This window comes from Eschrichtius robustus, chromosome 7 (assembly GCF_028021215.1).
Source record: "Eschrichtius robustus isolate mEscRob2 chromosome 7, mEscRob2.pri, whole genome shotgun sequence".
Classification (NCBI taxonomy): Eukaryota; Metazoa; Chordata; class Mammalia; order Artiodactyla; family Eschrichtiidae; genus Eschrichtius; species Eschrichtius robustus.
The window spans coordinates 87070207-87139619 of NC_090830.1; the positions used below are offsets into that span (position 1 = coordinate 87070207).

At 51.2% G+C, this 69413-nt stretch overlaps 4 protein-coding genes across 4 annotated transcripts; 2 read left to right on the forward strand and 2 right to left on the reverse strand.

Moving 5' to 3' along the window:
- The first annotated feature begins 9307 nt into the window (after positions 1–9307).
- CDHR1 (cadherin related family member 1) lies at positions 9308–29090 on the forward strand. Its single transcript, XM_068548904.1, has 17 exons — positions 9308–9387; positions 9913–10008; positions 10761–10906; positions 11731–11781; positions 12958–13047; positions 14314–14400; positions 15946–16062; positions 16984–17127; positions 18935–19013; positions 20301–20401; positions 22983–23186; positions 23695–23847; positions 25458–25622; positions 26035–26102; positions 26649–26877; positions 27531–27788; positions 28533–29090. The coding sequence occupies exons 1-17, from the start codon at positions 9333–9335 to the stop codon at positions 29088–29090; spliced, it is 2601 nt and encodes an 866-aa protein (XP_068405005.1). The 5' UTR covers positions 9308–9332.
- A 7346-nt stretch (positions 29091–36436) lies between these two features.
- On the reverse strand, positions 36437–40470 carry LRIT2 (leucine rich repeat, Ig-like and transmembrane domains 2). The gene is made up of 3 exons (XM_068547884.1): positions 40361–40470; positions 39282–40063; positions 36437–37230 (listed from the first exon to the last, which is right to left on the reverse strand). Exons 1-3 carry the CDS (start codon positions 40468–40470, stop codon positions 36437–36439), a joined length of 1686 nt encoding a protein of 561 aa, XP_068403985.1.
- A 6399-nt stretch (positions 40471–46869) lies between these two features.
- Positions 46870–56181, reverse strand: LRIT1 (leucine rich repeat, Ig-like and transmembrane domains 1). The gene is made up of 4 exons (XM_068548905.1): positions 55938–56181; positions 51951–52417; positions 49074–49379; positions 46870–47843 (listed from the first exon to the last, which is right to left on the reverse strand). The coding sequence occupies exons 1-4, from the start codon at positions 56150–56152 to the stop codon at positions 46870–46872; spliced, it is 1962 nt and encodes a 653-aa protein (XP_068405006.1). The 5' UTR covers positions 56153–56181.
- A 3917-nt stretch (positions 56182–60098) lies between these two features.
- RGR (retinal G protein coupled receptor) lies at positions 60099–69140 on the forward strand. Its single transcript, XM_068547885.1, has 7 exons — positions 60099–60177; positions 61895–62051; positions 63154–63275; positions 64920–65073; positions 66490–66607; positions 68431–68544; positions 69009–69140. The coding sequence occupies exons 1-7, from the start codon at positions 60099–60101 to the stop codon at positions 69138–69140; spliced, it is 876 nt and encodes a 291-aa protein (XP_068403986.1).
- The last annotated feature ends 273 nt before the right edge of the window (positions 69141–69413 follow it).

Consider the following 69413-nt stretch of genomic DNA (forward strand, 5'->3'; position numbering starts at 1 on the left):
GCCTCTGCCCATGAACCTGAGCCTTCTCTCTTAAAGACACAACATTTCTTGCCTGCCATGTTGCACTGTGCTCATGCTGCCTTTTAGAAAAGCCAGAACCAGAATCTTCTGAAAACCACAACATGGATTCAAAGGTCAAAGTTCTGGAATGCCTGTCTTGTTGTGTGGCCCTGGACAAGTAACTTAAACCCTCTGGGCTCATGCTGGCTTCAGAGATATAAAATCCAGCGAGACAAAACATACAAGGAAGGCATCAACGGGCTTCACTAACCCCTTTCAACCTTCATGGCAGCGAGCTGGGACGTTGGAGGGCTTCATGTCGGGCAGCAAAGGCCCTGGGAAAGTTTCAGAACTCCAGATCCTGGTCTCAATCATGCCACCAACCTTCAGAGTTATGGTGTTCCAGGTTCAGCCCACCTGGCCTCAGTCTTCACCCGGCCCCTTGAACGCTGATAGTCAAGACTCCACCGTGACCTGTGGCAGCTACAAATCTGGAGACTTCCCAGCCTGCCAGGGTGCAGGGTAACAGGAGCCCAAGAGCAGCCAACCAGTCACGCAGAGGTTCATCTGTCCTGAGATACACCTAAGCCCCACGTCCCATGGCTCCTGAAGGAACCCCTTCCTGACTTCCCGATGTGAATCCGCTGGAAAGAACGTTCAAAGAAACAAATTGTAAATAAATAAACAAAATGCATGGCACAGGGTTGCTTGAGAAAATTGGTGGTAGGGCCTGAGCCACAGCTTTCTACTAGAGGAAGCCCACACCCTGAGGTCTCTCCTGCAGGCCACACCTTCCTCACAGCACGCCCTAACCAGGAAAAGGGGGGAGTGAGGAATAGTGACAAGAGCAAGGGTCTTGGTGCAACACACCAGGACTCAAATCCCGGTCCTCCCCAGGATTTTCGTGTGACCTGGGCAAGTCAGTTCCCTTGTCTGTAAGATGGAGAGTCCAGGACCTATTCAGAGGGCTAACGTGAGGCTCCGGCAAGTAGACGGCTGTAAAATGCCCACAAGGGGCCTGGCACACAGAGGAGCTTGGTCCCGGGAAGCCCCTGCCTTCCCTGCCCCCGACCCTAGGGGAGTGTTTATGCCCAAGTGAACACAGAACTGCGGAGAGGAGGCTCAGGGGGAACAGATGGCCCAGGTCTAAGAGGCTTATCCCTCAGTAAATTCCTTCTAATCTGATTCTCCCGGCAAGGTGAGAAGGCCCTCCCCACGTCATCCCACAGGCACGTCTGAGAAGTCCAGGCCCACCAGGTGCGAGGCTGATAGGCAGAGCTTCCCTGGCCCTGGGCAATGGGGACAACGGTCCTAGGGCAAGCTCAAAGTCCCTACCTTGTTCTAGGACAGACCTTTGCCTTCCTTCCAGAAACTTCATTTGCGAGCTCATTCACTCACTCAGTCACCCATTCCTGGGGTAGGTAATGGTCAGACTGTGCTAGTTCTGAGGCTCAGAGGTGAGCAAATACGGTCCTTGAGGGCTGAGAAATCATCACTTCTCCACACACTTGTGAGGCAAGAACAGAGGACCAGGCATAGGAGTGGATGTGAAAAGAGGAGAGCTGACGCTTGCACTGAGTTATGGGAGAGTTCCAGCGGGAGAATGGGGGTGTGCGTGTGTGTTAGGGGGAAGCAGGGGTGAAGACTTGAGCGTTTGAGAAGAATCTAGCAACTGGACAGCAAAATCGCGGGACAAAAGGGAAGTGGAGTTTTCAGTCTGGGGCCATGAGAGCGCCCAAACGTTCTCAGATTTTAGAGCTTATCCTGAGGACAATGGATAGCCAGAGCTGTGTGTGAGCAGGAGAGAATGCAGGTAGGAAGGACCATCAGGAGGAGATGGAAGGAGCTGGAACAAAGGCAGAACAGCAGGGAAGGGACAGAGGGGAGGGATTCCAGGGGCTTCTGAACAGCAGGGGAGCAGCCTTGAGGCTCGGTAACTGTATGCACTGGGGGCCAAGTCCACGGTGAACATTCCTGCGCTGTGTGGGACTCTCAGCAGGAACTCTCTTGCAAGGTGAACCCCTCGCCGCCCAGCAGTGGGGGAGCTGGCCATTCCAGATCCTCATCCCTCACCCATCTCCTCTCCGCTCCACCCCCCCACCCCACCCTACCCAAGAGAAGGTAAAGAAAACGCTCACACGAAACGAAACACGTGCGCTCAAGAGTCAACAGGAGGAGCAATTCGAAGGCCATGTGTCCGGCCACCGAACCCTCCTTGTCCTCAGGAAAGCACAACCGCAGAAGCCTCGGCATCTTTGAGGGCGCACTAGGGTAGTCATTAAAGGTACACAAATAAAAGGAAGACACAACCTGGCCCTTGGGAGGACGCTGTCTCTGAGGGGCCGGAATGCAGTCCCCGCAGCTCTGAGCCACTGGCCTGGGGGGAGGTGAGGGCCAGAGAGAGACCAGCCTTGGGCCAGAGGGACAGTGACCCAAAGGGGCTTCCAGGGACACCAGCCCTCAGAGCAGCCCAGGCCAAAGGTGGGAGGCACAGAAAGGAGCTGAGGACCCTGCACCTGCCCGCCCACCCTGCCCCATCTGTCCTTCCTCTGAGGAGCGAGGGAAAGACTGAGACCAATTCCCAAGCAAACAGAGGTGCTCATGCAGAGCCGGACGCTGTCCAAATGCCAAACACTCTCCTTCCCACGCTCACCTGTGGGATGCCCTCTCCAGAACTTGTGACACGGGCTTTTAAACTTGATGGAAGAACTTAACCCTCAAAGGGTATTGTGTTGACAGGGAAAGTCTTACGAATAAGGCTATTCAAGGCTCACAGGGACCCTAAGAGTATACAAAGAAAACCCAGACATCTGGAAGTGACTTTATGTTATAAAACTGGAATTCTTCTGTTGCCTTAATTGACTCCTTGAAGAATCTAAACACACTGGCAGGTTACAGTAGTATCACTAGAGAAAGTGTGCAGTCTCCATGGTAACTGAAGGGGCCCACACTCCCTGACTTGGTGGGACCCCTAGTGCAGTTGACAGAGCACAGGCTTCCCAGACAGACTTGGGTTCAGGTGATGGCTGACTGTATGACATCAGGGAGGTCAGACGACCTCTCAGAGTCTCAGGTTCCCCATCTGGAAAATGAGGCCAAGACTGCCTGTCACAGAGGGCTGTTAGGGAGAGGAAATGAGAAATGTCTGGCTCTGAAATAGAAGCCGAACTGTCATCCCAGATCTGTTTCCACCAAACTAAACGGATCCAGAACTCTCCCCCTCTCCACCCCCGTTCAAGACTAGGTCCTCAGGTACAGAGTGAAGTAAGTCAGAAAGAGAAAAACAAATATCGTATATTAATGCATATATGTGGAACCTAGAAAAATGGTACAGATGAACCGGTTTGCATGGCAGAAATAGAGACACAGATGTAGAGAACAAACGTACGGACACCAAGGGGGTAAAGTGGCAGGTGGGGATGGTGGTGGTGTGATGAATTGGGAGATTGGGATTGACATATATACACTAATATGTATAAAATAGATAACTAATAAGAACCTGCTGTATAAAAAATAAATAAAATAAAATTCAAAAATTCAAAAAAAAATTACATGAATGAGCTCTTTAACATTCGGTAATTCTACACTGTTCTTTTATAACTTATATTTATGTTCCACTTCCCCATAAAATGTTATCCAAATGTAATACTTTTTGTGTTTGAAAAACATTTTATTGATCACATCTTTGCAATAAAATTATGTATGTATTAAAGTAAAATTAAAAAAAAAAAAAAAAGACTAGGTCCTCCGGGACCAGTTCCATCCCCAGCTATCACAGAACCTCCTGTTAGAAACCACATGCATTTTACAGCCCTGTGTGCCCACCCACCCTGCTGACTCATCACTGAGCTTATCTCTGGGCCAACTGTCCAGGGTAAACCACTGTCTAGAGTCCCAGCTGGTTAATGTTCACGCAGGACCCCACGTGTGACTCCCTCCAACTGACTCCACAGCCACTTGCCCTGCAGTGGAAGCATCATAAAACTTCTAGGATATGGGTGTGTCTAGGCATCTAGTCTGGTTTCCCAAGTGGTGGTTGGACCTTGCCTGTTCATAAGCAGTCTGGTAACATGTGGCCAGGTCCAGAGGCAGGTGGCAGGCTTGTTATCAACAGCTCCATCACTGGAAGAGGTCTTTGGTTCATCTGCTGTTTAATCTGTCAAACTGCCCTGCCCCTCAGAATTTGCAAAGTATGAACCAGAGGGTGGAATTTATCAAATTACAAGATGTCAGACCTGAAAACGTCCTTTTCCACATGAAAATGCCACCATTTCGCTTGTTCAACTCAATGTTTAAATATGCTATAGATATGGACGCTTATACGTGTGCAGTAGTTCCCACCACTCCCTATTGCCTTTCCCTCAGCCATTTCACACTTTTCCACATCCTGCCTGGCTCAGCAGGCATTTCAGTGTATACCCTTTGGCTACTTCAGCCTATCCATTTATGGATGCATGGAGGGGGAGGGAGCATGTCAAAGGCCTGAAGAGGGTCAGTTGTTGACTAGGACCAGGAACCAAGACTTATGACACTGTCAGGTATCTCTTCATTCATTCATTTATTCAGTCATCATTCAGCCAGTCAACGGCTGCTCATCAAGGATCTATTGTGGGACAGGACCTATGTGGATACTGAAGCAACCTATGCATGAAATATGGTCTCTCCCCTAAATGATTCAAAGCACTCTGGGGGAGACACCAAAGCAGACAGATTACAGCACTAAATTCTTTTAAGGGCCCTGTCAAGGTCCCAAGTAAGGACCAGTTCTGTCTGGGGACAGAAGCATACTAGTTTCTGGAGGAGAAGACATTCTTGGGAATGTCCCCTACCCAGGCTCAGCCATCTGGCAGGCTGAGATAGCAAAGGAGACTGCTATAGGGTGAAAATAGGCAACGCCAGGTCTGGAGCTTCTCTCCACCTGTGTGAATGCCACAGTGACCAAGAGCCAGCATTAAGACACAGGAATCCCAGGAAGTGGGTACTAGTTCCAGCTAGATGGAGACTGGGGGAATAGGTGGCAGCCCCAGATTCCTGCAGAGTCTCTCAGTTAGGGGAACAAGTCAGGCCTTAGACAGATAAGAGGAGGAATGCCATCCCCATGTCAAAGGACACTGAGGCAGCCACCTTGAACCTGGCCTGGACACAGCAAGGGGACAGAGGGTGGCCACATTTCAGAGTAGATAATGTCCAGGACTCCTCAGCCCCGCAGAGCCCACTGCTGTAGGGAGGGACTCCCAAATTCCAGCCAGGTGGGTATACCTGACCCAGACCTGTAGAGGACAGTCCTCAGGACCTCACCTGGGCTGGGATAGGTGGGACCTCGCAGTCGTGTCCAGAGAAGGTACATCCCCTGACCCTATGCCTTCATGCTCCGTACCAAATCCCATCCTGGACCACGGCTTCCCTGTCATGAGCAGTCATTTTGTTGGAACTTGGCAACTGAACAGAACAGTTCAGGATGCCAAGTTCCAGGGCAGACATTCGTCTGCCAGACGGTCTCATCCCAGACAGCTGGGGCAGTAGCAGGGTGCTGGAGACCAACCCTTTCCCCCTCCTAGATCAAGGTCATTAGGAACATGAGCCCGAAAGCAGGCATCGGCTGCTCAGCAACAGAAGGAGCTGAGAGAGCGCCTTGCCCAACCTCTCCTAGTGCAGGTGCACACACGTGACCTGGGCATGCGTGTTTAAATGAGGAGATGTGAGCGATCCGCTGGGTGTGCACAAATGGGTCTGCAAATGGGACTAGAACTCGTGTGTTTTCGGGCAGCTGTGTGAATGTGCATGCATGTATGTGGGCAAGGCACTGCGGGTTAGCACACTCAAATCAGATATGATCAAAGAGGCCACAAGAGCCTGGGGTGACATGCTGGCAGATGGGGCTAGAACACACATGCATGTCCAGTCTGGCAGCTGGCCCTTGAATTCCCACTTACTAACAGCAGGACCAGCTGTTTTACATCGACCTGAGGAAGAGCTGTCGGAACCTGACCTAGAGATGACCTGATTTGGTATTTCACAGCAGGTGCCATGGTGAGGAGGCCCAGGGGAGAGGCAGCTTGTCACCATGCAGGGATGATGGGCATGTGGAGGATAAGGTGACAGGTGTGCCCGAGACTGCCCAGGGTCTTTGAATGAGGGCCAAGCCCCATGTCTCATGGCAAGTGGGACTTTCCTTCCCAGCTATGAGAAACTGAGCCCTCCAGGCAGTTTCCAGACCCTCAGCACCACAAGGTCAAGATCAGGGTCCATGGTGAGAACCTCCATAAAGAGCTGCTGTTTTCCTAGGTTCTCAGGTGCTTTGTTTGAGGACAGGGGCCGGTCTAGAGTGACTAGCTCATTCCCGTTTAAGTCAAACTTTAACGGTTTTAGCATTGAAAGTCCTGTATCCCTGGAAGTCCCCTCAGTCCCAGGCAAACAAGGCCGCTAGTCACTATAGCAGATCTGAACCTGTACAATTGAAGGGGGACAGAAGAATATAAACTACAAATACAAAATTAGGGCTCTGGAAGGACGTGTGAGCAAGGGGCTCAGCAGCTGAAGCTTCAGGAGCTTCACGGTCATCTTCCTCTGCCATGGAAAGAGTTTTAACTATTTTTACAGCCAGGCCAAACTGGGTGTGAATCCAGACTCTTTCCCTCACTGGCTGTGTGAGCCTGGGCAAGTGACTTACCCTTTCTGTGCTTTAACTTCTTCCTTTCGAAAGCAGGGACAATCACACCGCGCACACACACACACACACACACACACACACGGCATGTGGGGTACTCCTTCTCTATCCCTCTCCAGTACAAGTCTGTTGACTGAGTGAACTGAGGAGAAAGAAGTCAAAAGCACCACAACCACTGGTGAGGAGATGGGCAGATGGGACACAGGGAGAGCTGGCTTTTCTCAGCACATTGACACTTGCCCCAGGAAACCCTGTCTGTGCCTCCAGCTCACTGGGTGATCTACAGAGAGCTGCAGTCTCCTCATCTCTGTGTAGAACATAGGGAATGCTTGCCTTAGCTTTGTCCCAGCATTTTGTAACACGAAAGATGCAGGAATGTCTGTGCAAGTTAAAGTGCATCTTTCCAGCAGACTCACAGATACGGAGAAAAAACTGGTGGTTACCGGTGGGGAGAGGGGAGGGGAGAGGGGCAATGTAGGAGTAGGGAATTAAGAGGTACAAACTGGGGGCTTCCCTGGTGGCGCAGTGGTTGAGAATCTGCCTGCTAATGCAGGGGACATGGGTTCGAGCCCTGGTCTGGGAAGATCCCGCATGCTGCGGAGCAACTAGGCCTGTGAGCCACAACTACTGAGCCTGCGCGTCTGGAGCCTGTGCTCCGCAACAAGAGAGGCTGCGATAGTGAGAGGCCCGCGCACTGCGATGAAGAGTGGCCCCCACTTGCCACAACTGGAGAAAGCCCTCACACAGAAATGAAGACCCAACACAGCCAAAAATAAATTAATTAATTAATTAATTTTTTAAGAAAAACAGTAAAAAAAAAATAAAGGGCTAACTGGCAAAAAATTAAAAAAAAATTTTTTTTAAAAAGGTACGAACTATTAGGTATGTAATAAGCTACAAGGATATATTATACAAGACAGGGAAAGTAGCTAATATTTTATAATAACTATAAATGGAGTATAACCTCTAAACATTTTGAATCACTGTATTGTACACCTGTAACTTATGTAATATTGTACATCAACTATACTTCAATAAATAAAATAAAATAAAAATAACTGTTATACCTTTTCAAAAACTAAATAAAGTGCACCTTTTCAGTGAAAGGGCCAAGCCCAAGGGGATTCAACATGAAGGGTTTTGGTTAATTGGGCCTGAAAATAACACTCTGGGACTGCTCATTCATCTTCTCCTTGGCCTGAATCCCTAACTCTTGCTAACAGTAGATGGAGGGGGACTGGCCCAGGGGATTGGGGATGCTCTACTCCTGTGAACGCCATTGGGGAGGAAATGTTGGGACCCCAGCCTCTCTGGGGAGCACACAAAGGGGTCTTCTCTGTCTGTGGCCACACCCTCCCAAGGGTATCCTTGACAGTGACCAAGCTCGGGCCTGAAGTGTCCGCCCTGTACACCCTGTGAATATAAGGAGAACAGGCTGCTTCTTCAACCAGATGCTGGTGTCTGAGCAAGAAAGTGAAGGTCCAGCCCAGGGAAACTTATCAGCAACCAGGAAGGCTCCTGAGCTTAAGTGTTTCTCCCAGCTGTCAGCACCCAGGGCCCCCATAGCAGCGCCTTGCTTGCCTAAACGTCTTCCAGGGATGGGAAGCTCACCCCTCCTGGGACAGTCCATACCTGTGTTGGCCAGCTCTGTTAGCAAGTCTGTCCCATGATGGGGCTTGAATCTGCTTTCAAACAGTTCGCCCTTCCTTGCAAGGCTTGCGTGGGTCTGCTGCTTCTCCATGGTCACAACTGGGCACTGCAGATGGGGAGGGAGACTAGCCTGCTGCCTGGCAATCTCTGCCTTCCACCTTACTAGAGACTTGAAGGCCATCTCTGCTGCCCAGCACACACGTGGACCCCCACTAGTGACCAGACTAGTAATCGGACCCTCTGGGAAAGCTAGCCTGGCCTGGGGGGCAGGACAGGAATGGGTTGAGATCTCAGAGAGGTGGTCCTGATAATCCCTCACCATCTGCCCCTTTCCCAACCGCAAATCTCACCCCCAAAGCCTTCAGGGACACATCCCTGGAATCTATTTGGATTTTTAAGGCCATGCCCTTCCCAAAGCCCACCCACCCCCTTTCTGCCCCGCCCTCATTTCTCCTAGAGACTAGTGGGAGGAATCCTTCTGCGCTGAGGTTGGGCCCTTTCCCTGCCGCTGTTTTACAGTCAGGCTCAAAGAGAGTGGCAAACTCCCTGACAGTCACAGAGGAAGTTCATAAGAAGGGAAAACTCCAGTGGAGCCCAGCCCTACCAGGATTTGCAGACCTGGAAAAAGTCCCAGTTTTCCAGTGCCCTGCGGCCCTGGGGTCCCCTTGGCTCCTGCGCTCCTGACCTGGGGGCAGAGGTCGCGGTAGCACAGAGGAATGCCCTCCCGCCCCCCACCCCCGCCCGCTGCTGGGAGCGGGTCCCCTCAGCTCTGCACCCACTAATTGGTCTCGTTGCGCTGCGGGCGGGAGCGCTCCAGCGGCGCCGATCCGAGCCGTGTCATCCGCTTAGCGCCCTGCGCACCATTCAGCGCTCCCGCCCCACGCCCGCCTCCCGCCGCCGCCCCCCACCGCCCCCGCCCCCGCCCGGCTCTGCACTTGTCGCGGGCCCAGGGCATGCTCCGTGCTCCGGCGCACGGCCTCGGCTGCGGGGAGCAACAAGACCCGCCCGCGGAGACATGGGGCGCGGCCTGCGGGCCGTCCTGGCCCTGGGGCTGCTGCTCCTCCGCCTGGGTGAGTGGCCGCAGGCCCCGCGGGCCCCGGTAGGGACGAGGGATGGGTGCCGGCGCCCCCGGGGCGGACCCAGGGACAGTTCTGGACCGTTCACTTCCAGAGTGGGGCTCGGGATGGGGGACGGGGACAGGGACTGGGGAGGGGGGGTTCTCGCTGCTCTGCGCTTCTTCAGAAGCACGGTCGGAGGTTTGGCAGCTGCCCCGAGGGCTGTGGGAGGGTGTTGCCCCTCCCCGTGTGACCTTGGCCAGGGCACTGCCCCTCTCTGGGCGAGGTTTCCTAGTCTGCCCATTGATGGGGCTGAGACTGGCCGCTGCCTGAGTTCCAAACGGCCAGATGGTGCGTGTCCCTGACAACCCGAGCCCAGCCGGAGCCCACGGGAGGTGGTGACCGAGGGCCCCGGTGGGCGCGCTGGGCTCCGGGAGGGGAGCACCCGCCTGCCCGCGGGTGGGCCAGACGCGCGACCACCCGGTGCGGAGCAGTCCCTGCGCGTGTCCGGGTGTCCTCTGTTCCGTGTTCTCTTCCTAGCCCAGGCCAACTTCGCCCCCTACTTTTTCGACAACGGGGTGGGCAGCACCAACGGAAACATGGCCCTCTTCAGCCTCCCGGAGGACACTCCTGTGGGTGAGTACCCCTTGGCATCTGCCCCGCATAGGTCTCCCGGAGGGGCGGCCCACGTTCCCCTGGACATAGAGACCGAACCCGTGACTCCCGGGACACCCTGTTTGCGCTCTGAATTCCCCGGGGCAGTTGCAGGAAAGGAGGGCACGGCGGCCGTGGAGACCTAAGCTGGGCCAGTCCTGGAGACCCAGCCGCTGAGCCCAGAGACAGGGCCGGCCCCAGGGGCAGGCGGCAGTCCTCAGCACTGGGGCCTTTACCCACTGCTTGACCTTGAGCAAAGTACTAACGTCCCAGAGCTCCAGGGCTCTAGGCTTTAAAATGGCCCTAGAACAATGAACTCAGTGGGATCTGCAGGGAGAGGAGGAGAAGGAGGGAGATTCACACTTCCTCTCCATCACCTGGTCTGGGAACCCTGAGCAAAAGCACCACTGCAGTGTAAAAGAAGCACCTGCTCAGAATTCTCTGAATAATCCAAGCATGAGGTGCTGCACGTGGGTCACCCCTCCACCTTAAGGCTCCTCCCTTTTCCCTCATCCCCCATCCCCAGTCTTGGTTCCTGGGACAGGAGTCATTTCCAGGCAGAGACCCTAGAGTTAGACCCAGCAGCCCTGAAGCCCTCTGTAACCTGTATTCTAGATTACAATCTGTAAAGTGGCAGATACTAACAGCTGATAGTCGTGAAGAATAAAGAAAAAGAGTAGGAAGCAGCCAGCTGGGACGGGGCCAGCTGTGAGTGCTCAACTGTCTCTTTCCAGGCTCTCATGTGTACACCCTGAATGGAACAGACCCTGAGGGAGACCCCATCTCCTACCACATCAGCTTTGACCCCAGCACTAGAAGCGTCTTTTCGGTTGACCCCAATTTTGGAAACATAACCCTGATTGAAGAGCTGGACAGAGAGGTATGGGGACCTGCGAGGAACATTGCCTGCCAGGCATGAAGACAGACCTCTGTGGGTGGGAAGGTGCCCTAGAGAGCATCCTTGGAGAGGTCCCATAAATCACAGAAAACTCAGCCAGCAGATCAGGGCTGGAAAGACTGCTTTAGAAAGCGGGTCTGAGTTTGGTAAATCTCCTCCCCTCTGTGCCCTCTGAACCTGCGGGTGACAGGGCATGGGCTATGTTTCCCTTGTGAGATCCCACACCAGGCTGGTGGACCAGGTACCTGGACCTCAGCCGTGGGGTGCTGCCAGCTCTGATCCAATGGCAGACTCCACCAGTGCAGAGAAAGGAAAGGGTGGGTCCCAGAAACAGCTGTGGGGACACAGCAGAGGAGGTGCAACTGTTCTCCCCTCCCTGTCACCCTATGGGACCTGGGGAACCTCGACACCCACCATGTCAAGGGGAGGGCTTGAGACACCACAGACCTGGACCTCTGAGGAACTGTAGAGTATGGAGAGTCGAGGGAGAGAGAAGGGGCAAAAAGAGGAAAATTTTTAAATGGATTAAAAACCTCTTCCTGGGTCCTCCAGCACACTCGTTAGCATCTCTCCTCATTCTAACAGGGGTGCATTTTCGGTTGGCACCTCAACCCTCTGGGTTTATGAGAACCTCTGATGGGCCAAGCCCCAAAATAAGGTCTCAAGCATGGCCAGAGGCAGCTTTCAGCCACTCCGCCCTGCTCCAGGGCTCCCTTGAAATGCCCAGGCCTCCTCTGATGCACCCAGCCTCCAGGGGTTCCTATGGTGCCTCAAACTCCTGGACACTTTGTCCTTGTGCTTCACAGAGGGAGGATGAGATTGAAGCCATTATCAGCATTTCTGACAGCCTGAATCTGGTGAGTACACCCTCTAGCCAGCCCCTGGCAGCACGCAGGGCAGGGCTCCCAGCAAACCCAAGCTGAGGTCCAGCAAGATCTGCCCCAACATGCTCATAGGAGAGAGGGGAAGGAAGGGAGAGAGAGGGAAGAAAGCAAGACCTGTCAGCTGCACTTCTGACGGAGCACACCCACATTCCTCAAGCAGTATCTCCTCAAACCTGCTTGCCCATCCATCTCCTCCCACCTGGCTCTTGGCTCTGCCCCATCACCCAAGCTGAACACCTGGGCACCCGACCCCTCCTCCCTCCCCTCCTTCCCCACAGCTGCCACTTTCGCCCAGCCCTCCTCACTGCTTCCCGGATAATCCTGGGGGCTCCCCTCCCTCCAAGGCTCCCCGACCTCAGTCCACGTCTGGAGCCATCGCTGTGCAGCACAGACCTGGCCACAGATCCCAGCTCAGAAAGCACTAGCGGCTGGCCCCCACTACCCTCAGGGTGGAATCCAAGCTTCAGACTGCCATTCAGAGCACCATCAGCCTCACCCGCCTTCTCTCCCACATTCACCCTACCAGCCGTGTAGCCCTAAATCTGCTTATGCGCTCTGAACCCACGTATGTGCTTCACTCTGCCTTTGCCCGTGTTGCTGCTTCTTCCTGACACACCTTCCTCCTCTTTTCCTCTCACCTGACAAAGAGCTGCAGACCTTACTTCTCACACCTCTGTGAGGCCTCCCTGCTCTCATCCACCGCAGGCTGGGTCAGATGCCTCTTCTCTGGGCCTCTGGATGTAGCCACCTAAACTGGTGCCTTTGCCTAGGCTGGGGCGCACCGTGCCCCCAGAGTCATGTGGTGCAGGCCCCAGCCCTCAGCGCCCAGCCTGCTGTGGTTGTCGCCCTGAATGACATCATGACTGTTCTTTTATATGTTGCTCTTTGCCCACCACTCCACCCTGCAAAATTCACACCATCAGACTGTGTCTTCTGTCTCCAGCATGGAACACAGGTGCTTGGCACCAAGTAGTTCCTTAACAGTATGTGCTGCATGAATGAATAAAAGAGGGAAGGAAGGAGGGAGGGAGGGGAAGGGAGGGGGAAGGAGGGGGCAGAGACATACACCTAGGGTGTTAGAGGCCATTGTCCCTTTATCACCCAGAAGGTCTCAATGCTCCAACACCTGTCCCCTTTGCCCCGTCTCAGGTGGCGGAAAAAGTCACTATCCTGGTGACTGATTCCAATGACGAGGCACCCAGGTTCATCCAGGAGCCCTACGTTGTCCAGGTTCCCGAGGTGAGCAAGGGGCCACCAGGCAGGGTCGATGCACTCCTGCCCCAGGCCTCTGGGCGGCCCTGTGACCTGGCCAAGGGGACCAGACATTGGAGTGAAGAGCCCTCTCCGTCACTCACTACCCTCTGGAGACCCCTCCCCTCTGTGTCCTCCCGCCACCTCTGTTGCCACCCCCTCACATTTTTATTCCAAAGGAATGTTCATTGACCATTTCCCATTAGAATTATAATGCACTTTTTTTTTTTTTGCACCCTTGCCCCCTGCAGTGAAAATGCGGAGTCCTAACCACTGGACCATCAGGGAATTCCCTATAATGTACTCTTATTGTGAAAATGTGAATTATACAGAAAAGTAGGGAAAAAAAGAGTTTCAGAAACCACCCTTAATCCCTCCAGCTTGAGAGAACGATGTTAAATTTGGGGGTATTTCCTCCTCATCATTTTCATGATCATAGGTTCTTGCTTTCTCTTTGTTTTACATAGTTGTGACTATACTAAACATATGTTTTCTGTATTCTATTTTTCACTGAATTTATAACATAAGAATTTTCCTCAGTAATTGTAAAGTTGCGGTAACTAAGATTTTAATAGCTTTCCTTGAGTGCATATTCCAGCATTTACTGAACTGTTCCTTTATGTTTGGATATTAAAGATACTTTAAATTTTTGCCGTCATAAGAAACACCAAACAACAAGCTCTGAGCATAAGAGTTCCTTTCTTTAATTGGAATGATTTGAAATTGCTGGGTCAAAGCATGGATGCCTGTGAGGTGTTGCCGAATTGATTTTCCAGAATGGCACCCGTTTGCCTTTCCCCTAGGATGTGAGAAAGGGTTTGTCTCCTGGTTCCTGGCCGACACTGGCGATTTCTGGGAGTTTTAAATGTCTGCTAATTCAGTAGGAGAAAGATATTTGCGCTGGCTCTAAACTGCACGTGTGTGATCCCTGGTGATACTGAATATGTCTGTGTTTGTTAAATGTTTACAGTCATTTCGTATTTAAAGCCTTTGTGTATTTGGAGCTGTTCTCAGGGGGAGGATATCTGTTTGTTCCTCCTTTCCTCCGCCCTTTCCTGACCCTGCTCTGACTCCAGTTTGTCTCCTCCACCAAGGCCCCTCCTCCTATTGGATGCTCCCTGGGTCAGTCACCACCTTTCACCTCTTTTTCACCCCTCACTCCCCTGACTCCACCTTTCCGTGCCCCCAGACCCCAGTTCCCTGAGCATCTGTCACTGCCCCTGGGACTGACCTTCTGTGGCTGTGACCCCTCAGGACACACCTGCTGGGAGCAGTATTGCCAAGGTCCATGCAGTGGACAGGGACACAGGTTCTGGAGGGAGTGTCACCTACTTCCTGAAGGTAAGGTGGGGCACACAGGAAGTAACCAGAGGCCTGGGCTAGCAGGGACACCTGGACAGCCCCCATCTCCATCACTAAAGCCCTTAGGTCAGTGCCTCAGCTATTCCCAAAGATTGTCGCAGGTGGTGCATCCCACCCAAAGAGGTCTCAGTAAATGCAGGCGTGGGATGAATAGGTGGGGACCTAAGACTGGCCTGAGAGGAAGCCATCTTCCCCTGACTGGCCCATCCTGGCTCCCTCTGAGTTGACCTGCCTCCCTCTCCCCAGATCTCAGGACCCTCAGCTCTCCCCCCACCAACCCCTCCCCCAGAAGATGGCCTGGGCACTTTGCACCCACACAAAGTAGAAGAAACCTGTCTGGGCCTAGAATTGTCAATAAGAACAAAGGCAGAAGGGGCAACTCTCAGAATGAGCAGAGCTGTGACACCTCCACCCGACCCTTGTCCATCCACCCTACCCTTGTCCATCCACCCTACCCTTGTCCATCCACCCTACCCTTGTCCATCCACCCGACCCTTGTCCATCCACCCTACCCTTGTCCATCCACCCGACCCTTGTCCATCCTCCCTACCCTTGTCCATCCACCCTACCCTTTTCCATCCACCCTACCCTTGTCCATCCATCCTACCCTTGTCCATCCATCCCACCCTTGTCCATCCACCCGACCCTTGTCCATCCATCCCACCCTGTCGAAGGCGGAGACCCCTCCCCGCACCTCCTGCCTCGCCCTGGGCTCCTCCGGAACCCACTGCCCTCCTTCCCACGGCTGCTGTTTCTGCAGCATCTTCTCCGCTCTCCACGGTTAATCACTTGCTCTCACCATTTTCAAGGCATTATAGATCAGTGGCTAGAGACACAGGTTCTGGAGAAAACCCCTGGGCTCCACGGGTTCTGGAAAGATTCCACCACTTCCCACGCATGGGGCTTCAATCATTGTATGACTTTCCCAGCTCAGTTTCCTCATGCGTAAAATGGGCAAGTTGAAAACGCATCCTCATGGGATAGTTGTGAGGATTAAATACGTGTCAAGCTCCAACAACAGCTGCTGACACACAGTGACCCCTCTTCAGATTGAGGACTGTCTCCTGTCCCCACCTGACCTCCCCAACCCCCTACCCAGATGCTGCTGACTGACCCACAGTCACTTAATGGAGGGGTTGGAAGATCCTGAAGGTTCTCTCTGTCACTGTGGCTTTCAGCCCTCACCTCCTCTAGGTTAGAGCACTCTGCTGACATTTCTGCCTGCTGGAAACTCCAGGCCAGAGCTTAGCCCTGAGCTGGGCCCCGTTGTTTTCTAGCTGAGCCGAGAAAAGAGCTGAGGCCCTGCTGGAAGGGAACGTCTTTGTTGGACTGAGGGAGAGGGAGGGAGAGGGAGGGGGAGCCCAGAGCCCTAGGAAGCGGGGGCCCCTTTGCACCTCAGCCCTGAGACCAGAGTTCGTGTGATGAAGGAAGGACGGTGAAGACCCCCATTCAAGAAGCAGAGCAGGCGATCCTGGGGCCACCCGGGTCCCTCCCCAAGGCCCAGCCTGCCCCTCGCTCTTACAGACTCCACACTCCACCAAGTTTTCTGTGGACCGCCACAGTGGTGTCCTGCGACTCCAGGCTGGGGCCACCCTGGACTACGAGAAGGCCCGGGCCCACTTCATTGCTGTGGTTGCCAAGGTAACAGAGAGGGAGGAGTGCAGCATCTGGGCTCTCCTCAGCCTCCGTCAGGGGAAGCGGCCCTTGGATTGGAGCAGCTAGGTTCTACAGTTGGGGGGCAGCTCGGGGCAGAAGGTACGATGGGGGAGGGGATGGGGGGGTGCAGCTGCTCAGAATCTCTATTGAGTGGAGCCTGCCCAGACATGGACATATTCTCCAGGGAGGCTGGTATTTGTGAGCCGGAGAGGGCATATTCCCTCCTGGGAGAGGGCATATGCCCCCTCAGGACTGACAGGCCTGGCTCTCTGTAGGCCCAGGTGGCCGTGCCTGGAGACTCATGGCCCTCACATCCGCACAGCCTGGCCTCTGGGCACCTCTGTTTCTCTGCCCAGGCTTGCTCATCCTCCTCTTCCTCTCCGTGTGACCAGTTACCCTCTCTGAGCCTCAGTTTTCCCATCTGCCCACCCCCCCGAGACTTAACTAAATTCCTCATACTTCTAAAGTGTGTGACATGGGATCTGCAACTCAGCAGGTGCTCAGCCAAAGCGGCTGCTCTTTCCGCTCAGGTGCGGGTCCACATCATGCTCTTAGCAGGTCCTCAGGAGTGTTTGAGGCTTGGCTCCTGGCTGGGAGAGGGGATTTGGCTCTGACCCCCTCCTCCTCTGCTACTGATCAGACATGATTTCCCTGGAGAGAAACCTAACCCTCTTTCCAAAGGAATGCTTATGAGCGCCTACTGCATACCAGGCACTGATTGAAGACCTTCATGCATCATCTCATTTAATTTTCCTAACACCCGTATTGAGGGCAAAATTATCTCCAGGTGACACAGAAGCAAACAGAAATCAGGGAGGGTAGCCAGTAAGTGACAGGAGCCAGATTCCATGGGAGTCTGCTCAACTCCAGAGCCCAACCTCTCTTCCCTCTCCGACCCTTCCCCAGGATGGCGGAGGGAGGCTGCGAGGGGCCAATGTGGCGCTCTCGGCCACCACCACGGTCACAGTCAATGTGGAGGACATGCAGGACATGGCCCCTGTCTTCGTGGGCACGCCCTACTATGGCTATGTGTACGAGGACACCCTTCCGGTGGGTGGCTGCGCCCCTCAGCCCAGTGTCACCTCCGGACACCTCCTGCCCTGTCCTTTGCCCTGCCCGAGGATCCCCCTGCTGGATGGCTGGGCTCGACCCGGGGTCGCACTCCTCGGCTCACGTGGAGGCCAGCTCTGGACTCCTCAGACTCAGGCCACAAACAGGTCGTTTTGCATGGGGAAGTAGGCCCGGGAAGAAGCAGCTGCTCGTGTGTGGAGCACCTACCGGGTGCCCAGGCTCTTCCAGGCGTTTCTTCACACACTCAAGCTTACGCCAGCCCGGCTGCACATGTCAGCCCTTCAAAAGGGCTGAGAAGAGAGGCTGGGAAGAGAGCTGATGATTTGGTTTAGGTGGCCCTTTCCTCCACCTCGTACAGGAGGTGAGGTGCCTTTCGCTTCCCTCCCTCCAAGCCTGTAGCCTGGGGCCCCTCAAACCGGTAGTTCTCCCACAGTCTGCTGCTGAATCACCACAACCGTTGTCGGACATCACACGCGGGCCAGCTGGAAGGCTGGCCTCAGCTTCCTCCCCCTTCAGTGCCGTCTCTGTCCCTCCTCCCCGCCCCCCCGCCACCCCCCCACCCCCGGTGTTTTGTGTTTTGGCCTCTCAGGTTCCAGTCCTGGGCCTGGCATCCAGGGGCTGGCCTCCCCTCCACCCAGGAGCCCACACCATCCTCTACTCAGCCCAGCCCTCTCGCCACTGCACCCTTTTCCTTCTGCCGGACACGCGCCCATGGGCCTAATGCCTCCTGCCCTTCTCAGCTCAGCCCAGGCACTGCTTTCGCCGACATCTTTGGTTGATGTCTGCTCCTATGCCAGGCACGCCCCTCCACGAGCACGCCCCTCCTTGGGGTGAACCCATGTGTTTATATGCCCCCCAGCCAGACCTCCCGTGGCCACGGCTCAAGAACTCTCCGTGGAATGGAATTGCATTCTCGATTTTCACTTCCCCGGATTCTGATTATTCCCAACTTCAAAAAACAGTGAAAACACTTACTGAGCACCACTGATGTGCTGGGCCCAAGCTAAGACGTCACCTTTTCAGATGCTGGCAGCCGAGTGGTGCAGAAGGGCACAGAGTGAGGGAGAGGGAAAGGCCGGGCTGCTCCCATGGGGGCCGCAGGTCAGAGCAGGGCGAGGCCCAGACGGTCCTGCTGAGGAGCTAAGGGGGAAGGAGGTGCCGGGGCGGGGGGAAAGGACAGTCAGGAAGCTGCCATGAGGATGGATAGGCCTCCAGGGAGACGGGCCTGAGTAGGGAGACCGGGAGGGGGTGGCAGGCCAGGATCGAGCAGCGCTTGTCAGGTTGGGCAACTTCCCAAAGCCTTCGAACGGCCCCCCAGTGCCACAGGATAAAATCCTAGTTCCTGGACTTTGCATTGGACCCCCTCTGCCTGGGCCCTCTCCCACCTCTCCTTTCAGGCACCTCTGAAGGCTGAAGATGGATGAGGCAACAGGGGTGAGGCTGGAGGGTGGGCAGTAGAGGCAAGGCCTGAGAGTGGTGTATGGGGAAAGAGGCAGTGTAAGAGGTGTGAAGACGAGGCCCATGCAGGAGGCCTGTGTGCCCAGGGGGGCAGCCCACGTGCCAAGCCAGGTGGGGGGCAAGCAGCGGGGCTCAGGCGCTCCCTCCAGCCCTGGAAGGCCAGGGGGCCACGAGCTCCCGGTAGAGCGAGGATAGGGTCACGCAGAGACCTGGCTCTTGAGTGTGGGCGGCACCTCCCCTCACCTCCCTGCTGTGGGGCAGCGTCTGGGGAAGGAAGAGCCCCAGCATCCCCCATCGGCCTCAGGCAGCTGCTCCTGTTCCCCCCAAGGGCTCGGAGGTCCTGACGGTCGTCGCCATGGATGGAGACCGCGGCAAACCCAACCATGTTCTCTACAGCCTCGTGAACGGTGAGTCTGGGGCTCACTGCTGGGCTGCAGCTACAACTCGCTGGGTAACCAGAGTGAGATCCCCAACCTCTCTGGGTCCCAGTTTCCTCATCTATAGGCCAGAAGCACAAGATGCATGGAGAAGAGTGGCTGGGTCCCTGCAGGAGGCGGCACGTCTCCTTGGGCATCTGCTCTGGTCCCTGCTTCTCATTATGTCCAGCAACAGGGAGAGACACATTGGGCAGGGAGGGGCTGGGGCGGGGGAGGGTGGATACTGAGAGCAGCACAGGTGGTGCCAATTCATGTTCCCACACGCTCCTGGGCATACCTCGTTAATGGGAAGGGGTGGCAAGATTTCTTATACTCTTTAAATTGCCATGTGTTTTTCTCATTCTTTTAAATGTTTTGGCCTAGAGCATACAGTTGAATTCAGTGAATTAAATGCAGTGATGATTTTGCGTGTCCCTAGTACTAGCCCTGTACATGGGTGAGAAAACTGAGGCTCAGAGAAACTAAATTATCCCAAGTTCCCGTTGGGTTTGAACCTAAGTCTGCTGGATCTTTCCACAACTGGGCAGAAACTGGGCAGGAGGAGCCAGCCCTGGGGAGGGCTCTTCAGCCCTCAGTAGCTGGTCCCCTCCAGGGGACCACCACACCTCGTACCTGGTCCCAGACATGCACACATCTCTATGCTCTCACTCAGACACCATCACCTCCTCTGACCCTGTCCCTGGGACATGCCTGGTACACACTCCCCTTCCAGCAGCTCACACACGTGCAAATGTGCCCACTGTCACACACAGGCGTCTCTCCCCAGGCATGCAGACCTCTGGCTGCCTTCCCTCCCCTCCACCGCTGCAATCCTTCAAACACCTACCAAGGACCCACACCACACCATCTCCTCTCCTGTCTTCTTGCATCTCCCTCTACTCCTCCTCCTCCAGTCTTTTTCTTTCTTCCCTCCATTATTTTCTCTCCTTCTCTCCACTGCCCATCTCCCTCCCTCTATACCTCTTTATTTCTCCTTTCTCTTTCCATCACACACACACAAAAACACACACACACTCAAGAAGCAAAATACTAGAGCACCTGGGAGCCAGAAAGTAGTGAGTTTGAGTCCCAGTTCTGTACTCACTCTGTAACCTTAGATAAGTTACTTAGCCCCTCTGAGACTCGGTTTCCTCATTGGCAAGACACAGATGATAATAGGGGAGACTTGAATGAGATAACGTGTGAGGAACGTACGGCACCCTGCGCCACCGTGTGGCCTTGTTCAGAACTGCAGGGCACATCTCTCCTCTGTGACAGGCACTGATGGAGCCTTTGAAATTAATGAGACGTCTGGAGCTATCTCCATCACCCAGAGCCCTGCCCAGCTCCGGAGAGAGGTGTATGAGCTGCATGTACAGGTACCCTCCCACGAGCTTGGCCTTCCCCACCCTTCAGCCCTGGAAGGTTCCAAAGGTGATGAGACCTGGGCTGCCCCCTTACCCCCCAGGGCTCGCAGGATCTAGGGAGGAAGGATCTAGATGTTGCTTCAAGGAGCACCTAGAAGAGGTAGTACGCGGCGAGGGGAGCTGCGATGAGGCAGGAGAAGGAAGGATGGAAGCAGCAATGCCATGAACATGGGTAGGACCCAGCAAGTGGAGACTGGTGTTGGGGAGCACTGGTTAGGGTGGGGCAGGCGGAGGCGTTGCAAAGCCAGGAAAGCCCAATAAGCCGAGGCTGGAGGTGAGAGCACATGATGCAGCAGGGGAACAATGAGGAGTCAAGTGGGACTGGAGCCAAGAGTCCACAGGCAGCACGTAAAAGAGAAACAGTTGGACCCCAAGTGGTGCCGGAGGAGCAAAGGCCTTGAATACGAGGCATGGGTTTTCCCTGCAACAGGGCCAGCTTTGCGGCCATGCAACCTGTGAGATTACACAGGAACCACAGTTAGAAGGGTCCCATGCTGGGCTTAATGCTCTGCTCTTGCTGTCTTGAAATTCTTAACAATTTTTTAACAAAGGGCCCCCTATTTTCATTTTTCACTGGGCCTGCAAACTACGTAGCTCGTCCTGCCTAAGAGCAGGGAAGAGCCATGGAAAGGTTTGAGCAGAATTAGAGTCTTGTTAAAAGCTCACTCTGACTGCTCACTAGACCGGTGGGATTCCCACAATCAGAGAGCTTGGAAAAAAAAGATTTCCAGGACACACTCCTGAGGATGGGTATTTAGTATGTCTGGGGGAAACCCAGGATTCTGCATGTTTTGAGCTCCCAGGTGATTCTGCCACCAGTCTCAGCCTGGCATTTGAGAGCACTGGTCCCAACTTGGGTTTGGAGGGAAGTGGATGAGAGGTAGGGAAGCAAAGCCATCAGCCCAGGTGACAGATGCCGAGGGGCCATGGGGATGAGCGGAGGTGGAATGGTGAAAATGGACAAACGGCAAACTGTGAAGGAGACAGACTCCACGGAACGGGGCCGTGAGGGGTGGGGGAAAGGAGAGGGAGGGATGAATCCAGGGTGGTACCATGCCATCAGGAACACAGGTGAGGAGGCAAGTTGAATAGGATGGGCATGAGGCATTTTGGTGCCTCGGGGACATTCAAGTTGAAACATCCAAACTTGAGGGTACAGGCTTGGACTTCAGGGCAGACAGCATCCACATACAGGTAGCTGTGAAAGGAGGGGAGGGCATGAGGCCACCCAGAGGAGGGCTGGGGGGAGAGAGGAGCCACCGGCTAAGAACACCACTGCGGGAGCACCCCAGGATATGAGTGAGGAAGATGGAGGAGCCAGGGAAGGAGAGACCAGGGGTCAAGTCCAACCTGCAAAGTGGAGCCACTTTAGCCAAGGGGACAGCACACTCAGGAGGGGGAGGGGGAGCGGGCTGTGCCACCTGCAGAATGGAAGTCAGTGTGAAGCATCTGAGTTGGGGACGGGCTGAGCATTGAATGGGAGGAAAGGGGGCAGAGGGCATAAGCTTCTACCAAAGAAGAGTTAGGAAGCAGCTAGTGTGTGGTGGAGTAGGGGCCAGGGAGGGCAATTTTAGGATAGGTAAGACCAGACATGCTTATAGGAAAGCGGAAGGAAGCCCTTGCAGGGCCTCATATGGTATTTGCTACCCGTCCCTGAGGTGCTTGTGGACTCTTGGCCCCGGCTTTGCAGCCTGTATTAGTCATCCACTGCTGCATCGCCACACCTCCCCTCCCTGCAGCCTCCTCCTGGACAAGTGGACACAAGTGCAGAACATGGTAAAGCTAGGGTTTGAACCCACGTCTGGCTGCAAGGAGAGGGCAGTGCGGTGAGGTGGAGAGAGCACTGCCTAAGGAATCAGACACATCTACCTTCTTCCTATTCCAGCTGTGTGACCCCAGGTGACTGCCTCACTCCTCTTGCCTCATCTGTAAAACAGGACTAGTAATAGCACTATACTAGTTTCCTATGACTGTTGTAACATATCACCACAAACTTAGTGTCTTAAGACAACACACATTTATATCTTACAGCTTTTGTGAGTCAGGGGTACAGGGTCAGCTTTGCTGGGTCCTCAGTTTCAAGGTCTCTCACGTAGCTGCCAACAAATTTTCAGCCAGGACTGGGTTCTCACCTGAAGGCCCAACTGGAGAAGGATTAGCTTCCAAGCTCACATGGTTATTGGCAGGATTTAGTACCTTGTGGGCTGTCAGACTAAGAACCTCTGTTCCTTGCTGGCTATTGGCTAGACATCACCATTAGTTCCTAGGAACACAGGCTTCTTCAGCACAGCTGTTTGCTTCATCCAAGCCAGCAAAAGAGTCTGCTAGAAGATAGAAGTTATGACCTAATCTAATCACTAAGTGATATCTCATCACCTCTGCCATATTCTTTCAGTTTGAAGCAGGTCACTAGGCCAGGCCACACTGAAAAAGAGGAGATTACATAAGGGCATGAATACCAGGAGGCAGGGATCATTGGGGCCATCTTGGAATCAGCCTGCCACACAGCCATAGCCACCTGTCCCCACCCCAGGTGACTGAGGTCAGCTCTGCAGGGATCCCAGCTGCCCAGGCCATGGCCCCTGTCACCATCCGGATCGTGAACCTCAACAACCATCCACCGACATTCTATGGAGAGAGTGGACCCCAGAACAGATTTGAGCTGTCCATGTATGAGCACCCGCCCCAGGGGGAGATCCTGCGGGGCCTCAAGATCACTGTCAATGACTCAGACCAGGTATGTGGTCCTGCCCTCCACCCTGTCTTCCTGCAAACCACATGGGACCAAGTCCCAAAGCTGAGCCTGCATGAGCCTTTCCTGCTGATGTCACAGGGGCCTGGAGAGTCACAAAACGAATGAAGCAAGAGTGGGTAACCAAGAGAGAGAGGAGGGAGGGTAGATAATCAAAGACTAGCTGCTTGGCCTAAAGATATTCACAATCAATTAAAAAGAAAAAGCCAGTCAAATAAAAGCACCTCTGCGTCTGACCCTCCAGACATCGCAAATGTGGCCTTTTGCCTCCTGTGCCCGGCTCAGGGCTAGGCTTTCTGTGCTTGTTTCCTTGTTTAGTCTTCATAGTCTGCTCAACCTTTCTGATTCTTGATCACCTCCCCTGTAGAAAGAAGTAATAATACTCACCTCCTGGGGTCAAGGGCACGTGAAGTCTCCTTGCACAGCGCGACTATCTAATGAGTTTCTGTTCTCATTCATCTTCCCTGTTTCCTTTCTCCAAACTGTTGCCCAGGGAGCCAATGCCAAATTCAACCTGCGGCTGGTGGGACCTGGGGGCATCTTCCGAGTGGTCCCCCAGACGGTCCTGAATGAAGCCCAAGTCACGATCATTGTAGAGAACTCAGCCACCATTGACTTCGAAAAGTTCAAAGTGTTAACCTTCAAGGTAGGTGATGCTTTGCACTACCCTGAATGGGGGGGGTCGCAGCAGCACCTAGATGCATTCCTAAGGGGTCCCTTGTCACACCCTGCCCCTCCTGGCCCTACTCCTTTCCTCTCAGTTTCTCTGCCCCTCCTGCTGATTTGAGGAGCAGGTGGAAAGGGAGAAGAATCATGATACAAGAACCTTCTCCTACTGCTCCCACAGCCTCACTGAGCTCCCGCTTCTAAACTGCGACTATCCCCAGGAATGCAAGGAGGGGGGTCCAAAGAAAAACTACCAATACAATGTGCCATGTGAATAGATTGAGAGAAGAAAACTATCTGATCCTCAGGATAGATGTTTTCTCATACACATTTGACATATGTCATCTATTCTGTTAAAAACTTTAGCAGAAGATGAAAGATATACTCCTTTGTACTTGTAATTATTTAAAATGATAAACATAAATAAATAATGCATATTATACATAAATATATAATTTATATTAATAAAAAGGAAAAATACTTTGTTGATATTATTTAAATTGTTTTAATTATTTATGATTATAAATGCATAGACACCAATAGCTAGCATCATGCTTAAAAGTGAAATTCTACACAACATTGTAAATCAACTATACTTCAATCAATCAGTCAATCGATAAAAGTGAAATTCGAAAAGCATTCTATGAAGTCAGGAACAAAACGTGGATAACGGCTCTCACCACTATTCTTTAACACTATTCCTAGAATAACATTATTCCTGGATAAAGGTAACAAAAGGTACAAACATTAGAAAGGAAGAGATAAAAATTATCATTATTATTATCATCATTATTTTAAATGATGTGATTGTTTGCTTAGAAAAATCTAAAAGAAATGATCGAAAAACTGTTAGACACAGCAAAGTTGCTAACATGATTGATTACAAAGGTAATACACAAAATCTAATAGTTTTCCTATGTACAAAATCTAGCAATGAGAATAATGGAATAAGAGATCACTTTTACAATAACAACTAATAGATAAAATTTCTAGGAATTACCATAACAGGAAATATGCAGCATCTAAATGACAAAAAAAATGCACAAATTTAACAAAAGGACATAAAGAATGCAAGAAATATAAAGACACACCCTGTTTAAAAATGCAAATTCTCATCAGTTAATAAAGAATCACACCACCTCAATTAAGTCTTACCCAGAATTTCCTTCGGGGAGGAGGGAGGGGGCTTGACACAATTATACTGGTTTTTATCTGGAGAAATAAACCTGAATAGTCAGGATATTCAGGAAAAAAGAATATGAGGCAGGAACTTGCTCTAACAGATATTAAAGTATATTATGAAGCAAAATAGTTTTTTAAATGGAAGTTTAAAAAAAAGGAATATGCAAATCAATGGAGCAAAAGAAATTGGTCCCAATGCAAATGGCAACCGTAAGGACACGGGCATTGCAGTCAGTGGGGAGGGAAATGATGTGTGCCTTAGGGGTGCCCCCTGCAGGTGGGGGCAGGCATAGCTGGCTGGCAGCCGAGAAAACGGCAGAGAAGGCAGGGATGATACTGAGACGGGAAGTGGCAGGCTCTCTGCAGAGCAACTGCCACCCAGACAAGTCCTTTTCCTTCCTTCCCCAGCTCCTGGCCATCGAAGTGAACACCCCAGAGAAGTTCAGCTCCACAGCGGACATCGTGATCCAGCTCCTGGACACCAATGACAATGTCCCCAAGTTCACCTCCCACTACTACATTGCCAGGATCCCCGAGAATGCCCCAGGGGGCTCCAACGTGTTGGCTGTCACAGTGGGTTGGGGCTGACCCAGGGACTGGGGGTGAAGGGGGCCTTGTGAAGTCAGACAAACTGGGGCTCCAGTTTGAATCGCGAAGCCCACACTTACTGGCTGTGTTCTTAGACAAGCTACCTGCCCTCTCTGAGCCTCAGTTTCTTCTATACAGTGGGAATAACAGCACCTCACAGGACTATAATGAGGACATATAATGAGAAATATAAGGCCTTCCAGATCTGGTTCCTCCAATACTTGAGATCTCCTGGGGCGAAATTAGGGCTCCAGAGCAGGGCTCCAGAGCATGCCTCCAGATCAGTTTCTCCCCAGCTGGGCAAACCCCCCAAATCCTTGTTTTGCCATTGAAAGCAAGAGCTGCCAACATGCCCTGACAAAGGGGCAGGGGCCACTGGGAGCTTTCTCTCTTCCAGGCCGTCGATCCAGACACAGGTCCCTGGGGTGAAGTCAAATACTCCATCTATGGATCCGGGGCAGACCTGTGAGTAGATCCAGAATCCCGGACAGGACCTCATGCAAGGGATTTGGGAGGCTGAGGGTGGAGGAGGATCTGTGCTAAAGGCGGGAAGAACAGGACCTGGGTCGGGGAGGCGAGCCTGGGGGCAAGGAATGGAGGGGAGCTGTAGAGAGCCTGAGGTAGAGATGTGGGGACCCACCAGGTGAGGTGAGTCTGCAAGAAGAAGGGACAGCATTATGGCCTGGAGCTGGGGCTCGTGGCCTTGGGGGCCAGGCAAGCAGTGCTGGGCTAGGAAGGGGCAGATCGTGGGAGGAGAGGGAAGGGCTATGACTCAGGTTAAGTTCTACATTGATAGACTGCTAAGTAGGTGGGTGGTCCTGCTTCCCTGCGTCAGACTTCGAGGATGCGGAGAGGAGCAGGAGGGATGCCTTGGGGAGGCTGCCTGATGCATTACCGCCCCTGCCTGTAGGCGGCTCCTTACTGCAGGCACGTGTGCACCTCTGTGAGTGTACACGCGTGTACGTGAGTGTGCTTGTGCACACCCTTGCCTGCGCTCTCTGTGCCCGACAGCTTCCTGATCCACCCATCCTCTGGGATCATCTACACCCAACCCTGGGCCAACCTGGACGCCGAGGACACTGCCAGGTACAACTTCTATGTGAAGGCGGAGGACATGGAGGGCAGGTACAGCCTAGCCGAGGTGTTCGTCACGCTGCTGGATGTCAATGACCACTACCCCCAGTTTGGAAAGAGCGTCCAGGAGAAGACAATGGTGCTGGGGACCCCAGTGAAAATTGAGGTGGGCTTCGAAGGTAGCTGAGCTCCCCTAAAAGTCTTGTTCCTGCAACTGCAAGCGGCACTGTGGCATAAGAATTTCTTTTAAAATATATTGGATTCCTGAAATAAGCAAGGGTTTTTAAGGTACTTTTTATACCCTCATCCCCACCTCAACCCAGAAGTAACCTCTGAGAAAGAAGATATTTTTGCCACTTTACACATAAAAAAAATTAAGGCTCAGGCAGGTTGCATGTTTGGTTTGCCTGAGTTCACGCAGCTGGTCTGCCTGCTTTCACAGCACTGCTTTCCCCGCTGCACTGCCTTCCCGATACTGAAAAAGCATGAACCCCGGAACCCAACAGACCTGACTCTGGATCCCAGCTCCCCTCCTTCTACCTCTCCATCCTTAGACAAGTCACTCAGCCTCCAGGCTTTTGTTTTTTGACAATACGGACTGCCTAGACTTGTTCTGAGAATGAATTGCTACAACACACATAGAGAGCCAAGCACAGACCCACCCTGGCTCATTCAATTCCTCTCCCAGCTCCATTCACTCAAGTAGGATTAGGACCATTTCCCTTCAGCCCAGCCAGCTCTATATGACGTGTTGGGTTAGCCAGGGTACGCAAGTATCGCCCTCGAAGCCCAGCTCTGTCTGTCCCTCTCTGTGCACAGGCCACAGACCAGGACGCAGAGGAGCCCAACAACCTGGTGGACTATTCCATCACCCACGCGGAGCCAGCCAACGTGTTCGACATCGATGCGCACACGGGGGAGATCCGGCTCAAGAACTCCATCCGCTCCCTGGATGCCCTGCACAACGTCACACCCAGCGGGGACCACACGTGGTCCCTAGAGGTGCAGGCCAAGGACCGCGGCTCCCCATCCTTCAGCACCACGGCCTTACTCAAGATTGACATCGTAGACACTGAGGTGGGTACGGAGCCCTGATCTGGGGGGTGGGGGGGAGGGTCAGAGGGCCAGCTCAGGCCTTGCTGCAACATGGCCAGAGGGAGAAAGACCACCTTCCTCCAAAGACACCCGCCCAATGCTCTCGAAGACCACCTGTGCCATCAAACACACAGGCTTTGAAATCAGGTCGAAATCCTAGTCTCAACACTTTGTAATGGTGTGACTTTGGACTTTGCTAAGCCTCCACTCCCTTTCTGTAAAATGGGACTAATGATGCCTCCTTCACATGGGTGTTGAAAGGCAGAAGTAAAATCATTATGTGTAGTTCTCAGCTCAGGGTCTGGCAGGAAGTCATCACTTAAGAGGTTCCTAAGGCACTTGGGCAAACGTGACACACACTCCCCCCAATCAAAGGAAAGCAGTAGCAGCTAATGCAGGAGTTCTTCATCCAGAAGAGGTGCTTGCATCGAGCTCTCTCTGTGTGCATTTTTCTGCAGAGGTGCATGCATTGTGTTTTCTCTGTGTGCATTTTTCTGCAGAGGTGCATGCATCGAGCTCTCTCTGTGTGTATTTTTCTGCAGAGGTGCATGCATTGTGTTTTCTCTGTGTGCGTTTTTCTGCAATGAAGCCCATAGTGCTCATCAGATTCTCCAAGGGATGCCTGACCCCAGAAAGCTTAAAAACCATCAGGCTTAAGGGAGCTTACGGCCCCTGCTCTGTCCTCGGGGGACGAGGCAGGAGCAGCCGAATGCATCTTTCTTCCAGATGCTGTCCCGAAACCCCATGGCTGCCTTCCTGATGCAGACCAAAGACAACCCCATGAAGGCCGTGGGTGTGCTGGCCGGCATCATGGCCATCATTGTGGCCATAACCGTCCTCATCTCCACCGCCACCTTCTGGCGCAACAAGAAGTCCAACAAGGTCCTGCCGGTGCGGCGTGTGCTCCGCAAGCGGCCCAGCCCTGCAGCCCGCACCAGCCGCATCGAGTGGCTCAAGTTCAGAAGGACCAAGGCCGTTGACAAGTTTGTGCTCAGAGAGGATCCTCCCAATGAGAACTGCAACAACAACAGCCTGGGGAGCGCACCACCCCCCAAAGCCCCCGCTCCCCCTCCACCACCCAGCATGGCACCCAGCATGGGACCAGCCCACTGGATGGTGCCTACAGTCTCTGGCTCACTCGCCCCTCAGCAACCCCATCCATCACCAAAACCCAAGGCCTTGGCAAAACCCAAGGCTGTGGGAAGACCCGTCCAGTCAGCTCTGGTCTCTGAGCTCAGGCAAAAATTTGAGAAGAAGAATGTGCATAACAAGGCTTACTTCTAGAACGTGTCCTGTGGTCCCTCTCTCCCAACCCAATTGCCCAGCTGCTTGGGCCATACTCCCCAGCTCTGCTCCTTAGGGTCACCCCTGTTTTGTACAATGGTGTAACCCCCATATCCAGGGCTCTGGATAGTGCCTTGGGCAAGGAATTTATTTCTCTGGTTATGGATGCAACTGGCAAATACTTTCCCATCACCCAGATCCTCGGCACAGCTTCAATGCTCCCTGTTCTGCAGAGGCTGGGAGTTGACGAGGAGCCAGATCTATGTCTTCTATTCACCAACCCCAGACCTCACAGTGTCTCTTGGGTCCTGCTGGGGCCCCAGCTTTCTCAGTCCAGGAGCAGGGCCCTGGCCACATGTGACAAGGTCGACTAGAACCTGGATCCTGAAGTCTTCAGCTAAATGCAGGAGCAGAAAAAGGAGGTTCAATGCTGACTAAGGTTGAGGGTCAGCGAACCTTGCAGGCTGTAGGAGACCAAATGCAGCAGGGGAGGGCAAAGGTGCACTGAAAACTCACGCTGACTGTGGGCCTGTGCCTAAAAGCCATTGCAAGGTGGAGGATGGTGTCTGGGCAGAGACTGTGGGCCCCTGCTCTGCCCACATGGGCCTGCCCTGGTCCCAGAAATAGCTGGAGCCATGCTGGTAGCCCTAGAGATATCCGGAAAAGCATCAAGTCCCCTTAGGAGCTGTCCCACCAGAAGTCCTTGAAGAGACAGTACAGGGCTGAGATCTGGGGAGACTTCCATTTTTATCCGGCTCTTCTGCTCACGTGCTATAACCTTGGGAAAGCTGCTTAAGCTTCCTGCTCATCCTCTTTCTCATCTGGAAAATGAAGAAAGTGAGTCTGCCTCCTTCATGGGTCTGGGGCGAGGATCAAAACAAATAGTAGCGACAGGGGCTTTAACCAAGTGCAAAGCAGCGCAAATGTAAAGTATTTTTCCGCAGCCCAGTTCTCTGGGGTGCAGCTCTTCCACAAAGTATTGGGAGCCCCTCAGCTATTCTTCCAAGCACCCCCAGGGGGCACTGTGCTGGGTGAGGGCGCTGCCACTGATCCACCGCAACCTGAGCTGGGTGATGGCATAGCTTCCCTTCCATGTCTCCTCCCTCCCCACCCCGCACCCCCCAACTACATCCCCCTGTGCAGCCCAGGACAGCCATTGTCAGAGAGGACCAGAGCTGGGCAGCACATCCAGCCAAGGCTCCGTTTTGCCAAGATGATGAAAATGATTTCCCTAGAGGAGTGATTGCCAGAGGCCACATAGCAGTTTGGTGGCAGGGACCTGGTTTGAGGGCTCCCGGCCCCCAGCAGAGACGACATGCAGGCCTCTATTAATGCAAAGAAGTTCTGTCTGACTTTAAGGAAATCTGCCAAGAGGAAATCTAAATGTGTGCCGAGAGAGAGAAACGGAAAAATTCTTTGCGTTTCACTCTGCTCACTAATAACCTCTCTAGAATATGTCCGTGATTTTATTTAAACAGATTACATGCACATGTGGTTTTCTTGATTTTTGAGTTGGTGTTTGAAGGTGTTACTCAGATGTGCCGGTGTGCAGGCTCCTTGCCAGGGTTTCTGCAGTCCACAACCCAAGCTGTATTAAGGGTTGGGCTCTAACAAGCCCGGAGCCCAGACTGAACAAACAGGTACAGGTTTCAGGACAGGGCTGTGCTGGATCATGTTTGCCCTCCATAGGCAATGCGCATCCTTACAACTTGCATGCAGTCAACGTCTTTTGTAAATGGTAAATAAAATCTGTTAACCAAAAGCCAAGCTGACCTCTGGCTGCCTGCTTAACATCAGTGCTAGCTGACTTGTAGAGACCGATTGTCCTGACAGCCAAGCTCAGCCTGCCACCTGGCTCCTTTGGTGGATCAATCTCCCGACCCCCAGATCCGACTGTGGGAGGCTGCAAAATTTTGTCCAAATTGCCACGCATACATCTGTAACAGCAACACGTTTGTGGGGCTTGTCTCCCCGAGTGTGGCTTATCAGAGCCTGGATGAGCAGGACAAGCCTCAGCAGGGCTGCTTGGGGAGGGATGGGATCTGGAGCTAAAATTAATTATCTCCCAGCCCAGCCCAGCGAGGGCAGGAATTGGGAGGCCTGGTATAGACATGAAAGCCCAGGAAGCAGTGCTGTCTCTGGGACATGAAGGCCCCTGGGCTGGAAGCTCAGGCCAGTATCAAGGCCCAGGGGTGGGGAATGGGGGCTCCAGGACAAGCCCAGGAACTTGAACCAAAGCAGAGGCAATCTTGGAAACTGGGCATGTGAGCAACTCTTGTACTGGGAAGCATGGGAAAAGTGCCTAGTTGCCAGCACAAGCCATATTGAGAAACAGGAGGAAGATATGGCTAACACTAAGGGACTAGCAAATATGGTGGCACTGGAGGAGACGCTCTGGACAGTGGGAGTGAGGCCAGGCCAAGTGCCACTGCATTAGGGAACAGTGTGAGCCAAGGGACTGCCTGCCCAGCCACACTAGGACAGGCACAATGTTAGACCTCAAGGTAAAGAGCTGGGAGGCACGGGTAACAGATTGGGTGGGCTCTACCGCTCCTGGGCCCTAAGGATAGATGGACAACCAACAGATGTGACTCCAAGAAGTCTGTAGAACAGTGTGTGCTTTTTTCCTGTGGTTGAGCTCAGACTTTCTAATTATATGAAATAACATCGTGCTCGGGAATTCCCTGGCAGTCCAGTAGTTGGGACTCCGTGCTCCCACTGCAGGGGGCACGGGTTCGATCCCTGGTTGGGGAACTAAGATCCCACAGGCTGCGTGGTGTGGCCGAGAAAACAAAAACAAAACAACAAACAAACAAACATTGCTTTTTACAGTCTTACAGCCCTGGGTCTGAATCCTGGTTCTGCCACCTAAGTGTGACTTGGGACAAGACACCAAGCATCCCTGGGGCTCACTTTCCTCATCAGTACAGGATGCAAAAAATCACTGCTATGAGGATGACAAGAGCTAATCTATGCAAAGCACCTGCCACCAGCTTTGTTTCTGCTGATACAAGCTCAGGAGACAGGCGCTACTCTTAGTTGTACACGAGGGCATTTGAGGACGGCTGAAGGTCCTCATGCTAGACCATCATACCCTGAGGAAAGGATTTCTTCTGCTCATCCTTACCTCCAGGATGTTTCCACCCTCTGATAGGAGAAGAGAGGAGAGTGGACCAGGAGGCAAGTGGGGGAGGGTGGGGCAGACACCACAACATCTGTGACCTTTGCAGCCCTACAGATTGCGTTTGAGCATCTATGCTCCCAGGGAGTTAGGAACCAATGAGACTGCCCCTCAGAGGACCCATGGGACTCTGTACTGAGCAGTTGTCCCCCAGAGTCCAGCTGGCGAAGTTTGGCAAGAGCTGGGCAGGAGCCAGAGTCTCCTGGTTCTCTGACGACCGGACGCTTTTTTTTAAATTAATTTTTATTGAAGTATAGTTGATTTACAAAGTTATGTTAGTTTCTGCTGTACAGCAAAGTGAATCAGTTATACGTATACATATATCCACTCTTTTTTAGATTCTTTTCCCATAGGTCATTACACAGTATTGAGTAGAGTTCCCTGTGCTATACAGTAGGTTCTTATTAGTTATCTATTTTATATATAGTAGTGTGTACATGTCAATCCCAATCTCCCAGTTTATCCCTCCCCACCATGAGGACTGGAAGCTTTGAGAAAATCCTGGGTCAGCTCACCCAGCATGGATGTTGGCATCTGTTGGCAAGCAGGAATACTTCCCTGACAGTCTTCAAGGGCCCCGAGCATGGGAGGACGGGCAGAGAGAATGGGGAGGATGCCATGTGAGGACTAAGGCTGCTGACTGGCATGTGGACACAGGGAGGACCCCTTAGGAGAGTCACAGAAATAACTGGGTGAGGGGGCAGTGCTCAGAAGGTCTTAGTTTCTGGGACTTCCCTGGTGGTCCAGTGGTTAAGAATCCGCCTTCCAATGCAGGGGATGTGGGTTCGATCCCTTGTCAGGGAACTAAGATGACACATGCCTCAGGGCAACTAAGCCCGCGAGCCACAACTACTGAGCCTGCTGCCACAACTAAAACCCAACTCAGCCAAAAATAAAATAAATAAAATTTTTTAAAAAACAGAAAGTCTTAGTTTCTAGATTGAAGTGGGTAAGGCTTAAGCAACCATAATTTGATCGATAAAGTAAGTGACCTTATTTTGTAGCAATGGGCTGGTGATATTGGTGATATTATAAAATTGTACAAATGCACCTCTTTGGCTGAGTGAGGTCCAGTCATTTATTTATTAATCAATAATTTACTCTATCATTCTTTCAATAACACAATTTCTGAGTATATCATCTGTGTCAGGCCCTCCTGTAGGTGTTAGGGACATAGGCTCTAACAAGCAAAAAGAAAAGAGAAAAGGACAAAACACCTCTCTCAAGTTGCTAATAACAGATGCCTAGGACTAGCAATGGCTTCATTCTAAAAGCAAGTAGCCCTGCTTACAAATGTCTCCTGTATCAAAGGCACTTATCTTAAAAAGACATGGTCTAAGCTCTAAACAGATTCCCAAGAGCATGACAACTGAATCTAAAACTATAGCATATTTGAAACATTATTTATACAGAACAGAACATTAATTAAGCATTAATTAAACAGAATGTGAAGGTCATTAGCCTAGATACCCTGTCTTTATATGTATATATACATATATGTATGTATTTCTACATAGACACACATATGTAATCCTAATAAGATCTGCTGTTCCAAATGACCAGTCTGTCTGCTGAGTCACATTCAGAGAAAACACACATGGACATGGATGCCTTAAATGGTGATACTTATTGAGGGCCTACTATGTGCCAGGCATTGTTCTGAGATCTTCACATGTAAAAACTCATACAAGCATCAGAACAACCTTATGTGGTAGGTACTATTATTATCCTCATTTTACAGATGATGAAATTAAGGCTCAGGGAAACAGAGTCACAAAGCCAGTAAGAAGCAAAGCCAAAATTCAAGCCCAGGAAACTGGGCTCCAGAGTCTGAGCTATTACCCCTACCATCATATTGCCTAATTGATCTAACTTGCATCTTTAGGATTTTTTAAGGGGCAGTCTAAGGGTCTTAAAATATCAGATTCTCAGAAATCCTCTCTAGATTATGTTCCCTCTCCCTACATTTCCATGTCACAGATGCAGCTGAACACTGCCCCTGCTCGGGACATGCTCCTGACTCTCCCTGCTACCCACACTCCTCTTCCACAGCCCCTTCCCTCCTCCCGTCCCTCTGCCCACACCCACCACGAAGCTTGCTTTGCCCGAAGTGGAGGCCAAAGCATCCACTCCTGCCTTCAAGGTAGCCCCAGGCCACTTCACGATGGCTGCACCCCCTCAAGACCCATGGACAGCCTTTTATCCTATGAAAGGAGTACGCAGAGGCCAATGGAAGTACGTTCTTACCCTGCTCCGACCACGTTTTCTCAAAATTTATCATGGGAAATCTCTCATAAAAAAAATTCTCTGCTACATTACATATACATGTGTGTTATTTGTACACATATGTATATATAACTATATATATGTACATTTAGTTCAAAAATGCATGTTCTTTGGTGTGACAGTGGAATCGTGGTTGTGTCTTTTTGAAACCTCTTTATCTGTTTGGAGATAGAACTAAAATATTCACAGGTAAGTTTTGTATTTACCATAAATACTCCAGTTTAAAAAACCTGTTGAGAGCAAGGACTAGATGAAGTCAGAGTGGAAAATGTTAAAAAAAAAAAAAAATTATGGAAGCTGACTGAAGAGAAGAACAAGATTTTCTCTACTTTTGGTGTGACTGAAATTTTCCATAAAAAAGCTTCTGGTGCTCAGAAAAAAATAAATGAGGAGAACTTGAAGAAGTGAGGTAACAATTGGTCTGAGTATGACAGCTGTCTTCAATTTTTTAAAATTCATCATAAGCAACACTGATTATCAACACAGTCCAGGTATTGGATGAGCCCAGCAGCTACAGCAAGAAAGATCAGTCTCTGCCCCAAAGGGCTTGCAAGCAACAAAAACATTGCATATCCTGTTCCACTCATTATTTCTTTTTCCTAGACATGTAAAGTCAAGGAGGGCTACTTGGAGAACGTGATACTTGAGATGGGTCTGGAAGGATGAGTAGGAATTGGTAAGGAAGGTGGGAAGGAGGGAGAAAATATTTCTGGGGATGTCACAAGGTCAGCTCACACTTGAGTCTTCAGAGCGTTTCCCTGTGGCCAGTGGGAGAAGCTGTGAGGACACAGATGTCGGTTTAAATCCTGGGAAAGACCTTCACTAGCAGGGCTGCGTGGAGGGAGAGTGAGCCGTCCCTGAGGTTCAGGGGGACCCCCCCTACTCCATGTGAGCCCAGTAAGAGGAAATAACCACCTCTCAGGGGTTTAATAGGAGAGCCTGGAACATTAACTGGGGAAGGGAGTGCGGATTATATCCTTATTCATAGAAAAACATTTGTCACACTCAGCACTGCAATGCTAGGGACACAGGGCTGAAAAAATAAGCCTTAATCTCAACATCGCATGAAACTAGGTGGGAATCAGGACTGTGTAGCCTCCTCTTTGTAATAAGTGTAAGGGCAATAATAATAATTATAGTTGTATGATTTTATATAAATTCTTTTCTTTCCAAATAGGGCTCCTGTGACCCTGCTTTCCATCAATCACTGGACCATGAGCCCCGGGCTGCAGCCAGTCCCCTGTTCCTCACTGCTGACGGCACCAGGCTCTCAGGAGCACCGAGGACTGCTCACAGGGACACAGACACCCACAAATGGAGACTCACATCACCCGCCAGGCTTTCATCACCCCAAAAGGCAGCTTTTTTAGAACATCAAACTTACGTGATCTCAGTTGGGAGTTTGCTGTTAAAAGGAAGAATAATACTTTCTGAAGAACCGGAGACACAAGACACTTCAAAGCGAACATTTAAAGGAAACAGTGGGACTAGCACCTCTTTTGGGTGGTGCCTCCTGCCTACTAGTTGGGTGACATTGGTCAAGTCATTGTAACTTTCTGGGCTTCTGTTTCTTCACCTGTAACAAAGGCTAGAATCCTACCTTTCTGCAGGAGGATAACACATGTGAAATGTGTTATATGTAAATGTTCCATGTAAACATGTAAATGTTATAGGGTTATATATTTAGAAAATAACATTTATTAATTTCGAGTCAGCATGGATAACTGGACAAAGGTCCATTGGCACCAGTTCTGTGAAGATAAGAATTGTGTCTCCTGGATCATTGTGTCAAGTTCAGAGCCTGGAACTGAGTAGCTGCTCAATAAATACTCGTCGACTAAATGGGTCGAGCCAAGTTGAGCTGCCACAGAGAATTAATTTAGGGGCTGGAGGCCCACACCATTCCTCCCGGGCCACTATCTCCCTCTCCATCTCTCTCCTCGTCCCCCTCCCCCTCAGCATCTCTGTGCCCCAGGCCGTCTTCACAGACAGCTGTGTGGTCTCCGTAGGAGACATCCCTGTGCTCTGGGACTGCCAGGGGGCACCTGGGGGCTTTCCTGCGATGAGGACAGCAGCGCAGGCCCCGCTCCCTGCAGCTGCAGGGAGCCTGGACTGCCCAGACATAGCCGCCCACAGGCACCGCGAGCAGCACGGCGCACAGGATCACCGTGGTGTGCAGGAGGCGCTCCCGTCCCTCCAGCCCGCCGTGGTCTCGGCCCGTCACAAAGACCACACACCGGCCCTGGCGTGGGGGCCGGCGCCCCAGGCTAAGGCAGACCTCATATTTTGTGCCAGGGAGGAGATCATCCACCAAGTATGTGCTGATTCCCGGGCCGACATGAACGACCTCCTTCCTGAGGGCTTCATCTGACCCAATGTAGAGGGTGAACCACTTCTCAGGGGTGTCGGCTGCCACAAACCATTCCAGCACGATCCCACGCACTGTCTGCTTAACCACCCGCAGGTCAACGTAGGCATTGCCCTCCGACGTGGAGAAAAGAGGATGGAGTGTGGGCGGGGCCTGGGCGGGCTGGACGTGGAGGGAGATGACACAGGTGCTCCTGCCAATGGAGTTGGAGGCTACACAGGTGTAACTGCCCCTGTCGACCAGGTGGGCAGCAGGTATGACCAGCTCCGACAGAGCAGCATCTTCTGCAGTAGACGAGGTCAACACTGGGTAGAGAGACAGCAAAACAGCTCAGGTAGACATTTCTCTGATAGACAGTCATCTGGAGAGTGTCCAGCAATGCCAGTTTTTTGTTAAAAGGTGGTGGCGACCATTTATTAAGTATGTACTAGGTGCCAGGTGTTGCCTCTCACCAATCCTGTAAAGTAAGCACCCAATTTTTACACGTGGGAAGTTGGGGACTAGAGTGATTAAGCAACTTGCCTATAGTGAGAATCGTTCAGGGGTGTCGATTGATCTGGAACCTAGTTCTTCTGTCTATGAAGACCACACTCTTTTAACTTCACTAGGTCCTCCCACCAAATGACCTTAGCCTTGCTGAGCTAACACGTGGTTTCCAGGAGATCTCTAACAACAGTGTGATTGTACAATACTGTGAGCTTCAGGAAGTGCCTTTTTACCTCCCGGATGGAGAGTGGCTCAGAGCCTGGAGCCAAATGCCTGGATTCTATCCATTACTAAATATATGGTCTTGGATGAGTTGCTTAGATTCTCTTGGCCTCAATTTCCTCATCAGTAAAATGGGATGATAACAGTATTTACTCCGTAAGTTTGATAGTAAGTGCTCAGTAAGTGTTAGCTGTTATTATTACTGAGAGAATGGATCTAACATGGTACCAAAGAGAATGATAATAGAACATCACAAAAGATAACATCTGGATGCATCTCATCATTCTCAAAGAGGCTACGACAACAGATCCTATGTTTCTCCTTCATTGGTATTTAACCTCAAGCCAATAAGACGTAATCAAATGATAGGAAAAAGTCAAAATTTCAGCTAATTAAGTATTTTTTAATCATCCAGAGGTTTGTCACCATATATAACAAATATCTGGGTGACTGATTGTACTTCTCAAGTTTCACTTAGATATTTCTAGTTGTCTTCTAGATAGCGTCAAGATACTTCTCAAGAGGCCATCCCTGGGTTTGTGATGTACCCCAATGCTGAAGGGTGGCATTAAAGGTGATTTCAGCTGAGGTGTGATAGCAGAGCATGAGCTTCAGGAAATGAGAGGCAGGTTAGAATCCCAGCGGTGGGGCCCACGAAAGTCACTCCCTCTCCCTGCGCCCAGTGTGGCAACTTCAAGCCAATAAGGTCTGATCAACACAGCGGTAGGAAGTGTAAAATTCAGTCAATATCTAGGACTCCCCAACCTTGCCTGGTAAGAGTTAGCTGGGGGGTAGGCAATGGCAGAGGGAGGAAACACTTCTTAAAATACATTCTCTCAGGCCCTCCCCTGGACTAACTGAATCAAATGTCCAGGGAGAGGCCTGAAAATTTTATTTGAAACAAGCACCCCAGGTGAGTCTGCTCAGACAAGTTTAAGAAATAAGTAATAGATAATATCTAGAATCAGTTCTAGTCAGAAATTCTATGATTTAAAAATACACAGTATGGTGTTTTGCATCTAGAAGGCTTTCAAAGAACATATGTGTTCATATACAATTCTATAATATTTATATCACTGCAATATGTTAAGTCAATTCATATATATTAACATCTTACATCCTATCAAGATCTGTAAGCAACAAATGTACAAATATATATATGCAGCAAATATGTAATATATATATTTATATCTTACTTCCTATAGAGACCTGTATGCAAAAGTATATAAATATATATTATACATCTATGTGTGTAACAAATATATACTATATCGATAGATCTGTATGCAACAAATATATAAATATATATTATATGGAGTACATATATTTACATCTTATATCCTATAGAGATCTGTATGCAACCATGTAAAATAATGCCAATAGGGAGTTCCCTGGCGGCCTCGTGGTTAGGATTCCGGGCTTTCACTTAGTCGCATGACCAAATAACAATAATAATAATAAAATAATGCCAATAGTGGAACACTGTCTCGGAATTTTTTCTGTCGTGGTGAGTATAATTCAGGTCTGTCCCAGTCTTACCTGCACCCCTCCTTCATGATTGACCCAGTTTAGAACTTCTCTATTGAGGGCAGGGTTGCTACAGACCTCCCCAACCCCTCAGATACGTGGAGAGGGTGAATGCACTTACCATCAAATTCCCTCCACGTGCTCAGGGGATAAGTCCAGGCAATAGTTGGTGAGGGGCTAGCCTGTACCAAGCATCGCAGGGTCACATTCTGTCCCACCCGGATGCTGACATTGGCATTGGGGGTTGAGATCTGTGGCTTCATGCAAGCACTGAGCTCTGTTTCGTGAAAAAGCTGCCCTGCCTTGGAGAGAGGACCTCGACACATGAGGTAGGGATTCACCAGGACTACTGGAAGACTGATGGACTTTACAAACTGGACAAGTCCCCTTAGGCGACAGTCACATAACCAGGGGTTGTCGTGCAGCGCCAGCACCATGCTGGAGAGAATCTCGGCCCCACAGCCAGGCTGCCGGTGTTTCTGGTAGGCTGGCCAGTTCAAGAAGACACTCTTGGCTACAACTGTAAGCCTATTGGAGGATAGGTCAAGGTAGGTCAGGTTGACCAAGAACTGAAGAGCCAGTTCAGGGAGTGCATCAATCCTGTTGTGTTTGAGGTCCAAGACCCGCAGGAGCGGGGTGGCATGGAACGCTGTCCACGGTACTGAACGGAGTTTGTTCCCCTCCAGTCTCAGCTCTTTCAGTTCTGACAGGTGCTCCAGGGCTCCTAGGTGGATCACAGTGACATTGTTAAAATTGAGCCAAAGGTACTCCAAGGTGCTCATGTTGATGAAAGACCCGCGGGGCAGTTCAAATAAGGGTGAATTTTCAATCCTCACTTGCTTGAACTCTTCAGGAAGTTTCCTTGGGATCTTTCCCAAAGTGATAGACATGCACTGCAGAGTCCTGTACAAAAAACCAGAACAGCTTTGAGATGTACATCAGGAAATTGGGAAGTGGGATCAGGCTTATCCTGGCATTAGACATATGAATTAGAAGGAAAAAATACGATTCTCTTGAAATACAAGACTTAGACCCATTTTGGTAAAAGTGCACAGTTTATCAAAGTTCAGCACCAGTTAGAGGGAGTCTCACAGAGATTTTGCTGATTTCCTGCCAAATCTTGGCCTGCTCCCACTTCACATCATCCCCGAAGAAAGCCCATCCCCTACAAGCTTCTAGGATCTTGTTAGCCCAGCGCACCTGCCAAAACTCTCCTCTGAGCAGGTACACCCTGGCAGACAGGATGGCTGAACTGCATGTGAATCCAGAAAGACCAGAACTAGCAAGAAATAGTGAGAAACTGAAGCCATATTCTTCTGTAAGAAACTACCTTATGAGTTTTTGAATAAGTGTAGTCCAAGCTTCCGAGTGGCAAATCCTATTATTGGTAATCCATAATGATGTAGGTCAGCACAGCAGCAGCAAAGCCCCGGGATGCTCTGAGGTCTGTTATGGCCCAGATCACAAGCTCAGTAAGAACCCAGAAGAGGGAGCTATGTCTCTTCACTAAAGTCAGAAGATTCACCCTTTTTCTGGTTCTTGAGTCCAGAGAGCAAACTATAAGCCAGATGTCCAATTCAGTCCTGATACTGCCTCCCCTTAGCCTCATAAAAAAGGATCTGAGAAACAAGCAGGTAATGCTATCCTGAGCACTATGGTTCAGGAGATTTGGCCAGAATCCATCTAATACTTCATCAATCACAATTGGCTTCTGAAACCTAGACTTTTCAACCAGTCTCTAAAAGTGAATGCAGGTAATGATTAACAAAGTAATTCTGCAACCACCCCTATCAGCGGTAATCTCCCCAGCACCTCGTGTGGTGGATTCATTTTTCTTCGGCGTTAAGACAGCTGCACCTGCTGCTTGGATGACCAGAATCAGAGAAGCATCACGGTACAGAGGTTAAACCACAGGATTGTGTTTTCTGATTAAATCAAAGCATGTTTCTTATCCTGGATCACATAATTTATCCTGAATGCTGTGTATTTCACATGTTATAAATCTTCCCTGAATGCTGTATATTTCATATGTTAAAATTTTTTAAATGCGATAATACGTGGTTTTGTATGGTTGATCTGCCATTCTTCATTCATTCAACAAATATATATTGGTCATCTGCTCTAAGCCACACTTTTGCTAGGTGCAAGGAAGGCCATGGTGAGCAAGACTGTTATAGATCCGCTCCCATGGGGTCTTCTATCTAGCTTATACTTCCTAGTCTTGAGATCTTTGGAAAGTCAGTTTCTCCTGCACAAAGTGAGAAAATTAATGAATTCTTTACAGTGTTTCTAGGAAATATTATTATGCAAAATAAAGGACCTAACATAGAGTAGGTGCCCAATAAAGTTTAATTCACCTCCCACACCAACAGACTCTGGAAGAGAGTCTGCTTTCCATTACTTGGGGTACTTTCTGATGACTATTGAAATTCCATGGGTTCCCCTAAGATTCATGATATACATTATATCCTATAAAAGACCTCAGGGAAGAAAATCCGCTTAGTAGCTAACCAGTGAGAGGGGAAATGGGTCACCAACTAAGCTGATTACACCCCAGGCTTTCCATCCAAGCCAGATATATTTGCTGGAGTTTCCAGACAGTCTAACTCTACAATCTGGCTAGATCTCTGGACTTCCTCTCAAAGTGAAAATTTAAAAAGCAAGGAGAGTACAATGAGCACAGAGCTGTGGCAGATGTGGAGAGGTGCTGCCTAGACACCCTTCAAGGAATGAGTCGATGCTCAACTCCAAGGAGTGCTTGCACAAGGTCATGCCCTTCCCCAGGCAGCCCCATGCAGAGACTGAGGGTGGTGAGGGCACAGGGCCCTAGCCAGTCTGGCCTGATGGGGGCAACTCTGATGGGTTATTCTCATTCCAGAGTTCCCTACCAGGTTGGCCAAAATTTTGCCAGCCTTGCTTTGTGGGAAAATGTGATTCAATCCATGGGTATCACAAATGACTAGTGAGTTCTTTTCTCACCCCAAAATAGAAAGGCCTAAAGAGCCCTACATCCCCACAATTTCTTCTCTGTTCATCCCATCTAGCCTCTTTAAATGAATCCAGCTCAACTCAACCTTCCAGTGGTCTGCCGGAAACTTGAGAAGGACACCCACTGGTATGTCATCTCTGGAATCACCCAGGTCACTTCTGCACTGCTCCTTCTTCTCTCCTGACTCCCTCATCCTCTGGTTTCCTTATTTTGAATATAGGCATAGGGAGTAGCTGTGCTGTCGGTTAAAACAGGAGACGAGAACAATTAAAGTTAGCTTGGCTCGTGTCATTTATCTTAAACAACGAATGGTTAAGTGGTGTCCCTAAACTCAAGAGACTTAACAACAAAGGGAAGGAAGGAAGGAATCTGAGAATATTATAGCCCCATCTCCCTTCTGGAAGGATGCTTTTAGGAGCTTGGCTCTTAGGATTTTTAGTAGAGACAGCGTCTTGGGGGAGGAGTTACTCTGCGTTTGTGAAATAATTAGATAAAAATGGCTTCTGAGCGGCTTGTCTTAGATTTCCTATCTATTCAACTGGAAAACGCCCCCTTCCCCCCATCCCCCAATATGATCGGAACTTTGGGAGAGCTCAGACAGAGAACTAGGCAACCTACCAGGAAGCAGATAGGCTGTCCTTCCTCTTTCTCAAGCTGGTGTTTTTCCTTCACTCCTCCACCTGCTCCAACCATGTCTCAGATGGTCCTCTTGGCTCCCCATGCTCTGTGGCATGCCTGTGATAGACACACAGAGGACTACATCCCCAAGCCCCCTTGAAACAGGTGGGCTACGTGACCAATATTCAGGCTAATGAAATGTTGGACGAAATAATGTTTTAAAAGCCCCTACGTGATTCTCCAGGTTCTCTTTTCCCTTGTTGCAGCAACTGTTGACATTCCAGGTGGTGAAGTCTCCATCAGCCTGGGTCCCTGAGTGAAGAAGACAGCAGAGCCCTCCCCCCATCCTCATTTCCCACTCACTCAAGTAGACTCTGTGAGAGTAGGAATAAATGTTTCTTTGTTAAGCCACTGAAACCTGAGAATTGTTAGCACAGCATAAGCCTAACCAATCCTGACTGCAATGCCCATACAGTAAAATATGCTCAAGTACTTGTAAATTGATTTTTGTCTCTCCCAGATTATATGATAGTTAAAAGTTTCTAGCTCTAGTCCTCTAAACGCACTGCTCACTGAGCCCCTTGACTAACAGCCTAGTTTTAATAGCCACATCCACTTTCCAGGATAAAATTTCTGTTGTCTGTCTTTTGGTTCCCTGTAAGTTTACACGTCTACATCAAGTGACGACAGACATACCCTCTGCCTAGGTCAGGAGGAATATAACCATGTTGCAGTCAAAAAAAAAAAAAAAAAAGACACGTTGGAGATGTCATGATTCCAACCAACCTCCAAACAAGGCTTCCAAGGGCCACGTGCTGTGGGATCGCCCTAGTGCAGGCTGGTCTTCAGCACTTGAGAGACTAGAAATTCTTTTTTTTAAAATTTATTTATTTATTTATTTATGGCTGTGTTGAGTCTTCGTTGCTGCCCGCTGGCTTTCTCTAGCTGCGGTGAGTGGGGGCTACTCTTCCTTGTGGTGTGCGTGCTTCTCATTGCAGTGGCTTCTCTTGTTGTGGAGCATGGGGTCTAGGTGTGCGGGCTTCAGTAGTTGTGGCATGAGGACTCAGTAGTTGTGGCTCCCGGGATCTAGAGCGCAAGCTCAGTATTTGTGGTGCACGGGCTTAGTTGCTCCGTGGCATGTGGGATCTTCCCGGACCAGGGCTCAAACCTGTGTCCCCTGCACTGGCAGGCGGATTCTTAACCACTGTGCCACCAGGGAAGTCCTAGAAATTCTTTTCCCAGGATTTTAAGAAGACATTAGGTTTCCAGGGACTGACTCATACTAACCAGATTCATATACCAGCAGACTAATATACAAATAGGACGTCATTTTATTTTTTACAATGTGAATTTGTTTTTTCCAGTGACTTGAATATTCATGAGCACAATCCAGGATGATTCTTCTCTACAAGAGCAAACCAGGGAAGACAGAATACACAAAGAAAGGCTGACATATGGGTATTTGGAGGCTGACCATTTTGGGGGCTATTCCCTTCAGACCACCAAGGTAGGTCTTCATGAATCATTGGAAAGTTGAAACTTTCTTTCTCTCTCTCTTTCACACACACACACACACACACACACACACACACACGATACTGGATAAATACTAACACATTCTTGCTTTCAAGTTCTTGATTTTTCTTCAAACAGGGTTCAATAAAACTGACTGCATGTTAGTTGGGTCAATAAAACTGACTGCATGTTAGTTGGGTCAATAATTGTTCAATCTCGATTGGCTCAGCCAATCATTTGGAGAAAACATCTTTATCATTTCAACAGATGGCTGCTTTCATCCACTGCACTTATATTTGTTCTGATTTGGGGAGTGTCTGTCAGTCTCATATACCAAACAATCAGAGTTGAGTCTTAAGTCTCACAAGGCATAGCAGAAATGCCTTTACAAATCTAGATCAGACGTTGGCAAACTACAGCCTGGGAGCCAAATCCAGCCTGCCACCTGTTTTTGTAAATAACATTTTATTTGAACTCATCCATGCTCATTAACTTACATATTGTCTGGGATTGCTTTCACACTACATCAGCAGAGTTGAGTAGTAGTAATGGAGCCTAAAGTATCTCCTATCTGGCTTTCTTTACAGAAAAACAAAAGTTTGCTGACCTATGATGTAGACAGTGGCTTTGTCATTTTCCAACCAAATAATTTCTCTAACCAATAGCAACAGCCCCCAAGTTAAAGTCAGATGTACCCTACAGGTGATGAGCAGGAAATAGCCATGTATGGAAATCCCACATTCACATGCACTGGTGCTCTCATGGTTCTGATCCCAGGTTTCAGTAGCTCAAAAAAATCCATTTCCATAGTAAAACTGCTGTGGGTCACACTGCAGAGATCAATACTGAACAAAGACCCTCAGCCTGGCCAGAACATTATCAAAGACACGGATCCTCCAAGAAAATCCATCACTGTGCTCTATAAATTATTCAGCTCTTTGGGTTTCAGTTTTCTTGTCTGTAAAATCAAATAGCCCAGCCTTCAAAACAGGTCATTGTGAAGATCAAAATGAGAGAAAACAAGAAAAAATGTTCTAAGGTCATCTGTTGTAAGGTCTTTCGTAAATGTGAGAGGAAGTACAGTAACTTTAGACATCACTGCATCACACTGGTTTTTATATTTAGCAAAGAGTCAAGACAATATGGGGTCTCTTAGGTGATACTAGCAAGATAGCTTTCTTGCATCACTTGCTGTCCCCAAATTTCCTCAGTTGTTACCCAAAGGCCTTGGCACCAAACAGCCTGGATGCTCCCTTCATTAGAAGCCACTCCTTCAGACAAGACAGAACATTGTCCCTTCTGCTGGGAACGTTTGTCTTCTCCTATGTGCAGAGATGACAGCTCTGAGGTTTCCCAGCTTTAAGCAAACTGAACAGGAATCCTCCTTTGAAGTGGCTTACTGAGTGATCCAGAAGGCTCTGAGACACCCTCAGGAACCCAGGTAAGTTTCAGTTAGAATCACAAATGCTGCTACACGGGGACAGAGGTGGGCTGTGTGCCAGACAGCATTGAGTGTACTGTGCCACCTGCCACGGAGGGTCTCTCAGATCCCTCCAGCCTGACATTCTGAGAGTAAATGAGCAGTAGTCTCCTGGGCATCATCTAAACCTCTAGAATTTACTGAAAATCAGATGATTATCTCTAGGCAGAATGGCAGCCGGAGAAAAAAAATGTTAGAACCCATGTGTCCACAGTGAGGGTCTCTGTGGAGACCCTCATGTGTATGTATGTGGCTGTACAAATGTGGCAAATGGATAAAGAGATTATGTGTGAGTGCCTACGAGTTAGCATAAATGGAATCAAGATGCAGTATAGGAAAGTAGCAAGGACTATCAACCCTGGAATCAAGTGCATGGTCCAAATTCTAGAGCTGCCACTTCCTAGCTGTGTACTTGTGGGCAACATAGATTAGATCACTACTAAGCAAAATATGTCCTGCCCTACCATTGGAGAACTGTCCTTTCCTGCCCTGTTTAAAGTTTAGTTTTGGCCATGAGACTTGCTTTGGCAGGTAGAATATGGGCAGAAGTGGCAGTGTTAAGGAGCTTAAGTGGCATCACATGTTTTTGCTCATTTCTCTGATATCATCTGACATCTCCATGAAAGAAGCCTGCCCCAGGTAGCCACTGGCTCTCCATCCTGAGCCCCAAGTAGGACACACGGAGCAGAGCCACCACAGTCAACCCACTGACCTATGGATTGTGTGAAAATAAGTGCTTGTTGCTGTATACCACTGCAATTTTGCCTTTATTTGTTACACAGCAAAAACTGACTGATACAGACAAGTTACTTACTCACCCTGTTCCTTCTCCAGGTAAGCGGGGAGAAGCGTGGTGCCTGCTGCAAAGTGTTGTCATAAGAATTCAATGAGTTAATGTATATAAAGCACTTAGAACACTTTCTGGCACATAGTTAGTGCTTATATAAGTGTTAGCTGTTGTTGTTGTTGTGTGTGAATGTATGAGTAAGCAGATACCCAAGTAGGTAAGAGTGGGTGAGCATGGACTCAGGTGTCAGAGTGAGCGTGTGGGAGGCGAAGACGGAGAGTGGTCGGGAGCAGGCGTGTAGGCATCTGTGTGCACGGCCCTCAGCAGAAGTACTCGTTGATCCGTCTGCCCGCCCTGACGCCCAAGGCCTGAGAGTCCAGGCTGGAGTGGGCAGAGAGGAGCCTGTCGGCTTCGCTGAGGCTGTGCTGGGACAGCTCCTCTGAGCCGTCCTCACTGTGGCCCAGTCGCTCCAGGTTGACATAGGCACCTGTGGCCTCGGCGGAGCCCCTGGTGTGGCACTTGCGCCAGCGGCTCTGGAGAGCACCGCAGCAGACGAGCAGCGTGAGGGGCAGGGCGATGATGGCGGCCACACTGATCACCACCACGTTGATGAGCCACTGAGTGGCTTCAGCATCCACCACCTCGTCAGTGGAGAAGATGACACATTGCTCCTTCCGGGGCACCAGGCCCTGCACGCAGACACACGCCACGTACTTGATCTTGGGCACCAGCCCATGGATGGTGACGTTGGTCTTCCCAGGCTGCACAACCACCCGCCGCATGTCGCGCTGCCCAAAGACCGCATAGAGGACGCTGAAGGAAGTTGTGTTCCCAGCCTGGGGGGCCTTCCACACCAATGTCACGCTCTGGTAAGTGTCCCCCACCACCTTGAGAGAGCTCACCCTTTGGGCGTCCTGGGGTCCTGCCTGCACATCCAAGTGCTCTCCTGGGGCCCCCATGTGGAAGGGCTGGAGGATCAGTTGCTCCTTCGTGTTGGGCACAGGGGGCCGAGTGGCTGGGACAGCAGCCTCGGGGATGTGGGGGACATGCCTGGCCACCATCTTGTTGTATGCAGCTGCTTCTGCCCCCTCACCTGTCCTTGCCCACAGTACCGCTGGGCCCCCACTGTGTTCCGTGGATGTCTGGGGCTCAGAGACGACCAGGGAGATAAGAGTCTCCGAGGCTCCCAGGAAGTTCTTGGCCTGGCAGATGTAGTCTCCAGAGTCAAGGTGGGACACAGCAGGCAGGCCCAGCAGAGTCCAGCTCGTGCCGTCACTGGAGACTTCCTGGTGCACTGCGGGGAAGAGGCATGTGTGGGAGAATGAACGGGCCCATCTGCCCCAAGCTTCCTTCCAGGGCCGAGTTCACAGCCCCTGGACTGTGTACATTCTGCCAAACACCCTGCTATCCGGAGAACAGACTGGGCGTCACTGAACTTTTCTTAGATTAGCCATGGGGATAGATATCACCTGGGCTCAAATTTGGGGAGACACAGGCTGAGGCAGAGTCTAAGAATGATCAGCCTTCTAAATCTGAGATGCTCCAACTGTGTCTTTCAAGGGCCTGAGTTCTGCAGAGCTGACCCCTCAGGGGTGGCAGGCTGATGCTTTGGGAGTATGGTGGGTTGGGTGAACCTGAGGCGGAGGCCCAGCTGGAAGTGCTCTGCACACCCCTGCCTGGCCCCACTGCCACTTCAATCACAGCATCTCCAACTTTCTGTATTACATTAGTGGAGCTCCTTACACAGTTTTGTTTGTACACTGATTTCAAGCCCACAGTCCTAGAGCAACGCTTGCCAACGTAGTTGGGGGAAACACAGAAACTGGGAGGGATGGGAGGTGTTCTGGTCAGGTGCCAAGAAATTATTCCTCCTTCACCCTCTTTCTGCATGTAGGTGGGCTGTGACTCCTGCAAACCGCGCCCCCCTCCCCGCAAGTGCCAGGGATGGACCACCTCTGTCTACACAGCAAAAAGGGCACAGGCAGTTCCTCCTTGTACGAGCTGTGTGATGCAGACCAAACATTTAGCCTCAGTTTACTTATACCCCAAATAGAAGGATAATCAGTTTGTTCTTTAAAGTTCAGTGACACCTTGTACATAATACATTTAACACATGAAGCGCTCAATAGATGGTAACTCCCAGCATTAATTACTCCTAGTGATGCTGGCTTCATATTTACAACTTGGAAACTTACTATCAATATTAAATACACTAAGAGAGCATCTTCTACCAAAAAGCCAGTGTTTTGCTCCTCTCAGGCTGGGCCCCAAGTCTCTGATAGAGTGGCTGGTGGAATATGACAGGACAGGTTGCGATCCATTGTTATTACTGAAGCCACTGTCCCCATGCCCAGCCTCTGGGCGGAGTCCCCCAACTCCACTCAGACAGGATGGGAGTAAAGAGCCTTGTTTAGCTTACCTCCCTCTCGCTGGCACACCTGAAGCCCCATTCCCCCCTATGTGGGATGATGACCCACCCGCCCCAGTCTGGATCTCAGCACAGCCTTCCCCGGAGCTCACACACCTGTGCCGTTGAGTGGGTGCCCGTTGGCCCTACTCCAGCTCATTTCCGGCCCAGGGACCCCGGAGGCCCCACAGCGTAGCAATACTGCACTGCCCAAGGGGGAGCTGATGCTGGCCGCCCCCGGACGGAGCTCCGGACTCTGGCACTTCCTCAGTTCCAGCTGGCTGAAGGCCACTCCGGCCAGGCTGCGCGGGCTGGCACACCTCAGCCTGGCCTCTATGAAGGCCAGGTTTGGGGCCCAGCCTTCCAGGAGACGGACCAGGTCATAAAGTCGGCAGTCACACACCCAGGGGTTGTCCTGCAGCCCTGCAGGGGTGAAAGGCAGGGCAGGAGGTGAGCCCTAGATATTCAGATCCCCAGGCCCAGCCCCCCTTCTCCCCCAGGGAGGACAAGGCACGTTGTGAGCTCAGGGTCAGCAGAACTGGCCTCCAGACCCAGCTCCTTGCTTCACTACAACCTTAAGCCTGGTTCTTCACCTAGAGTGACAGCATTACTCCCCTTTCTGGGTGGCTATAAGCATAAATAAAGATAAATGATATTAAGCACTGGGTAAGCCATACAGCATGCCGACAAAATTGGCAGTTACTGCTGCCACTCTTGGACTGATCCTCTCAGGCTACCAGCCAGGCAGTGGGTATTTCTGCAATAACTGCAATATGCCAGAATCCATCCATTTCTAGAAATGCTTCATGATCCCGACCCACCCCCCCCCCCTTTTTTTTTTTTTTGGCCTAGCCTTGCAGCTTGCAGGATCTTAGTTCCCTGACCAGGGATCGAACCCAGGCCCCCTGCAGTGGAAGCCTGGAGTCCTAACCACTGGACCTCCAGGGAATTCCTGACCCCTGCCCTCCCAGTATAAGTGGCACTTTCAGCATCACCCCAGCAAAGAGTGTGGCTGTTCTGAGCCATGGTCCCTTTGACACAGGCTCAAAAAGACAAGAGTGAAGATGACAGGAAATCAAATTTTATGTTATATTCCCAGCCCTCTTTACTTTAAAATTGAACACTTTTATAGAGCTGAAAGCAGGTCACTGCAGCTACCCTGTCAAAGAAACTTCAACATATAGAGAGATATTGTAGGCCCTCAATTCTAAGACACAGTTCCTTTTCATATGTTTGCATTTCTAAATACAAAATGAATGCATTTAATGTGATGTCCTTTCTATCCTCCACAGATTGTTATTAAATTTGATAGCATCTAATCAATAGCATATTTTATATTTACAAACATGTATTTGATATATTTGGAAACGGAAATGTCAAGGGTTGGGGAAGGTGGATTCAGACCTGCTTGTATATCCATGACTCTCGTGTCTTTTAGAGCACTAGCTGGGAAGGCGCCAGCTCCTCTCCTACTCCCCACCCCCATCCCATCCAGGTGACTGCTACCTTGTGTCACTGGTTAAATGCATTTCATGATGCATCTGCACCCCAAGAGTCATCACTGCCCAGCTCTGGTGGTGAGCTATCTGACTTCACACAGAATCCCCAAAGAATTAACGCAAATGGCAAAGTTAAAGGATGATGAAACTTTCACCAGTCAGACTGGCAAAAGTTAAACATTCTGACCACTTTAATTGTTAGCTTCCTGAGGGAATAGATGTTCATCCATCTTGTTCACTGCTGTATCCGCAGCACCTAGAATGGAGCCCACACATTGGCTGGCATTCAGATAAGCTTGCAGAGTGGACACAAGCACGGATGGTCGTGCACGCTACTGGTGGGGGGTAAGAACTGGCACTTTAGAGACTATGATTAATATGAAAACATCCAACGTGCACATTCCATGACCCAGCAATTCCACTTCTCAGTTCCTACTCTAGAGAAACATTTGTCTCGGTGCACGAGGATGCATTGTCAAGAATGTTCTCTGTGGCATCACAGGTGTTAACAAAATAATGGAAACAATTTAAAGGCCCATAAAAGGAGGAATGGCTAAATAAACTGTAGTATAACTGTATGATGGAATATTATGCCAGAGTTTTAAAAATGAACTTGATCCTTTTGTAGTAACTTACAAAGATCTCCAAGACATATTGTGGGGCAAAACAAGTGCTAGTTGATACATATGATATGATGAAATTTTGTGCAAAACACACAGCTAAAATTTCTATGTGCATGTATGTTTGCTAAAATTTCTATGTGCATGTATGTTTGTATATGTATGTGTATGTAAATGTAAACGATAGGGAACATGCAAATAAACATAACAGTGGCTACCTTTTAGGAGGGGGAGAAGGAATTATAATCAGAAGAGGGCATAAAATATAAATATATATATAGGACATTCAAAGTTGATTTTCAAATAAACAATGCCTTTCCATGTAAGTACTACCCTATACAATGTCCTTTATCAGGTGAGAAAGTCTGCAGGGTGGACAGAGCTGGAATGGGCTTTGCTGTTCCCTGCCCCACATCCAGGAAGTGAGGGATCTAAATATTCCCTCCTTGAGAGACTCTCCCAAGCCTCAGGGCAGGAACTTCCCCAAACTGCTCTAAGATTGCTCCAGCCCCCAGGGCTGGACCTCACATGAGCCAAGGCATGCTCCAGGGACACCTGCCAGGAGGCCTCTCTTCTGACACTGCCCACCCACTCCCCATCACCCACTTTCTGCCAGGGCCTCACCATGATTCCCAACCCCTCATGGGACAGGGAAAAGGGGCAGAGCTGAGGTCTGAACTGCAGCAGTCTGGCTGGGCGCTTGAGCTCCTAAACCTACCTACCAATGTGTGCCTCTCATTCAATCTTTACTCAAATCCAGAAGGCAAGTGTGATTTTCCAGGTAAAGAACTGAGACTCAGAGAGGCTTTAATAAACTTGCCTAAGACCCCCAAGTCTCACTAAAGTGGTTCCAAGTGAAGGATGCCATCTCTTACCTAGGACCAGCTTGGCGTGGTGGCCGGGAAGGAAGGGTCCCGTCTGCAGGTGAGTCCAAGTGGCGAGCAACTCCTCGGGCAGCCTCAGCAGCTGGTTGCTGGAGAGGTCAAGGAAGGTGAGGTTCCCCAAGAAGCGCGCGGCCTCCGGGGGTACAGCCGAGAGGCGGTTGGCCTGCAGGTCCAGAAGCCGCAGCTTGGGGGCGTCCCTGAGCGCCGCCCAGGGGAAGGTGGCCAGGCGGTTCCCGGGCATGCGCAGCTCGCGCAGGCGGCGCAGGCCCCTCAGCATCAGAGCGTTGAGCTCGCAGAGCGCGTTGTAGGGCAGCCACAGCTGTTCCAGGCGGCCCAGCGGCTTGAAGGCCTCCCCGGGCACCCTGCGAATGGCCGTCCGCTCCAGGCGCAGGCTGGAGGTGTCCAGAGGGACAGATGCTGGGGGCAGGGTCATGTCAGGGTCGTTGCACACCACTGTCCTGCTTACAGAAATGGGAGTATTTGAGCAAAGGTCCTGTGGGGTCGGAGATTCCCCCTTAATTTACCTCCTTTCAAGAGACCCCCTGGTGCGCACGGCCTCATAGGACACCAAACCCAGACTGCGGTGTGCCCTGGAGGTGGGCTAGTAACAAGATTCCTTCTGTTTTCTCTTTGGGAGCTTCTTGCTTGCAGAGCCTCTCACAAGTGTCCCAGGAGGGCCGTTTGGTCTCGGTCACTGGCCTGAAGGACCTCAAGCTTGAACTACTATGTCCCCTTACAGCCTACACCACCTGCAGTGCACTAAGAATGAATAGTATTTATAAATCCTGAGATCATTTTGTGCACTGCAGCATTGCATCTATGAGTTAAAAGGGTTCCTTTGTTAAATTATAGCTCAGTTTTTGTGACTGCTTTGGCTATTCTTCATTTAAAAATATATATATATAGCAATGGCATCAGAACTGGAAGCCACACACGGGATGCCTCGAGCCTCTCCTGACACTGAGGGACCATGAGATGATCAAGGTGTTTAAAAGCTGGAATTTTGCAGCCCCACAGCTGGATTCACCTCTGGGCTCTTTGCTTGCTGGCTGTGTATCCTTGAGTCTATTATGTAACCTCTATTTTCTTCAGTTTCCCCAGAATAGTAGACTCCACCTCACAGGGTGGTTTGGGGGTTTAAATGAGTTCATGTGTGTACCAGCTCTGCATACCTGTCACCTGTAGGAGCCCAATTGCTCTTGACCACTGTTGTAAGTTTCTGCATCCCAGCACTGCAAGTACATCAGGTCAGTCCTACCAGCTCCTTCCAATGCTCCTTCTGCCCAAACAGTGACTTCTTAAACCTCATTCTATTAAGTTTGACGCTAAAGCAGATAGAGAGATAACAGGAGGCAGTGCCCGCCCTCGAGGAACCGACAATGCAGGACTGTATTAAACGCTATCACTGAGAGTAGCACACACACATACGGTAAAAAGGGAAAGATTCTCAAGAGAACAAAACTTTGAGTCTGGGCGTGAGGGACCCAGCCCTTGTGCAGCCCCAGTTTCATCTGGAGGATGTTTCTCCTCGCACTGAAGGAGGTGGGGTGGGAGTGAGGTGGGGATATTGTTTAGCTTTGCTAAGAGAGGTTGTTCTCTTGTAAGGTCATAACGCATTGCTCATATCATTCTTCCTGGCACCATACACACACACACACACACACACACACACACACACACACGCATGCTCCACCAGCATCCCTCAGCTTAACTTGCATGCAGTACTCAAAGTCAGCTGGGCTTGGCTTGTTTTTGTCAATGGTGCCCACAAAAGGCCCAGTTACTTCCGCCCACTCGTATTCATTCTTTAGATATACATGGAACCCCTACTGAGTGACAGAAGAATATCAGACTCACAGCCCCTGTCCCCATACAGCTTATAATCCAGCAAAGGAAGAAAAAGCATTGGAGGCAACGATACCTTCAGTGATAATGGAAGCTTGGGTGTTGCAGGGAGGAAGGTCTGGATGTAGGTGGGAGGAAGGGAGTTGATGGGAAAACATGTGCTGGAAGGGGGAGAAAAAGGTCAATGGAGGGATCAAAGAAACCAATAAGAGCCAGCACAGGCCAACCGCACAGCTCCTGGTGGGGCAAACCAGGCATGAAGGACAAGGGGACACATCTCTCCAGGTGCCCAGACTCACCCCCCCGCCCCAGGAAACCCCAGGACCCACAAGTACACACACTCTGTTCATGATAGGGGAGCGTGGAGCACAGGCAGGTCCATCAGGTGCTCAGATGTAAGGGCTGGGGCCTCCAAGAGACCCTGGTTAAAGATGGGGTGAGGAAGGTGTCTGAGACACAAAAGGAGACTCGGTCTGACTGCACAACCTGTGCCCTTGGCCACTGGGGATCTCAGGTTTCCCAACAGCCTTTCATGGCCTCATTCCCCTCATTCCTCACACTCCATGCAGGTGGGCAGGTGCCTATCAGCTGTGGGACTTCTGGGCAGGTAGACCTGATGGTGAGAGCTCTGGCTTCAGAGGAGGCGTAACCACTAGCTGATGTTAGGGGCCCTGGAAACTGCCCTTGGAATTTCATTTTCCATCCTAAAGTTAACCTGCTCTCAGAAGCCCTCCCTGGTCCCTGCCCACGGCAGCATCACCAGGTCAGAAGAGTTCTTGAAATGGAACTGAAGTTCTGGGTTCCAGGACCAGCTCTGCCACGGATGCTGTGTGACTTTGAGCCCTGTGCTCTCTGTAGGTTGTAAGGGAGGCTCTTTGTCACCCTGGTTCACGCTGTCCTCGGCCATGGGCTATTCCTGGCCTATTCAGGGCTTAGCCCTGGCTTCCCTTGGGGAGAAGATCCTTACCTCTGATGACCCATGTGAGTTGGAGCATCACAGATTTGGGCCAAAAATGGAGCTCTTCCTGTTCTTCAGACCACATGGGGGATCCTTTCTTGGGGGTGCCTCACCTTTCTCTACCTCCCCTCACACCCAATCAGCCTGACACCCATCGCTAAGATCGTTGAAAGAGTCGCACTGATAACATTGCTGTCCCGATCAGAAGCCATCAGTGGCTCCCCAGCAGCCGTCTAAGACAGGGGAGAAAGGGAGGATGAAACTCCAGAAGGTTGGAAAGATGGTAGGAAAGACCCTAAACCAGGGACTGAAATCTTTGAGTAAGTTGGGAAATGCAGTGGTCATTAACGGATGCGCTGAAGAGGTCAGAGAAAAGAGAGTTTAAAGACTGCCAAAGAGAGATAGGGAATGAGCCATGGGGGAAGAGCAAGGGTCCACAAACCACGGGAGCCTTGGGAACGTCCCAGGGAGAGGAGGAGGAGAGGATGGAGGTGCTCTCAGGGCTCAGATGGGGGATAAGGAAAGTCAAAGAAGAGGCTGAGGATGGAGGGGCCCCTGCTTGCAATGGAGTGGGCACTCCTAGCCTTTCTGAGAGCCCATCGAAAGGGGTCAAGGCTGAGGCTCCTGGGGGCTGGGCCAGAGGAGACCCAAAGTGGTAAGAGCATGAGGAATCGGGTGGTCCCATCATGGGTGGGGCGGTAAGAAATACCTGGGATATGATTGGGTACCCTCAGGAGGTGGGGCAAGAGAATGGAAGAGTCCTGGGAAAGAAGGGGCTGGGGAGATAGAGGATGGTAGGGGGCAGGAGGGAAGGAGAGGAAAAGAAAGAGGTAAGGGGGAGACTTCCTGTGCCCTTAAAGAGGGTTCCACTCACAGGATCCTGGAAGAAGACTCAGGAAGGATTTCTGGAGCTGGCACACCTGTGCCCCACCCCTGCCCCATGTATAAAGGTACCTGGTACTTCCACTCCACCCCCGAGGCAGAGCCACACCCTGCTGACTGGAAGAAAATGCAGCCCAGACAAGCCCCACGAGACCCTTGGGTCTTGAGGGCCAGGGAGATGGAGGTTTCACCCCGCCACGGTCCTAGGGCCATGCATCCAACCCCTCCCAGCCCAGCCTAGCTGGTGGAGCCTTGGAGGCTGGGCAACCCACCCCACACACCTGGTGCCATACCTGGCTTTGCTGCCATCGCCCAGGACGTGGAGGCTGCAGCTGCACTGAGAAGGGCAGGCGCCCCAGGCCTGTGGGGGCCCTCCGAGGGCCAGGAGCCAGAGAATGCCCGCCGCCACCCTCATGGCTCCTGGCTCCTCTGTAGCCCGGGCAGAGGCCTGTCCCTGACTGCTCTGTCCTGCCGGCCCAGCAAACCCAGCAGCTGCCCACCGGCTCATTGGCTGCCCACACCCCCAACTGAAGCCATCGGATAATCACGGACAGGCTGGGGATTAGGGAGGGGAGCCCTGGCCACAGCACTCAGCAGCTTATCGCTTCCTGGAATCACCCAGTCCTGCAGATGGGGGTGGGGATCCCCTTCCAGAGCCACAGCCTCAGGCCCAGAGCACGCAGGGCACGGCAGGAAGTGGGCAGCCACCCAGGGGCAAGCGGCTGCTGGACTGCCCTACGCCGGCCAGGCTGCGGCTGCACAGACCCCACAGGGTGCCTGGGCTCAAAAGAGATGAAGACAGAACGCTGGCCTCTAATAAGGGCCACTGGAAATTCTCTCCAGGGACGCTGTCTTATAGTGAAAAGGCGTTGGGATGAAGGTGGTGGAGGCATTAGAAAGAGCCCAAGTGCTGGGCCAGGCCAGCTGGGTTCAAATCCCAGCTCTTCCATTTGCAGGCTGTGACGTCGGATAAGTCACACGGTCTCTCGTGGCCTCTGTGTCCTCATCTGCCAAAGGGAAGTAATGTTACTCTACTCAGGGTGTTTATGAAAATTAAGCAACCCAAGTTTCTCAGACCTTGACAGCCTGTGGGAACAGAAGCTTTCTTGGGAGTAGTAAGTACCCAGTTCCACGGGCACTTCCAAGTACCTGCTCACAGAGGAGCTGGGAAGATTCAGCTATTTGGGGTCACCGCAGAGGTGTCTCCCATGGACTCGGGAAGGCTCCCAGCCCGCCGGGCAAACAGCTGCCTCCTGGGGTACCCTGTGGCACCGAGTCTCAGATCACTGCCATCTGAGCCTTCAGGGCATTACCACCAATGCCAAAGGCATGAGGGGTCTTGGCCTGAGGGCAGAGCGTGCCCCTCCCCTCAAGTTATCTCACCCCAAGGAGGGTCTCAGAGCAGGATCTCCCAGAGCTTTTTTTTTTTTTAATTTATTTATTTATTTTTATTTATTTTTGGCTGTGTTGGGTCTTCGTTTCTGTGCGAGGGCTTTCTCTAGTTGCAGCGAGTGGGGGCCACTCTTCATCGCGGTGTGCGGGCCTCTCACTATCGCGGCCTCTCTTGTTGCGGAGCACAGGCTCCAGACGCGCAGGCTCAGTAGTTGTGGCTCACGGGCCTAGTTGCTCCGCAGCATGTGGGATCTTCCCAGACCAGGGCTCGAACCCGTGTCCCCTGCATTGGCAGGCAGATTCTCAACCACTGCGCCACGAGGGAAGCCCTCCCAGAGCTTTTAGAGAAGCTAAAAGCTTCTGTCGGTTTTTACTGATTGTCCCCTACCACCAACCTCATCCCACCATAGACACCACCTTTCACTCATTTATTCTTCACGTTTGACTCCAAGGCTTTGCTCTTTGGCCCGGCAAACCCTATCTGGCTCCTATGGCTTTTCCAGAAGGTTCCTCAGCCCATGCACCTAGACAAACCTACACCAGTGAGGTGTGACCAAGGCAGATACCTGGGGCCCCGGTATACACACAAAATACCTGTGCCAGGCCTGTTTGGACAATATTGGCTTTCAGGAAATATTGGTTCCCATTCCTTCCTCTCTTCCAATTCAGCCAATGTGATTTTCTCAGTGCTTCCCACCTGTACCTCCTCCTCCCCAAACCAGAAAGCCAGCCCTGCCCATTCCCACCTCTCTGGCTTTTTCTCCTTCTTTTGGCCATGCCGCATGGCATGTGGGATCTTAGCTCCCCGACCAGGGATCGAACCCGTGCCCACCTGCAGTGGAAGCACGTAGTCCTAACCACTGGACCACCAGGGACTTCCTGCTGGCTTTTCCTCCTTCTGTTGGGGATGCAACAACCCTGCTCTCTTTTGCCAGCCTAAATTCTATCCTTGGTTCCTGGTCCTGTCCTGCTTTCTCTTCTCCCTTGAAGTCTTTTGCGATCTTGCAGGCATGAACAAAAAAACCTGACATATGTTGCTGGTTACAGTAATGCAAGATGGAAATCAGGAAAGGCAGGGAACACTCTGTGGTAACTGGGTTATCAAGGAAGGCTTCCAGGAACACGTGGACAGTCAGCTCAGCCCTGAGGGGTGGTTAGGCTTGGATAAAAGTGGGGGCCAGCAAGAGGAAGGGCATGGGAAATGAACATTTACAGAATAAAATGAGCTGCTTAACCAGGAGCCCAGGCAGTAGGAAACTGGGCTTCTGTTCCAGCTCCATCCTTGAATCACTGCATGACCTCAGGCCAATTCTTTACTGCTTTGAGCCTCAGTTTCTTTGTGTGAAAGGAAAAGGATGATGGTATCTAATTTATGCAGTTGTGGTAAGAATCATCATAAGGTCATTTAGCACAGTGCCTAGCCCTTAGCGAGCACTCAATAAACATTAGCTGTATTACTGGTAGTGTAATAAGGAAGAACAAACCTGACGCCATATTAGATCTGTTTCTTTAACTTTGTTATTCTATTGCTTTGGCTTAGAGTTAAGAATGTTGCCTATAGCCTGAAATATACAGAATAGCCCATTCTCAAAGCTCTGACCTTTAAGAGTATAACACTTTTCCATTCATAAAGAGATAAAAAGTTGCAGAAAGAGAATAACATTTGTCTTGTTGAAGGTTTACAGGAACATGTGGCCTGACATAGGTGGAATGCTGCAAGAACAAAGGATCTGACACCAAGAAGTCTGCAACAGCCAACCATGCCCCTCCCTCACCTTGCCTTTAAAAATGCTTTGCTGAAACCCTTCGGGGAGTTTGGGTTTTTTTGGGCACCAGCCGCTCCTTCTCCTTGCATGGCCTGAGATAAACCTTTCTCTGCTCCAAACTGACGTTTACTGTTTGTTTAGTCTCACTGTGCATGGGGCACATGAGCTTGTGTTCAGTAATGGTAGCACTCTGAGCCTTGGTTTCTTTACCTGAAAATGAATTAAGTTGTTCTGGATTAGCGTTTCTTTTTTTTTCCTTTTCTTTTATTCTTTTTTCTTTCTTTTTTTTTTTACTTGCGCTGTGCAGCTTGTCGGATCTTAGTTCCCCAACTAGGCCTTGGCAGTGGAAGCAAAGAATCCTAACCACTGGACCCCCAGAGAATTCCCAGGAATAGTGTTTCTTGATGTAACTGTCACTATAAGCCAGTGTGTAACTTGTAACAGGCCCTCATTTATAGAAGGCACAGCTCTTAGTGGGTCATGGGCCACTTACAAGAAGACAGAAGCCCCTCTGTCTCAAGCCAGTGCCTTGGGAGATACTTATGCTTGCATAGCTTAAGTGCTCTATGGGAGACAGGAAATGCAGCCCCAAAGGCTATATCCACCATGTATTCTTCTGACCAAGACTCACACAGGCCAGGGGCAAAGATGCTTACTTTGCAAAAGAGGCAACTGAGATGACCCCAGTGGTCCCGCCCCAGGGACATAGCTAGTTAATGGTTAATTCAGAACCAGAACCAGTCTCTAGTCCCAGTTGGAGCTCTTTCTATGACAGTAAATGACTTCCCAACCAGCATTCTTTCCCCATCGCTTGTGGGAACACACATGAGCAGGTGGACACACACACATACGTGCACACACACGCACACAGGTGCTAGGCTTGTCAGCACCTGAAATCATGGAAGGGCCTGGCTCCTGACCCGTTCTCAGGCTCAGCTGCAGCTCACATCCCCCCTTCTGCTCCCCGTCCCTCCCTTCGTTATGCAACTCTCTTCTAATTTAGCTTTCAGCCATACACCATTTGGATTCCAGGTCCTTAATCCGATGGAGCTGAAATGAATGAGGCAGGACTCCGTGCTGGCTTCACAAAGGCGGCACTGTCTAGCTGGTGAATGGGTCCCTTCTGCCCGGGCCAAGAGGACGATTTGGAGGGGCCAGGGAAGGCAGCAAAAAGGAGCTCAATGTCTAGCATAATAACCTGCATGTGCCAGCACGTGGAATGGCCCTTTATAACAGAGGGGCCTGGGTTGGGGGAGCCAGAAAAGAGCTGGGTCAGCTGGGAGAAAGGCAGAGAGAATGGCAGAGTCCGGGACCCTGCCCACTGGCTTCGGGGAGCTGGAGGTCCTGGCAGTGGGAACGGTGCTGCTGGTGGAAGGTGAGCCAGGCAGGAGCCGGGGTGGAGCAGGAACTCAGCGGGGTCCCAGAACCCAGGCCGCAGCTGCAAAGCTGGCAAGGAGAGGTCCCCAAACCCTACTCCTCTGTGCCCGGACCCCTGTGGTCTTCTGATGGCTGCACCTGCGGGATGCAGCACGCAGGCTGGGAAGCCAAGAGAGAGAAGCTGGTCAAGGGTCAGGGAGGGAGGAACTTTGAGAAGGGGACGTCGGCCCAGGGCATGACCAAGAACCAGGGCTTCTCATGTCTCTGCAGCCAAGAGAAAGTTGAATCCACTCCCTGGAAGTCCTGCTAAGAATCTCATATAAGATCAGGCCCCTGGTAGGCTCTGGAGGCAGACAGCTCTGCCACTTGCGGTCTGTGTCACTGAAACCAAGACACTTGAGGTCTCTGACCCTCGGTGCCCTGACGTGCCAAGTGGGTGGTGGTAAAGGTTAGATGGGATCAGGGCATAAAGTGCTAGCCTAGATAGACACCGAGGGTTTTCAGTTCATTCATTCCCTTCCTCTCCAGCCCCACATTACTTGCACCATCTCCATTCCCTTGGCCCTAAGCTCTTCTGCTCTAGGGGTGACCTGGGTCCATGAGGTACCAGCTTCAATCCAGAGTCCCTAAGATGCTCATTGAGGCCAGAGTTGGGCCGGTAGACCCTGGAGTTGGGCCAGCCCAAGACTAGGTTGGTGGGGGATGCAGCCCTTGTTCAAAGCAGATCCAGAGAAATAATCAACACATTTTCTCACCCAACAAGAACTGACAGTGGAGAGGGAGCCACAGCCACTAGGCTGGTCCCAGAGACCCTGGATGTCATCGTCTGGTGGCCGAAGCCCCTTTTCCTCTCCACTGGGAACCCTACAATCTAGCATCCCTCTAGGTCCTCAAACACGCCTTGAAAGTTTACAATTTTATGTTTTTGCACGTGCTGTTCCCTCTTTTTAGAATGCTCTTCCACACCCTGTCCTCCTAGTGAACGCTCACAGTTTGAATGCAGGATGCTTTCCCATTCCTCTTTAGATGGGAGAAGCCCAGGTTCAGGGAGCATAAGGGGCAGCAAATGAGTGATAAAGCCGAAATTCAAGGTCAGGTCTGTCTACCACTGGAGACCACTCCCTTCAAGCTCAGCTCACTGCCTGGTGTCCTGGGAAGCTCCCAGTTCTACGTTGCCACCCCTTATCCAACGCTCTCCCTGACGTTGTTCCAGAGCCCTTGGAGAAGGCATTTTGGAATTTGAAAAACCCGATTTCCAGTCCCAGCTCCGCCACTTACTAGCTGCACACTTAGGGCAAGCTGGCCAGCATCTCTGAGCCTCGGCCTCTCTGCTGTAAGTGGGGAGGACGGTGTCCAGGTGAAGACTCAATGGGAGGATCCACATAAAGTGCTCAACACCCTGCCGGGCACGTGATAAGTGCTCAGTGGCTGTCCATGGCTGTGATTGTTCTGGCACAAACCGTGCTGCACTTTATCGGATTTCTTCCTTGTCCGTCTTCCCATCAGACTGTGCGTTGGTAGAGGGCAGGGAGTACATCTCATGGCTTTCGGTACCTGAGGGCCAGCCCACTGTGTAGGAGCTTGGTGAGCTGCACTGAGATGGATGCTGAGTGTTTCGGGGGGGTGCTGCTGAGGCCCCATCCACCCCACGGCCCCTCATTCTGAGCCCAGGAGGGCCTCTCCAGCCCCGGTGCCAGCTCTCCCCTTCCTTTCAGCTCTCTCCGGCCTCGGCCTCAATAGCCTGACCATCCTCTGTTTCTGCAAGAACCCAGAGCTGCGGACTCCCAGCCACCTGCTGGTGCTGAGCCTGGCGCTGTCGGACAGTGGGATTAGCCTGAATGCCCTCATTGCAGCCACGTCCAGCCTCCTCCGGTACCTGCCCCCTCCCCAGTCCCTGGGCTCTGGGGCCTGACCTCTGGGCACTGGGCAGCAAGCCAGAGACATTCTGCCTACCTGTAGAAGACTATAGAGGAGAGGGTGGGCAGACTGATCTAGGTTAAATCCGAATTCCAGACTATCCCTGTAGAACCCCAGCCGATTTCTGGAACACAGGAATTGCTCAGACCTGACCATCAGAGCTGGCTGACTGCAGGGATTAAGAGCATGGGCTCTGCAACCAGGCTGCCTAGGTTGGATTCCTGACTTAGTTATTTCTATCTCTCGGCTTCTTCTGTAAATTGCATATTATTACCTAACTCATATGGTTGTTGGAAGTATTGACTTATTATTTGTAAATAACATAAAACAATGCTTGGCACCTAGGAAGCCTTAAATAAGTGTTTGTGAAAGCAAACAGGATTTTGACAAGTGTCTAAGACCTTATGTGCAAACCAGGGTCTTCCAAAGTGGCCTCAGAAGGTGTTTACCGGATTGTTTTCTTAAGCAGATGGAACATTCCTGTGAAAGCTAGAGCCCCGCCCCCCCGCCCCCCCTGCCCACCCCCCCGGCCCTCCTATGAACACTCAGGGCTGACCAGTCTGTAGGGTCTGAATCAGTGAGGATTCCTTGCCTTGTTCTCCTCCTACCCTTTCCCAGGGCTGGGGAGGGACAACTGAAGCTTCCACCTTGCTTGGCCCATGAGGCTGGGAGTTGGGAGGCCTGGGATCTACCCTCTGGCTTTGTCTTCATCTGCTGTGTGACATTGGCTCAGTACCTTTTCCCCTCTGAGCCTCAGGCACAAGCTCTCCTCCCAAACAGGTTGTTCCATTTCCTGTGATGCAGGCATCTGATCACCAGGGAGACCCTTCGGTCCAACAGAGGTGCGGTGAAGGACCCTGAGCCTGAAGAGTCGGCATCAGGCTCCACCCCTTCACCCAGCGGCTCGATCTCTAAGGCCCCAGTTTCCTCATAGGAAAAACAGATCCTAAAGCCCTTTTCTAAGGAGCTGAAAGTGCCTTCCAAGCTGCTGCTGAGCAGGTGAGGGAGGAAGACAGGGACGGGGGGAGGGGTCACTGGTGCCCCGTGTCTCCCACAGGCGCTGGCCCTATGGCTCAGAAGGCTGCCAGGCTCACGGCTTCCAGGGCTTTGCAACAGCGTTGGCCAGCATCTGCAGCAGCGCAGCCATCGCCTGGGGGCGCTATCACCACTACTGCACCCGTACGTCTTCGCGTTCCCACAGTGGAGGGACATCCACCTACTGAGGGTGATCAGGGAGAAGGTCTGCTCAGTGTTTCCCAGTTCAGGGAAGTGTGGGTGTGTGTAGGTGCCCATGAGTGTGGGGTGTGGGCACTCAGGAAAGGAGGTGGGGGGGAGAGTGCAGGAGAGGTGTTGAGGCACATGCTGGGAAGGCTGCCTGTGCCCTCGCTACAGCCTCAGGCAAGTCAGAGGTCCTCTCTGAGCTTAGTCTCCTCCTCTGCAGGATGATTTTTATAACCTACCTCACAGTTTTATTTTGAAAATCAAATGAGATCCTGGATACAGAAAATGCCCTTGAAGACAGGTACAGTTGGGAGGCAGAGAGGTGGTGTGTGTTTGTGTGTGTGTGTGTGTGTGTGTAAAACTGGGCATGTGCCTTCGCACCCCACACGTCCATGGAGCCTCTGTCATGCGAAGGCTTCATGAAAATGAGTCTAGCTCTAGACTTTCCAAGCTGTATTGTCAAATTCCATCTTCATAATTATCCATATCAGTGTACCACCTGCTCTGTTATTCTTTTTTTCTTAAAAGTGACCCATTTTTAAAAGTTTAAACACCTGCTTTAGTCTCATTCTAAAAAAATCTGTGAAACCACAACTTTAATGTCCTTATAATTTTAATACACATTAAAGTAAAAAACATGTTCACCCATAGACCATTTAGAATAACACTGACCACAGAGATACATAAACATGTATCTGGGGGGCCGTGGCTCAGTTACCACTCACAGCAAACCCCCAGCTTGCAGACTGGGAAGCAGAGGCTCAGAGAAGTTGAGTAGCTTGCCCCGAGTCACACAGCTATAGGGGCAGAGCTGGGATTGGGCATGGCCTGGATGCCTCCAGAGGGAGTCTCTCCCTTTGTCTCCTGGGCTCTGAGTCCTGGAGCTGTGGATTTGCCTGGCACAGAGGCTACTCTGGGGTCCATAGCTAGCATGACCTCAAGACCTGAGCATTTCCCCTTTGGAATCACAGATCTGCCCTGGCCACAGACACACATGGCCCCTTGCCCTCCACAAAGTCACATGCCTCTGTCCAGGGCAAAAAAAAAAAAAGGCTTTGTTCTTATCCTAACTCCTATCTGAGCCCCTCCCACCCCATCTGACCTTGGAGCTCCTCTCTCACCACTTCTACCCCAGCCCTGTCCCCAAAGCTCCCTCAGACCATCACGCATGCGTGCACACACACACACACACACGCACTCTCGCATGTGCACACATGAATGCACACCTTCTCATGGCAACAGGCTCTCGGCCTTAATATAGAGCAGTTAATCCCTGTCCCACGGGTCTCTGGATCAAAGCCCTTCCCATGCTGGAGGGCACAGGGGAGCAGCATGAAAACAGGGAAGAGGGAAGGGGGGGGTGTTATCATAAAAATTATCTGTTTTATTCTTCATAACAACCGTCTGAAGCAGGGAGTATCATTCCCATTTTGTGGAGGAGAAAACTGAGGCTCAGAGAAACTCTTAATTGCCTGAGGCACTACGCTATTAAGCATCAGAGCCAGCAGTTAGGGACATTCTGCATGACCATGGAGTCCATTATTTTTCACTCTGCCAAGCTATCTCCACCTCTCAGCCATCCTCCTCCTGTGTCGCACGCAGGCAGCCGACTGGATTGGAACACGGCCGTCTCCTTGGTTTTCTTTGTGTGGCTGTCTTCTGCCTTCTGGGCAGCACTGCCCCTCCTGGGCTGGGGACACTATGACTATGAGCCGCTGGGGACATGCTGCACCCTGGACTATTCCAGGGGGGACAGGTGAGGTGAGGGGAGCGGCTTCGAGGCTCCTTTCCATGGGAGTCTTGGCTTTGAGTCTGTAGGACAGCAGTGTCAGCTGAAAATCCAAATGGGGACATGTCAGCATTTGCCAGACAATCTCAACTCCCTAGTCATGATACCCACTAAGGAAAGCCCATTCCAAAGACTGGCCAAGTGATGGGAATGTTATGCAAATTGGGGTGCAGAGTTGGGCCCCAGAAGGGGTCCTATCTGGGGAGCTATTGGCCTGTGTTGGTTATAACATTCACTGAGCCCCATGACCCCTTTGCCACCTTCAGGACAGTCAGATGTCCCAGCTCTGACTTACCAACTTCTACAGGGAGTCATATCCTTGGTTCGATAGCATCAAAGAATGTTAAGGTCTTTGCATTGGAAGGGACCTCCTTGGCATAGAGTTCAGTTCTCTGAATTCCCTGAGCATCTGCTGTGAGCCAAGCCCTGGGCCAAGCCCTGGAGAGACAAGAATAAATGCATGATGGAGCCTACCATTGTGGAGCACACGTCTAGTATACTGCCAGGTCGACCTGGCTCTGGGGAGTTCTGAGCTCCCCCTAGGGGCTGCCTTGGGGAGGGACCACATGGGCTTCAGCCCCCCTCTTGCTTCCACTAGAGCCACATTGCATTCATCTGCTTTACATGTTTATTCATGTTTACTCATAAAGCACCTGCATTGATGACCCGCTTCCCTGGTCAGACCCACTGGAGAACCCTGGGTCTTGTCTAATGCCCTTCAGGGCATTCCCCGCAGGTATTTCCCCAGCTGGTGTCCAGTCCTTCTGGCAGCCCTCTTCCCACCCCTCCTTAGTGGACAGCACCCACGTGACATGGTCTCCCCTTCATGGAATGGCAGCCTACCTCCCTGTGACTCCCACCTGCTTCTGGACAGCCCTCTTGCCTCCCCATGACCACTACCTGGGACCCCAGGCTCTTCTCTGGTCCCTTCAATGATTTCTTCAGTGATACAATGTCCAGTCTCAGCCACAGGGTCCTTCCAAATCCCTGTGCCAGGAACACTCCTTGGATGATCCTTCCTCCTGGTCCACTGACATCTCCATCTGGTAAACACGTTTCCCAAACTAAAGTGTCCCGTTCCCTATGCTTGGGGCACATACAGAGAGCAGGGCTGAGCACTTGAACCGCCCAACAGCAAGTTAAAGGACGACTATCCCTCATTCCAGCTCCCTGGCTCCTAAAGGCAGGTTCCAGGAGGACCTAGTAGCTCTCTGGTCCCAAGGGGAGTTCAGCTGGGACCTGGGAGCACCCACACTCTGAATACACATCTGATGGGAGCAGTTCCCTGCACCTGACTGTCTAGAGCAAAGTCTGGTGGGCTTTCTAGGGTAGCTGATCGTCTCTGAGAGGCAATCCTGACTCCTCCATCCCCTCTGTCTGCAGAAACTTCACCAGCTTCCTCTTCACCATGGCCTTCTTCAACTTCCTCCTGCCCCTCTTCATCACAGTCATATCCTATCGCCTCATGGAGCAGAAACTTGGGAAGACTGGCCGTCCTCCGGTAAGGATCAACACCTAGAGCAGGAGAAATCTCTCTGTCCCTCTCAGGGACACCAGGGAACATGAATGATGTGACAGCCATCAGGGGTTCTCTGTGTTTTCAACGATCAGGAAAGAAATCCAGCTTTCGTACATTGAGCATGGGGTGTTAGGGCAGAAACGCACCTTCCCCATTGCTGGGGATCACCAAGACCTGGGAGGAAGGGCCAGAACTGCTCAGACTTACCCAGACCCCAGAACTCTGAGAGCCAGGGTGCCCTACCGGACACCATCCTTGCTGTTACGCTTGCTTCTTCCCAAGAATGTGAGGGTTGGCACAAAATTACATGCATTTTAAATGCTACTTTTAAATTGCTTCAAGATGTTTCATTTAATCACAGGCACAGGCTGTTACCCACAACATAAAACCACACCTGAAAACACATTTGTCCAAGAAAAACAATGCTTCAAAATAAGCCCTCCTGGTCATTTCTCAATTTCTGTGTTAATATTCTCTTGCCACGATTTTCTTTTAACTTTATCAACTGACCAGTCTCTAGCAGATGAGTCATAAGAAGTACCAAAAATTCAAAACCAAAAACAAAACAAACCAAAAAACCCAGGTACTAATGTTACTTTATGTGCCTTATGTCATTTCATTTTTGCACCCACTCCCCGAGGAAGGAAGGATTTACTGTCCCTATGTCACAGATTAGAAATTTGAGGCTGAAAGGGGTTATTAGCTAAACAACTCAAAAGCCATGCAATTAGTAATAGCAGAGTTGGATCAAACCCAGGTCTGGGACTCCACCACTCAAGTGGGCAATCGTAGTGCATAAAAGAAACACTCTCTTTGTTGAGAAACTTCATCTGCCACATTTTTTTTTTTTTTTTTCTGTGAATTGGAAAAACACTGTACAAATCGATTTTAGCTGTGGACCCAGGTTCCCCTGGTCACAGAAGTAGGGCGAGGGCTGTGCTGGTGGTTTCCTGCTCATCACCGCCTCCACGGTTGTCCTCCGCGCTCTGCCCTCCCCTAGCCCTGCCTGGGTGCTCAAAGTCGCCCCATTTTATTGGAGGTTCAATCGGCCAGGAGACAAGGCTGTCACACGGATTTTTCCAGGTTGACTTTAAACCATCCGTTTCAGTAACATCAGCAGAGGTCGCCACGCGTTGTCCCAGGGACCACGGCTGCGAGCTTAAGTCACCTTCTTTGTTAAAAGGCGACATGGTCAATAAGAAAATAGGCACTGATTTTTAGCGTCAGAATTTTAACCTCTGAGTGTATGTGGGGAGCTGGAATTTATCAAGTTCCGTCCTGAAATTAGAGCGCAAGTCGTGCGCCCTCCTGTGGCCACAGGTGGTACCACATCGCCTGCTGCTCGATTCTATCTCACACGGTGGAAAGCGGCCCCTTTGAACCCAGGACTGGTGGACCTGCAAGTTGGCTGCAGCTACTGATGGCCAGCTGGTTCTGGGGCTGAGTTGTGAGGGCAGCTCAGCCTGGGGAACCTTACGCACACATTCACACTCACAGAGCCCCTGGTTTCTCAGAGCACAGACCAGGAAGGAAGCTCATTATCCGCCCCCCGTCCCGGCCTCCAGGCAAGTCAGGCATTATCAGGCCACTTTACAGACAAGGCAGCTGAGGTCAAGTAAGCTTGAACGGGAGGCCTAGGGTCAGGCATCTTAAAGCGAAGAGAGATTCATCTGGTCCCAGGTTCCTCCACAGGCTCAGCATCTTCCCACAGCCCTGCCGAGTGCCGACCTGGTTCCTGGACCTCACGGGGCTGCCGACCACCTGGAGCAAGTCGATGCCTCCCTCCTTTACCCATGTCTCCCCAGGTGAACACCGTTCTGCCAGCCAGGACGCTGCTGCTTGGCTGGGGCCCCTACGCTCTCCTATATCTATACGCAGCCGTTGCGGATGTGACCTCCATCTCCCCCAAGCTGCAAATGGTACAGACACCACCAGCGCCCAAAGCTCTCCCCATCTTTGTGCCTCTGTTTCACCCCATCTCTCTTTCTGGCTTTATGGCCTCCAAGATAAGCTCTCTCTTTCTCTTTTCCTTTGAACACTCATAACTCACTGGGTATTAGCTTGTCCCCTGGTCACGCAGGGCCGCTGCTTGACATGGCCTAGGCCTCATGTGAGATGACAGGGACAGCCAGCCAGATGGTGACACGTACACTCTGGGACCAGGGGCTGAGATTGGTGCCCAGAGGACTGTGATTCCATGCATCATCCACCAACGTATGTCATAGTCAGAGAAGGCTTAGAGGTTGCAGAATCACGCTAAGGACAGATGCTTGGCGGCTGGGGGGATGTCGGGGTGAGCATGGGGGACTGCAGTCACCAGCTTGGACCAGAGAGAGGAACAGAGGCTCTGAAACTTCTCTCCTGGACTTTTCTGTCACAACAGGTGCCCGCTCTCATTGCCAAGGCTGTGCCCACGGTCAACGCCATCAACTATGCTCTGGGCAGTGAGATGGTGCACAGGGGAATCTGGCAGTGCCTCTCGCCGCAGAAAAGAGAGCGGGACCGAGAGCACTGAGCCTCTCCAGGGCGCTGCTCAGACCCAGGCCCACCCTGGCCACCCTGGACTGAGCCGCTCGCAGGAGGCTGCCCGGGAGTCCTGTCCAGCAGCCTCAGGAGCCAAGCTCCAGACACTCACCCACCATCCCCGATGGCCCTGTTGAGCCTGGCCCGAGGCTGGACACAGGGGATTCAGAGAGAAACCAGGCTGTATGGAAGGAGCCGGGACTTTGGAGCCAGACAGACCTGGGTGTTGGTCATAGCGGTCCCCACGGAGGCTGAGAGATCTTGG

Coding starts and splice junctions, on each gene's coding strand:
- CDHR1 (XM_068548904.1), top strand. CDS start 9,333: ATGGGGCGCGGCCTGCGGGCCGTCCTGGCCCTGGGGCTGCTGCTCCTC. Junction 20,402..22,982: donor TGTATGAGCTGCATGTACAG/GTACCCTCCCAC, acceptor TCCCCACCCCAG/GTGACTGAGGTCAGCTCTGC. Junction 23,187..23,694: donor CTGTCAATGACTCAGACCAG/GTATGTGGTCCT, acceptor ACTGTTGCCCAG/GGAGCCAATGCCAAATTCAA.
- RGR (XM_068547885.1), top strand. CDS start 60,099: ATGGCAGAGTCCGGGACCCTGCCCACTGGCTTCGGGGAGCTGGAGGTC. Junction 66,608..68,430: donor GGAAGACTGGCCGTCCTCCG/GTAAGGATCAAC, acceptor ATGTCTCCCCAG/GTGAACACCGTTCTGCCAGC. Junction 68,545..69,008: donor TCTCCCCCAAGCTGCAAATG/GTACAGACACCA, acceptor CTGTCACAACAG/GTGCCCGCTCTCATTGCCAA.
- LRIT1 (XM_068548905.1), bottom strand. CDS start 56,152: ATGAGCCGGTGGGCAGCTGCTGGGTTTGCTGGGCCGGCAGGACAGAGC. Junction 49,380..51,950: donor CCACGCCAAGCTGGTCCTAG/GTAAGAGATGGC, acceptor TCACCCCTGCAG/GGCTGCAGGACAACCCCTGG. Junction 47,844..49,073: donor GCACCCACTCAACGGCACAG/GTGTGTGAGCTC, acceptor TCTTCCCCGCAG/TGCACCAGGAAGTCTCCAGT.
- LRIT2 (XM_068547884.1), bottom strand. CDS start 40,470: ATGGCTTCAGTTTCTCACTATTTCTTGCTAGTTCTGGTCTTTCTGGAT. Junction 40,064..40,360: donor TCAGAGGAGAGTTTTGGCAG/GTGCGCTGGGCT, acceptor TTTTTTGTACAG/GACTCTGCAGTGCATGTCTA. Junction 37,231..39,281: donor CACGTGGAGGGAATTTGATG/GTAAGTGCATTC, acceptor CTCTCTACCCAG/TGTTGACCTCGTCTACTGCA.